We start from the raw sequence: 58,090 nt of genomic DNA, 5'->3' as shown, positions 1-58,090 counted from the left end.
CGCCTCCTTTAATTCTCAAGTTTCCACTCCATGAGGTATTGAGGTTGTGGTAGTCCTTGAAACCATGTTGTCTTGGTTGGTATGAACTTGCTTTTTCTACCTCTTTGATGTATCTTGATATTATAACAACCCTGCTCCTTGAAAATTGTCACGTCCACGTTGCATTTTATTTCACCCGCATTTGGCTTCCTTTACCGGATCATACTGCTACAACCGCAATCTTCAAATGTGTTTATGTTCCCATCGAAAGCTATTGCACCATGCGTTTTGCTATTTTGGATACGCTGACATTGTAACAAAGTGTCATGTGTAACCTGCACTGCCAGACGATGACATATTTCAGCGTCATTCAATAGTTTTTTCGTTTATTTGCTTCCAAATGCACCAAAGAGTCATAACAAACATGTGTAGATTTTGTTTATTTACAACTTTCGATTTATAGCAAATGAACTCCCACAAACAATCTTCAGTGCACAACTCTTCAACCTTATTGCAACCAAAGAAAACATGTCAATCATTCTTAAATGAACCCTCACAATGAAAACACATATCCGAGCATTGCACACCTTGGTTTGTTGCCTTTCTGTTGTGGGGGAGACAACATCGAGCCGCTCACCTAAGGAGACAACCTTGGTTTGTTGCCTTTTTGTAACATATCAGTCATTTAAGTTTAAAAATATGTTCACAGTAACTCTTCTGTTAAACAGACGTTAACAAATTGATGAGTTGGCAGTAAGTTTTAAAAATTGATGAGTTCCCCACATGTTTGTCTTATTTTGTTATCATATTGAATGTTGCTTTAAAGGTAACATGGTAAACTACTCAACGTGCTCAAAAATCTGCTAAGGATGCAAAGTTCAAAACTACAAACACCAAGAATGTAGGAACATCATCATTTAAGCCAAACACAGTTGCAACAAGAACATCAGTCCTCCTCAATGAAGTATTAGCTCCCACAACATTTACCCGGTAAAAGATGCAGCCAAAGAAGACTATACATCTTAGCTTAGCTTAGGCATGATTTTATGTTTTTTTTTCTCGTGTGTTTATGTGATCAGTATGTATGATCCACTTATTTTAGTTATTTTGAATGAAACATGGAAACTAGAACCTTGATCGTATTTGGGTTATTTTGGTGCTATTGTTAAAACATATAATCAACAACAATCATATGTAAGACATGGTATTTTATGGTTATGTTGTGATGAAAGAATTATGTTGATAATGTGTTAATGATTGTTATTATTTTGATCGCATTTTATTATTCTATAATATCAATATAATAATATCTTCTCATTAAACATGAACATATTACTTTAATTATAACCAAAACGCAATACATTACATTGAAGAAAACACATTACATTCAAATATGCAGGTTACAACCAACACACTAAAGTAAACAAATACAAACATTACAATGCTTGATTACTTAACATGATTAAATATCAAGTTCATTGTTGTGATAACACAAATTACAGCCAACAACATGCAGGTTACAACAACAATCTTCAACAAAAACTTTGTGGTTTCTTCTTCACTTTTGAACTTAAACAATTTCCTTTTAATGTTCATAATTTCCAAATATTTTCTTCCACAATCAACATAATTTTTTATTTGAAGGAATTCATTATGTATTGGTGTTGCAATTTGTGTTTGAATTTCCCTGTCTAAACGGTTCATCACCACTCTTTTCAGAACTATATATTATCACTTCATTTTCAGATCTGCATTTGCTAGAATAAAAAAGCTAACAACTTTAGATCTAGTTTCTTTGTGCATGGATAAAATTGGATATGGTTTTAGTGATTTGTGAAAAAGAGTTAAAAAATGTGAAAAGTAAGAAAACTATGTATTGTTATTTCCGTTGAAGGAAAAAAAAGATAAAAAAGCGTATATGCAAAAACGCCAGTCACTCTTACAGTGTTTGAGAGAGTTTGTTAGAAACAAACTTTCAACATCAATAGCAATAATTTCATATCACATCCTTTCTTTCCACTCTCTCACACATTTTATTTTTTTAGCTTTTGATTTTCTTGTGTTTTTTCTTCTTTCTCCTTTTAGCTCATTTGCATTTCCACTCTCTCACTAACTCATATCACGTCCTTTCTTTCCTCTCTCTCACTCACCTCTCCTTTTCTCTTTAACAGGTTCATCAGGTAAGGTTACTTCAAACTTCATACACCATCCATTACTAACTATTTCAAATTAGTTAACTTGTTCACTATTCGTATTGGCTCTTTATTAACTATCTTATCAACTATCTATTACTTTAAAAAAAAAAAAATCTTATTAGTTGAATTAAGTTTTAAATAAAAGATCTTTCCAACAAGTGCTCGATGACATTTATTACCTCCGTCCTTAATTATAAGGCTTTTTGGAAAAATAACGTAAATTAAGAAAATTGAAAGTGGTAATAAATTTGTTTGTAATTGCTATTGTTTTTATAATTTTATCCGTTAAGAAAGAGGGTTAATGTATGTTTTCAATATAATATTTAATGTTGATTGAAGAAAAAGATATAAAATAAATAGGGGTGTATTGATCAAGAATTAATTAATGTACTTGAAAATACCAAATAAATCTTATAAAAAGAGATAAAAGAATTTCTCAAAAGGATCTTATATTTAGGGACGGAAGTAGTAGCAAGCAACAACGGAGGCAATATTAAGAAAACAAAAAGTGGAAACTTTACTTTGAAAACAACAATTTTTAAACATTAAAAAATTGAATGTTACGCTTTCTCTTTATTTCTCAAGATAACATGTTTATTTTAATTTTCTTAATAATTGTCCGGAATACACTCTTCAGCATTTTCAATAAATAAATTAAGTTGGCGTGTTTTTCTAAGTTAAGAAATTATTTATTAAAAAAAAACTTCAATTTCCAATATATTGGATGCAAAAAAAAAAATTATACTCCCTTCGTCCCATAATACATGACACAGTTAACTCTATTACGCATACCAATGCATAATTTGAGCTTAAATATCTTGAATAATATATTACTACTTCCGTCCCTAATTATAAGACCCTTTTGAGAATTATTTAGTCCCTTTTTATAAGATTCCTTTTATATTTCCAACTACATTAATTATTTCTTTACATACATGCCCCTATTTATTATACACCTTTTTCTTCAATTAGCAATAAATAGAATGTTGAAAACATAAGCCAACCCTCTTTCTTAAAGGATAAAATTGTAAAAACAATAGTAATTACAAACATATTTAATACAAATATCCACTATCTTAATTCCCGTTATTTTTTCAAAAGGGCCTTATAATTAGGGACGGAAGTAGTAGAAAAAATTATGAAAATTTGATATTTTAAAAATATTCAACGAGACGTATCTAACAACATCTTATATGATATTATTTATCTTTGTATATTAGTAGAAAAATATGGTCAAAGTAAGTTAGATCAAAATTGCACATTTTCAAATGGGTCATCATTGCAGAACGGAGGGAGTAAAAACTTGTTGTTTAAAGTGTTTAAAAAATTCCTATATGACACTCATTAACATTTCCGTGTGCATAGGAAAATGTTAACTTGTGTCTCTAGAGTACATGTTAAGAAAACTAAAGTAAAAAATTTATTTAAAAAATTATATCAATTTTTAGCACATCTATAAGGTCTGCTATTTAAGTCCAGGGATCAAACAAAAATGTTTTTATAACAACCAAATCATAGTTAATAAATTCAAGAGTAAAACTATTTGAATGTAATTTATGTATATTGAAAAAGGCTACACCAACAAAATCATGTATCACCTTTTTTTTTATAAAAATAAAAGATATTCATTCATTCAAATTGGTAGAGTACATCGATACAATGAAAATTCGCTAAAAACAAAAAGGATGAATCTGTGAACAAACTCACAACATCCATGTTAATAGCATAAAACGGCAAAGTACTAAAGCCTACACATATGAATATATTTAAGCCTCCAGAATACCTATGTCTCCGGATCTGCAATGTTGACGACTCCAAAGTCATTGATTTGATCTGCACTGGATCGAAGCTGATCTAACAATCTGAACCGAACAAATACCTGAACGAAACAAGAAAGGCAAACAACGTCGCACAAAGACGACGAACAAAACAAGGTCGCATTAAGACGACGAAATCACAAAAAAAGGAACGAAATAGATGTGTAAATCACTTATTTCAATAAAAGGGAAATAGAAAAAACAAGTTAGAGGGGTGATTTTGGATCAAAAATTGACCCTAAATCACCCCTCTTTAGTGGATGAAGGTGAAAAAATTAGGGTTTTGGTGGCGGCTCCCAAGAGAGAGTCTTGACTCATTTTGTGATGTTTTTCTTCTTTCTTTTTTTTACTAAGTTATCTTTTGTATATTAATGGACTCTATGTATCACCTTTATTAATAGTATAAATTATTATCTTTGATATCTCATATAACCTTGTTCTTTTTTCTAATCAAAGATAACCCTTTTCTTTGCAACACTGAATTGTATCGTCCAACATTTCCTCAAGGCTGTGTTTGAACTCGAATCCAGCATCCATGAGTTTTTTTGAGGTTAAATGTGGAAGCTTGTCACCTTTAATTTCCTTCAGCTCCCTATGAAAAAAATAAATAAATACTAGTTATAGTAAAGGCAAATATCACATTAATCTAATAAAGAATTTTTATGGAGTATGACATTAGAACTCACTCTAGTGTTGGTATACGAAATTCAGGGTATTTGGCAGAAATAAGTTGAGCTATTTCTTCAATATTTGCAATGAATGGTGAACAATTATATCTCCCTTTTGTATTAGGATGCTCAAGCAGAAATATATGTGCTCTTGCAATATCATCAACATGCACCATATGGAGACGAGAGAAGCCAAATGGATTATTGTCCCCTACAACATTGATTTTCTATTCTTAATTAGCATTTTTACAATGGAACTATAGGTATGCCTAAAAATGAATTTATTGGTATCCATTGTGAATTCTACATATTAGATTGGGAAAATCAAGGCAATGACAATACCTTTTTTATTTTATTTTTTATTTTAACGGTAAATATTAATATTTTTGTTTATTTTAAAACCAAATCACGTACAACTGAATAAATTAATTCCCTCAAAACAACTAAAATTCATTTAAGGTCCCAACCTCTTCCAACAAATATTTTTTCATATGTATCACACCACCTTATAAATAGCTTACTCTATTGTACTCATTATTCATCTTTTATCAATCTATTCATTTCTACAATGAGTTTCTATGAGTATCTCCCACATGAGCACTCTTATGCTTGCTATCTTGCTTACATCTATGATCTTTCTCCCTATGATTTCATGATTCATAACAACAACAAGTCGAATTAAAAGAGTAAAGAAGTGATGAACACAAATAAAGAACACATACAAGATGTTTGATAATGAAATCCGGTTAATCGTGTGTACTTCTTTGAGTGCAAAGCAGCTATAATTTGTTTGTATTATTTGTATAAGGATTAGAGTTTACAATATCCAACTTGTATTTAAATACCTCAGTCCAGACTGTAGAATCATTGAACTGTACCGCGGGGGCGTCGTCCCCACAACAAATGTTTCGGTCAAGTCCGGGCAGGTCTCACTCGCTCCGCTCATTCAACCCTTCCCACTTCTCATTACTAATGAGTCATACTCAACAATCACTTAATCACCTAATTGACAAACATATCCCTAATCCACACAATTAGATACACTAACATCGAAGACCAATTTTATCTTCTCTCTCTTTGATTTCCAAAGCTAATTTGATGGTTTTTCATAGTGTGAAACTCAACTTGTTAACAAATATGCATTAGATGTCAACTTAGTGGTAAAAACTTTACTTTATAACCTCAAATACGGAGTTCAAACCCCATTTGAGTCCGTTGGAAAATGATCATTAGTTCCACAACAAATGATAAGAAAAAAAAAGGACTAGAAAAAATTGTAACACTTACCAAATAACAAAGACAGAGAGGTATAAATTGAGCCAGGGCGCTTGGGACAAATGAATGGTCCAAGAACAAAAGTTGGTATTATAGTCACAACATCTAAACCATGTTGTTCTCCAAATTCAAGAACAGCTTTCTCTGCCATAGTTTTAGAAATTGAATATGACCAAGCAAATGGTTTCAAATCTCTAAGAAGATTTTCATCACTCCAATAACTCTCATCCATTACATCATCATCTTTATCTTGCCAATACACAGCAGAAGCACTTGAAGTGTAAATAACTCTCTTCACGGTCTTTGAATTTTTGCATGCTTTTAGAATTCCTAATGTTCCATCAATTGTTCTTTTTGTCACTGTTTCTTCTGATTCATTCATTTCCAAATCAATTGGAGTAGCAGTGTGGAATATTCCAATGCATCCTTCAATTGCTGCATTGAAACTTTCTGGGATACTTAGATCAGCACTGAAGAATTTTAGCTTTTGGGATGCACCTGGAAGATTTGTGAGGAAGCTAACATCTTTCTTGCGCTCTGTTATATGAAACACGATTATATTGCTTGTTGATCAAGTATATATTGGAGAAAGGAAAATTATCAATAATTAATGTAACACTGATGGTTAAACTCTTACCGTTGAACTAACGCACTTCATAAAGGTTTAACTTATCAGGTCTTGTTAATCGATGCCTCTAAGACATTGATTAATGAATCTAAAAATAAAATTTTGTCTTGAAAATATAAGCTGTTATTTTTGATCATTTTAATAAAAACTTAATTCCTTTGATTGTTTAACCAGTATCCCTGAAGCACTATTTAACATTCTCTTTAACCTTTCATAAAAAAAAATCTCCTTAACTTCTTTAAAATAAAATAAAATAATTCTCCTTAACCTATTAATTTCTCCATCTTTTTAAATAGTTATCTTGAGGTTTTTCCATATCTTCTCTCTATATGTTTAAATCATCTTTTCTCGTGAGCTTAACTCAGTTGGTAAGGACAATGCATAATATATGGGAGGTTCGGGTTTCAAAACCTCGGCCACCAAAAAAAAAAAAAAAATCACAGAAACACATTTTTTTTGTTCAATTTTTTACTATATATGTCACCTCAACCATTCCCTCAAAAAAATGTCACCCCAACTCTCTACGTGATGTTATTATTATTATTTTTTTGAAGGAATGTGATGTTATTATTTTTGATATGTCTAGTTTTACCACACGTGCAATGAACTATAACACAGAACGGTATTTGTTGGATTTATAATTTATAGAAAGGACATGATACATTTTTGGTCAACAATATGCCTGATTTTTTGGCCTTAGGATTGGATATGTTTTCACTTTAGGAACTCAAAATCAGTCCAATCCATTTTAAAAAATGTTAATTTTTTTTTTTTCGATTTTTGACTTGTTTTCTTTTTTGAATTTTTGAATCCATTGTTGCATTTTGTATTAAATTGAATATGAAAACGCCTACACTACTTTGAAGGCTGAGGCAATGAGTTAAAGAGGAGAAAGGAAGAATTTTAATTTTTCTTTTTATTGCAGGAAGAATTTTAATTTTGCAACACGAAAAACAACTTTTTTATAAGTACATGAGAGAAAATGAAAATTCAAAGGACTCGTTATTATTTAATTTATTCATAAGGAAATGAATTATAGAGATCTAGTAGAGACATTATAAAATATATACAAGAGTTGGATTCGAATCACAGACAGTTCACTTCTCTGCATTTAAGATGAACGAGTTTTTGCCACTAGACTACTTGACAAAAAAAACAAACTTATTACTGACCTGGATCATCTCTAACAGTGGCATTAACGGTGTAACCATCTTCAAGGAGTCTCTTAATAATCCATGAACCAAGAAACCCTGTACCTCCAGTCACACAAACTCTTCCTTTCCCTTCTTCCATTACTACACTCTCTTGCAAAATATTTTTAGTGTACACTACTCACATATCCCTCTTTTATATACAGTCGGTTAACTTTTTCGTGCAAGACTACATTATTAATTATTTATTCTAAAATGGTACTATTATGACTACACACAAACATTCAATATTGGCACGTTCATGAGTACTCTCATGAATTTATTTTCAAATGTACTCTCAAAATTTCCACAGACAAAAATTCAGAGGACTTTTCTATTGGCACGTTCTTTTAAACTTCAAGAATTTATTTTTCCGACCGAACGTCACAATCTTAAATAGCTATGACCAAAAGAAAAATTGATAAAAAGATAGATCTTAGATAGCAGCCGAAGCTCAGTCAAGTGAAATAAGTTAGACTTAAAGTTGTGAACTAAGATACGATTTATAGCCAAAAGTTATATTTATATTTAGTGTTGTGTTGACACACTTCCCATAAGATTATACAAATAGAGAGAATCTATGAGAAATAAAAAAAGATATATATTCTAGATGTTGAGAGCAAGAAATTAAGCCCTAGGTACTTTGTTAAAATATTTTGTATTTATATTTTTAAAAATTTATATTAATTTTACTTCTTAACATAAAGATCTTTTAAATGAACAATTATATAAATATTAAAAAAATGAAAAATACGAAAAGAATAAATTTTGTTATTTCCTAAGATGCATCACCTCTAGCTAATAATGGTTCACTTCAAACGACTCACATATTCTAATTAACAAATTAAAATAACACATCTTCTTATTAACCTTAGTCTTTGAAAAAGACTCAATTTAGTCTTCTAGAAAAAAAATACTTTTAGTCTATGAGAAAAATAAACTTGGACAACTTAGTTCATATCTTTTTTACGGTTTGTTTGGTTTGGTGAAGAAATATATAGGAATGATAAAATTGAAAATAAATAGATAATAAGATGAATAGTAGTTTGGTACGAGAGAAAATAAAAAATATGAGGATAAAAATAAATATTTGTATTGTAAAATAACATAAGTGTACTTAAAAAGAAAAATCAAGAGAGTAAAAATATATTATAAAGAGATAAAAATTAAGTCGTATTGGTTTTTTTTTTTAACACTATTTCTTTTCATTTTTTTAGCTAAGTTGGGTTTACATGGACTAAAATAGGGTTTCACTCTAAAAGTTAATCTTACCGAATTGGAAAGAAAACAAATAAATAGATGATAAACAATAAAAAAGACAATAATATCACCAACAATGGATTGGTCATGTAGTAAGAGATTTGGGCCTCATATAAGTATGTGATTAGGTGTTCGATTTATGCATACGTGAATTATTTTCCTAAAAATGTTTATATTTTTTAAGAGATGACTAATAATGCTACTTATAGATGACGAAAATATTTTCTTAAAAACGATTTATAAGAAGTGAATTTAACCATGCATTTATTTGGATTCATTAAAATGTAAATAACGTGAGTCACATCCTTTTTGTTTTGTTTTGTTTTGAATCAACCTGTCTTTTATTCTACTTTCCCTTCCTTTTGGTCATAAGAGGAGGCGAAGCAATCCAACTATGATAATTGATGTTGAATACTGTTTGTCATCATTTGCTAATGCATGCATGCCCTTTGAACAGAAAGATCAGTGTCGTCATGTAACATGGGCTTAACTCACTCATGCATCACGGGCTTTCAAATTTATACTATATGATGTATTATAATTTAAGGTTTTATACTATATGATGTTCTTTTTTATACACAAAATGCATGGATAATTCTAGCTTACTCTCAGTTAATATTTTCAGTTAAATAATATTAATATTAGTTTAAATCAACTCTAGAATTAAAAAAAATTCGGAGGGGATAAGAAAACCACAAATATGGCAAAAAAATTATGAAACCGAAGGCGGAAAACAACAAACAGTCCCACCCCGATTTTCTCTTAATAACCCTAGCGTGACTTAACTCACGCTCGGTACTCAATGTTAGTTAACTTGCGTTGTTATCCAGCGTGAGTTAATATGCGCTAATTTCTAGCGTGAGTTAACATGCGCCGGTTTTAGACAGGCTAACATAACAAAATTTAAGCCTTTAAACGTGCATTTTTTACAACATCCATCATCGGTTATCACTACATTCATTTACCATATTCATTCATTCACAATACATTATCTTAGTTTTTTAATTCCCAATCATTCACTACATTTTTTAAAAACATTCATTTGCTCAATGGTAAGCATATCCTAGAATCATCAATTCATTCATTTCCAAAATAAATCATAACTAAAAATACATAAGTACGCAGAATCAATTCCAAACTAATAGAATACTACAAATTTATTTAGTTCTAATCCATCTCTTCAAATCGGGCAATAAACAAAGCGCTGCATTACATTGCATTCTCCTTAATGATGTTGTATCATCATGATGTTGGATTTAAATTAAATTCATGGAAGTTTTCCGAAAATATTGGCATTGATTAAATTAAATTCATGGAAGTTAAATGTCTTTTTTCTAGCAGTGAGAGAAACATGATCAAGCTCAAAACAACATCTTGGAAATGCATCCACTCTCGACACCATATTCTTATTTGAAGGAATTCGATGTGAGAACCTATATAGTTTTTTTTCGAGAGAATACAACACGTGTTCTCTCCATTCTTTCGAGTTTTCAAAGAGACTTGCAAACCTTTAACACATCAATGCAAACTTCTTTGGCAAACTAACAAGAATTAAGCTAAAATCCAATAAAATAATGACACAACATTTTAATACAACCTAAACATCTTCATCTGGCCAAAGCAAACTCTTGAGAGTATCTTCAGAAGATCTCAGCAACAAAACATCAAACTCGATCGTCGAGAACATGATGTGCTGACCAAATATCGAGAACATGATCCTCACGTCGTCATCGTTTGTGAGCATCATCAGGATGAACTGCAATCTGTCAGGATGGACTTCGATACCCAATGTCGTCCACCCTCTTTGTGTCTATGTGGTTGAGTTGTCGGTTGATTTGATCTAGTTGGTCATTCAGATCTAGTAACGTGACATTGACCTGAACCCTAAACAGATTTGGGATTTCCACCGTTGAAGCAGATTGCAGCTAACATCATGTTCAGATCTACTGGATAAATGTCCATTGCTTCAGATCTACACCATAAAAAATTAAAAATAATCAATGAAAATTTTATTCAAACATTTCATCAAACACTTGGAGTGCAAAAACTAAAACTTAAACATGCAAACATCTAAACTTTTAATGAACTTAAATCTAGTCTAACAAGAATTCATAGCATTTACATGTACACATTTAATCATTTCATACCAAAAAAATCAAAATTTACATAAACCCTAAAACTAAAACATTTCTAATTAAAGAGCAAAAATGTAACGTATAAACATAAAATGTCAATGGATTATGAAAACTTACCTTTTTATTGTAGTGGTGGCTGATTTGAATTCGACAAAATTTGGTGTTGGATGATTTGAGAGAATTTTAGAGATTGAATGTTGTGAAATGGAAGAAACAAGATATTGTCTGCTATATAATAACCGTGAGTTAACTCACGCTGGTATCAATGCAAGTTAACTCACGCTAGGTACCGAGCGTGAGTTAACTCACACTAGGGTTATTTAGAGAAAATCGGAGTGGGAATGAGCAAAAACCAAAGGAAGAAGAGCACTTTTCAAATTTAAGACCCATTTTGGGTTATGCCCTCCTATTATGCGTCCTTAGATCAACAATAATTGTCAAGTCATTTTTAAAGTTAATTTTTGGCCTAGGACGGTCGCCTTCCTCTCCCTGCTTCACACACATATGGAGAATGCTAACGAGTGTCTTTAGTGCATTGCTTTAAAGTATCAAAAGTAGTAAATTTATATTAAAAAGCTGGTGGATTCTAGGGTGATGGAGCTATTAAGTCCCTCACCGGTGGACCAACGTCAGATTAATCAAATTACACACATCTTATTGTATATTATCTACACTGGATCACAAATATCTTCTTCTCTCACCGGTAAAATCTTGGCTCTAGAGTGAGGTTATTTCCACAACTGTTGCCTGGGTTAAAAACACAATCCTTGCTTTTGCAGACAATCAGAGGTTAAAAGAAAATTCAGTCACCGTATCAATTTAAAAACTTTTAATTTTTTGCCTGAAAAAAAGTTTAGAGCTTTAGATTTTAATTTATTTTACATGTGAAATTAAGAAGAATAAAAAGGTATAAGTTTTCCGTGAAATAAAAAAAAAAGGGTATGACTTATGAATCAAATATTTATAGAATGATTAAGTTATAGAACAACATGTTGAGGGAGAACGATACATTTAATTTTTGAAAGATAATTCATAAATTCAAAAGAACTGTATTATTATGGAAAAGTTGTGCATGATGGAATGAACGACAATGAGATTTGAGAAGGTGATAGATGAAAACAAGGAAGGCAACACTAAACAAATCAAAGAGGAAAGGAGAAGAAATAAAAGAGATCAAGTGCATGAAGGTGTATGATAAAAACTGTGGACTCATTTAATCTAATGGTTGTTAGACATGGTCCACCGGTGAGGGACTTAATTGCTCCCTCACCCTAGAATCCACCTAAAAAGTTGTGTAATTTTTTTTAATGGTAAAATTTATTAATAATTAAGTCTATGCACAAGACGAACATGAATCGATAAAACATAAACTATAAAGTAAAGAGCGCAATATAAGGGGAACATCCAAAAGGAAATGCATACACCGTACATCATAAACACCAATAAAAAACAAACCTCCAAAACAAAATCAACACGAAAACCAAGTTAAACTCCTATGCAACCAACATAAACCAAAATGTGAGCCAAAACCTTACACTCCCTCATGAATGGCCACATAAACAAAATTCAAACACCTATCACCCGCTACTCACACCAAAGCCACTCAAGAAAATCATCACACCCGCTCAAACCCCTAACAACAATACCTCACCTTCTCAACACCACAAACAACACTTCAACTTCTCATCACCACAATTGAGCCAAATTCCCACACTCATTCGGATTCCACCACCAATCAATCCTAGGTTTGACGGAGAAGACACCAAAACAAGCTAAAAAAACTTTGATAACTCATATAACCCTTTTATTTTTTCTAATCAAAGATAAGCCTTGTCCTTGCAACACTGAATTGTATCGTCCAACATTTCCTCAAGGCTGTGTTTGAACTCGAATCCAGCATCCATGAGTTTTTTTGAGGTTAAATGTGGGAGCTTGTCACCTTTAATATCCTTAAGCTCCCTGTGAAAAAATAAATAAATACTAGTTACAGTAAAAGGAAATAGCACTCTTGGCAAAAAAAGGAAATAACACATTAATCTAATAAAGAATTTTTTATGGAGGATGACATATTGACATTAGAACTCACTCCAGTGTTGGTATATGAATTTCAGGGTATTTGGAAGAAATATGTTGAGCTATTTCTTCAATATTTGCCATGAATGGTGAGCAATTATATCTCCCTTTTGGATTAGGATGCTCAAGCAGAAATATATGTGCTCTTGCAATATCATCAACATGCACCATAGGGAGATGAGAGAAGCCAAATGGATTCTTGTCCCCTACAACATCCATTTTCTATTCTTAATTAGCATCTTTACAATGAAACTAGAGGTATGCCTAAAATTGAATTTATTGGTATTCATTGTGAATTTCCACATATTAGATTAGGAAAATCAAGGTAATGGCAATACTTTTTTTGTAAACAGTATTAATATTATTTTTTAAAAACCAAATGTATTCTTCACGCGCAACTGCATATATAGTCTTATTACCTCGTGGTAACTCATCTATGGTGCTAACATTTTCCATCAAATATTTTTTCATACACATCACATATGAATCGAACTCAGGACCAAATAGTTGAGAGACCCAAACATACCATTTGTGCCACACTAATATTTCGTTAGCACTTAGCAGCACAAGCTTGATTTTATAACCTCAAAGATTTCAAATTCCACCTTATTAATAGTCAGAAAGAAAGAAAAAAAAAAGGACTAGAAAAAATTGCAACACTTACCAAATAACAAAGATAGAGAAGTATAGATTGATCCAGGAAGCTTAGGACAAATGAAGGATCCAACAACTAAAGTTGGTATTATAGTCACAACATCTAAACCAAGTTGTTCTCCAAACTCTAGAACAACCTTCTCTGCCATTGTTTTAGAAATTGAATACGACCAACCAAATGGTTTCAAATCTCTAAGAATATTTTCATCACTCCAATAACTCTCATCCATTACATTGTCATCTTTATCTTGCCAATACACTGCTGAAGCACTTGAAGTGTAAATAACTCTCTTCACGGTCTTTGAATTTTTGCATGCTTTTAGAATTCCTAATGCTCCATCAATTGTTCTTTTTGTCACTGTTTCTTCTGATTCGTTCATTTCCATATCCATTGGACTTGCAGTGTGGAATATGCCTGAACACCCTTCAATTGCTGCATTGAAACTTTCTGGGATACTTAGATCAGCACCGAAGAATATTAGCTTTTGAGATGCACCTGGAAGATTTGTGAGGAAGCTAACATCTTTCTTGCGGTCTGTCATATGAAACACAATTTTATTGCTTGTTGGTCAAATATATATTGGAGAAAGGAAAATTATCAATAATTAATGTAGCACTGATAGTAAAACTTTTACCGCTAAACTAACACTTCATACATATTAAGACATGATATTCCTTCTATATATGAACCTTGATTTGTCATGTTGTAAGAATCTAACCTTTTCTGCTAGACTAAACATCTGTCGATGGAGATTTCATTCATATAATAACTTGTTATTAGACTGAAATAGCCTTTTTTTAGAAATTTGAAGCAATTTTTAGAATTTTTTTATAAACTCATTTTATGTAATTTCTTTAAAAAAATAGTTTTTTTTTTTATTGACAAACAAATACACAAAAAAATTATTTTCAAAAAATTTCTAAAATATTATTACTATTTTTTTTTGGTTAAATACTAAGGCTCCATTTGGTTTGAGCTTATAAAAATAGCTTATGCAAATAAATAAGCTTTTATTTTAATTTATAAGCTCTTGCTGACGAAATTTGTATCTTCATAAATGGTTTTTTCATAAACTACTTAAAAAAATTATAAATAATACATAAAAACTTATTTATTTGCATAAGCTGTTTTATATAAGCTCTAAAATAAGCTAATCCAAATGGACCCTGAATATCAATTTTTTAATAAAAAATCTTATATATGTTGTTTGGCCGGCACCCATTATGGGCATGTATGAGTGATATATAGATGCGTTATAGGAGGGTATATATTTTTTTAGGGCGAACATAGGAGATTATAGTTTGTTGGATTTATCCAACAACAAACCCTACTAGATGGATAAAATTATATATTATAATGTTTTATCATAAACGATGTTTACGTTTAATTTTAAGGGTTTTGTTAACCGATGTATCTAGGGTATTGGTTAAAAAATCTAAAAATAAAATTTTTGTCTTGAAAATATAAGCTTTTGGTTTTGATCAAATAATAATTAAATTATTTTTAATAAAAATTTATTTATTTTGGTTGTTCAACCGATGACCTATTTTTTAATTTTTTACCAATGCCACCCCAACTTTCTTTAATGTTATTATTTTTTTATATGTATAGTCTTGCCACATATTCAACGATTTTCAATTTTTACTATATACCACCCCCACTTTCTTTAATGTTATTATTTTTTATATGTATAGGTCTTACCACATATTCAATAAATTACGACATGAAACAGTGTTTGTTGGTTTTATACCTTTTTGGTCAACAATATGCCTAACTTTTGTTTAGATATGTTTTCACGTTAGGAACTCAAACCTAAGACTTCTGGAGGAGCAAACTCCAAGATCCCAAGCCAACCACTAGATCAACCCCAAATGACTTGTTTATTTTAGGTTTTTGAATCCATTGCTACACTTTATATTCAATTGAATATGAAAAATGATATGAACACCCCTATGTTATTTTGAGGGCTGAGGCAACGAGTTGAAGAGGGGTAATGAAGAATTTTAAATTTTCTTTTTATTGTAGGAAGATTTTTTTTTTTTTTTTGTCATATAGTTTAGCGGTTAGAAATTCACTTTTTATAAAGAATAAATGAGGTGTCATAGGTTCAAACCCTAACCCTTGTATATATCATGCAATGTCACTAACAATTAAACTAAGTTCACCAGAAATGAAAACTTTTTTTTTTATTTTAATTTTGCAACACCAAAATCAACTTCTTTAAAATTCAAAGGACTGATTATTATTTAATGTAGGCTAAATTACACCAGCGAACCTTTAAATTATTTAATTGTAACAAGTTGATCGTTAAGTTTTTTCGTACCAATTAGGTCCTTTAAGTTAATTAAATGTAACAAGTTGATCCTTTAAGTTTTTTTCTATATCAACTACTCCCTCCGTTTCAAAATATAAGCAAATTTTACTTTTTAGGTTCATTCAATTAATGATGTATGTGATTTATAATATGGACCACATACATCAATAATTGAATGAACCTAAAAAGTAAAATTTGCTTATATTTTAAAACGGAGGGAGTAGGTCCTAAACATGTTATATCTTTTTTTTTAGGCAAAAGGAAAATAAAATAAATAAAAAGAGAGAGAGATGCAAAGATCGGGGACATTAAACATGTCCCAGGTACAACCCAAATGGGGATACAACGTTATAAACAGACCTAATGAATCTACCCTAATCTATCATAACAAAAATCCACTAATCACGGACGCAACCTAGCGAACCCGCGTACGGGCGCAAAACTATGTTACAAAAAATATGAGAAGTAAACCTTTGTCAATAATAGTTAGGGTTTGAAAACGGCGAATGGATTGACCGCCAACACGGTATCAAAATCTAAGTGCCAAGCTCCCTGAACAAAGCAGCAAGCATAAAAGCTCTTTCGAGCATAAAAAACCAAAGTGTATGCAGACACGACAACTTGAAACCTGCAGATCTCAACATACTTGAAAACATCAGAGAGTCGAAGTAGTCAGGCCACCAAACACAACGAGATTCAAACAGACATCGTAAGAACTCAGATCGAGGGATGAGTTCAATACGTTAATAACCAGACCCTTTCAGATTAGCAGAGTCATACCCTTTCAGGTTTTTGAAACCAATCCACATCAAAAGAGGCCAAAGTCACACATTAATAACCGACTGTTGGAAAGGATGGCAAAATGGTGATGTGGAGGACGAAAGTCACTCGTCGCACCACTAAACAGGAGAGCTACATTGCAACTCAATTATTTGAATTGGTTGGGGAGGTAGAAGAAGGAAGTCGGTTTGAAAAAGTTAGAGAGAGGGCAGAGCGGAAAACTTAGAGAGAGGGACAGGGAATAAGGGGGATTTCATATCTTAAAAATGTAAGTTATTTGTTGTTTTAAAGTTACAATTAAACAACTTAAAGGACCTAAGTGGTATGAAAAGTACTTAAATGACCTAAGTGGTATGAAAAATACTTAAAGGACTAACTTGTTATTATAATTAAATAACTTAAAAGACTTTTTGGTGTAATTTAGCCTTTAATTTGTTTATAAGGAAATGAAGTCCTAAGATTTTCAAAATAGAAAGGCTTATTCCTGACCTGGATCATCTCTAACAGTGGCATTAACAGTGTAACCATCTTCAAGAAGTCTCTTAATAATCCATGAACCAAGAAACCCTGTACCTCCAGTCACACAAACTCTTCCTTTCCCTTCTTCCATTAACACACTCCTGCAAAATATTTTTTCACACTTCACTTTTATTTTTGTTCGTTCTGTATGAATGTTGATTGTCACATATACATCTATATATATACACGCATCTTGTTACTTTTCTTAGGCATATTAATTCTTCCAAATACTATAATATTTCAATATTTCTCCTTGCTGACACGTTCCTAGCTTAACATTTTAATTGGATAGAAAAACTGTTCTAGATGTTGAATTTATGGCGCTGTCAAATAAATGTGGTGATATGGTATTTCTGTGTACTTCCTATTATTGATTTCATTTTTTTAATTCGATAACTTTGAAAATTTTATATATGGGTTTAATAATTTTTTCGATGCAAACCGCGAGTAGTACTCAAATAGACCGTAAATTATCACCAAAAGTTTTAACACTATTGCATACCTAATGTTAAATTCAAACCCAAGACCTTAATGTGAGTTTAATATGAACATATATAATTTTTAAAACACTAATTAATCACAAATAATTTTACATGTGATTTTTTTCAGGGGATGTGACTTTTTAAACAATAAGGTTAAATTTAACAATTGATTGACGAATAAATTTTATCCTTCAAAAAAAATTGATTGACGAATAAATTTTATTTTTTTTAAGGCTTAATCACGTTTTTTTCCCTTAGATAAAAAAAAATTGATTGATAAAATACAAAAATTTATGTTAACGGTGCATATCACTAAGAAAGCCTAGCAATTTTTTTTTCACTCTATTCGAACTCGGTGTATATGGAAAGCCATGTTTGATGCCTCTTATCACATTTTGTTCGGATCTCATTCTTGCAGCCACTTCCATCTATGGGGAAGCCCACTGGAATTGCATATGGGGAGCATGCAAATTCCGCCCCGAGTTCGTGCCATTATTTGGCGTCTCGCTCATCAATGCTTGCCTAAACATGTCAACCTCCTCAATCATGGCATTCCTTGTGATGACTCTTGTGTTTCTTGTGATCTCCTCACTAACATACAAATATATACCTTTTTTGTTTGCTCAAAGGCTACTAGTTCTTGGGAATTGTTTGGCCTTCATGACACTATTATGACGATCTTCCTTAATGCTAACAATTTTATTTCAACGTTTTTTGGAAGAGCCACAACACTAAACTATGGGACGACACTATATGAAGTTTATGGAAGAGTGACAACACACTAAACTATGGATGACATTATACGGAGTTTATGGAAGAGTCACATCACTAAACCATGGGATGACACTGACAACTCTCCCATCACAATAGTTACCCGAGCAAAGGATACTCTTAATGAATGAAATTGTATGCAACGAGCAAAAGTATATTTCAAATGTAATTCTTAGACCAAGCCATCGACAGGCACAATCAAATGTATTGTGGACACATCTTCTTTCAACCATATTCTATCATGGGGTAAGATTTGTGTTTTTGAGACTCTACAAACTTATTTTTGTTAGGTAAATTAGATTATTCTTTCTCTACTACAACCGTTCTAGAAGCCGAAACTTTAGGCTTACTGAAAACTTTTAAAGTGGTCATATCAAATGGAATGCATGTTGTTTTGTTTGAAACTGATTCCAAAACTTTATTTGATGCTCTCGCCACCAACAATGCTCCACTTAACAATGCTCCAAATGGAATGAAGTTTTATTGATCTTGTATCTCAATGTAAAAGTTTCTTACTTAATAGAAACGACTTTGTGCGTAGTGTCGTATGTTCGGAAGCAACCAAACAATTGTTTGAGCATCCTTATCTCACCATAAATTTGTGTCGTTTAATTTGTATCTATTAAATTAAAAAAAAAATGAATTAACTATACTTTGCTATAAAAAAAAGGGTTAATGGTGCTTTACCCCCTGTAATATAGGTCATTTTTTGTTTTCCCCCTGTAAAATATTTTTTTTTAAAAAAATAAAGTCATTTTTTTTATGCCCTTTTAGGGGGGTATTCCAAAAAAAATATATTTTACAGGGGGTAAATAAAAAATGACCTAATTACAGGGGAGTAAAGCACCATTAACCCTAAAAAAAACTTGCAAATTCAGTATGACTTTTCTGTTTCTATATTACTTAGAAGACCTTTTTCTTTTTCCAAGATTAATTCGGGGACCTTGACCATACATATATATTTGCATGAGTCAGAGCCAATTTTTTTGTTTCTTTTGCTAATAATAGTCAGAACCAAATCTTTGAATAAAGAGATACTAAAACCATTGAAATGAAAATTCAAAGCAAGAGAGAACTTGATTTTCAATCAAATAGGGTATTAAATATTAAATCTCCCCAAGAAAAGTTTGTATCAACGACTTGTTCTCTCTCTGAATCCGTTGTTCTTCTAATTGTTCAGCAAAGGCATGGAAGTATATGTGCGACTTATTGCACCAAGTTTTCCATGCCGTTATTAAACTGTCCACGTTATTTGCTGATACAACGGCTCTTCCCATAACCATTAGAGCACGGGATGAACCGTTGTGTGAACCGAGTATCTTCTACACGCAGTTGAAGAGACTAATCTCTCGTGTCGAATATGAGTTCTCCCTTCCCATAATTAAACCATTCAATATTAGAATTAGCTCTTAGATAAATATTTTTCTCTTTCTCCGAGATTTGAACCGGATCTCAAACTCCTTTAACACTTAAAACTAATTGAGCTACCAAAGCCTCCTAATTTCTATTTATAATTTGTTTTAACTTTTAAAAATAAGAAAAACCTTGATTAATTAATAAAAATATAGGATAATAAAAACTAGGACTAAAATTAAAAGAGAACTGAGCCATTTAATTTTCTTTCATATTGTTAAATGATTATTATGTACATGAGCCGTAAATCAAGATTTGAGCCCCTTACCCCTCAGACCATGCAAGTTTAATCTAAAACCTTTTTCTTTTTTTTCTTTCCAGGGAGCGGAGCGGCGAAACTCAGACATGAAAAACATTTATTTGAATATGTGTTCCAACATATTAAATATCTTATCAGTTTTTGTTTCATAAGTTTTAGCTCAACTCGCAAATACGCCGAAATTGTTAGACTGGACGTCATGATCGGGATTCGAACTCTGGTACCTCCATTTTTGTGTGTTTGAGTTTATGATGACTTTGCCATCTCTTCTAGGTACCAAAAAAAAAAAAACAAAATCTTGTGAATTTTTTTATCATGTAAGTTATCTAACAAAGAGTTTATATATGAAACTACCAACCGAGTTAAACTTACGTGGCATTTTTCTATTGCTTCTTTATTATATCTATTTATTTCCAAATAATAATTGCATTATTTTTTTGGCGCGCAATCCCATTATAGTTTAGTTTTTTTGTCAAGTATTAAATTTTGTTTTTTTCATTTGGTATCTTTGGTGCGCACAACCGCAGAGATTAATCCATTGAACTTTGTGTAACTCAAATGGACGGCAAACTCTTCCAAGGCACATTTGCGAAACTTGAGAGGTCAAAATTACATTTAAGTCTATATTTATTCATCGTGGCAATTCAATTGCAAAATTAACTTCTATATTTATTCTTCTGATTCATTCATTTCCAAATCAATTGGAGTAGCAGTGTGGAATATTCCAATGCATCCTTCAATTGCTGCATTGAAACTTTCTGGGATACTTAGATCAGCACTGAAGAATTTTAGCTTTTGGGATGCACCTGGAAGATTTGTGAGGAAGCTAACATCTTTCTTGCGCTCTGTTATATGAAACACGATTATATTGCTTGTTGATCAAGTATATATTGGAGAAAGGAAAATTATCAATAATTAATGTAACACTGATGGTTAAACTCTTACCGTTGAACTAACGCACTTCATAAAGGTTTAACTTATCAGGTCTTGTTAATCGATGCCTCTAAGACATTGATTAATGAATCTAAAAATAAAATTTTGTCTTGAAAATATAAGCTGTTATTTTTGATCATTTTAATAAAAACTTAATTCCTTTGATTGTTTAACCAGTATCCCTGAAGCACTATTTAACATTCTCTTTAACCTTTCATAAAAAAAAATCTCCTTAACTTCTTTAAAATAAAATAAAATAATTCTCCTTAACCTATTAATTTCTCCATCTTTTTAAATAGTTATCTTGAGGTTTTTCCATATCTTCTCTCTATATGTTTAAATCATCTTTTCTCGTGAGCTTAACTCAGTTGGTAAGGACAATGCATAATATATGGGAGGTTCGGGTTTCAAAACCTCGGCCACCAAAAAAAAAAAAAAAATCACAGAAACACATTTTTTTTGTTCAATTTTTTACTATATATGTCACCTCAACCATTCCCTCAAAAAAATGTCACCCCAACTCTCTACGTGATGTTATTATTATTATTTTTTTGAAGGAATGTGATGTTATTATTTTTGATATGTCTAGTTTTACCACACGTGCAATGAACTATAACACAGAACGGTATTTGTTGGATTTATAATTTATAGAAAGGACATGATACATTTTTGGTCAACAATATGCCTGATTTTTTGGCCTTAGGATTGGATATGTTTTCACTTTAGGAACTCAAAATCAGTCCAATCCATTTTAAAAAATGTTAATTTTTTTTTTTTCGATTTTTGACTTGTTTTCTTTTTTGAATTTTTGAATCCATTGTTGCATTTTGTATTAAATTGAATATGAAAACGCCTACACTACTTTGAAGGCTGAGGCAATGAGTTAAAGAGGAGAAAGGAAGAATTTTAATTTTTCTTTTTATTGCAGGAAGAATTTTAATTTTGCAACACGAAAAACAACTTTTTTATAAGTACATGAGAGAAAATGAAAATTCAAAGGACTCGTTATTATTTAATTTATTCATAAGGAAATGAATTATAGAGATCTAGTAGAGACATTATAAAATATATACAAGAGTTGGATTCGAATCACAGACAGTTCACTTCTCTGCATTTAAGATGAACGAGTTTTTGCCACTAGACTACTTGACAAAAAAAACAAACTTATTACTGACCTGGATCATCTCTAACAGTGGCATTAACGGTGTAACCATCTTCAAGGAGTCTCTTAATAATCCATGAACCAAGAAACCCTGTACCTCCAGTCACACAAACTCTTCCTTTCCCTTCTTCCATTACTACACTCTCTTGCAAAATATTTTTAGTGTACACTACTCACATATCCCTCTTTTATATACAGTCGGTTAACTTTTTCGTGCAAGACTACATTATTAATTATTTATTCTAAAATGGTACTATTATGACTACACACAAACATTCAATATTGGCACGTTCATGAGTACTCTCATGAATTTATTTTCAAATGTACTCTCAAAATTTCCACAGACAAAAATTCAGAGGACTTTTCTATTGGCACGTTCTTTTAAACTTCAAGAATTTATTTTTCCGACCGAACGTCACAATCTTAAATAGCTATGACCAAAAGAAAAATTGATAAAAAGATAGATCTTAGATAGCAGCCGAAGCTCAGTCAAGTGAAATAAGTTAGACTTAAAGTTGTGAACTAAGATACGATTTATAGCCAAAAGTTATATTTATATTTAGTGTTGTGTTGACACACTTCCCATAAGATTATACAAATAGAGAGAATCTATGAGAAATAAAAAAAGATATATATTCTAGATGTTGAGAGCAAGAAATTAAGCCCTAGGTACTTTGTTAAAATATTTTGTATTTATATTTTTAAAAATTTATATTAATTTTACTTCTTAACATAAAGATCTTTTAAATGAACAATTATATAAATATTAAAAAAATGAAAAATACGAAAAGAATAAATTTTGTTATTTCCTAAGATGCATCACCTCTAGCTAATAATGGTTCACTTCAAACGACTCACATATTCTAATTAACAAATTAAAATAACACATCTTCTTATTAACCTTAGTCTTTGAAAAAGACTCAATTTAGTCTTCTAGAAAAAAAATACTTTTAGTCTATGAGAAAAATAAACTTGGACAACTTAGTTCATATCTTTTTTACGGTTTGTTTGGTTTGGTGAAGAAATATATAGGAATGATAAAATTGAAAATAAATAGATAATAAGATGAATAGTAGTTTGGTACGAGAGAAAATAAAAAATATGAGGATAAAAATAAATATTTGTATTGTAAAATAACATAAGTGTACTTAAAAAGAAAAATCAAGAGAGTAAAAATATATTATAAAGAGATAAAAATTAAGTCGTATTGGTTTTTTTTTTTAACACTATTTCTTTTCATTTTTTTAGCTAAGTTGGGTTTACATGGACTAAAATAGGGTTTCACTCTAAAAGTTAATCTTACCGAATTGGAAAGAAAACAAATAAATAGATGATAAACAATAAAAAAGACAATAATATCACCAACAATGGATTGGTCATGTAGTAAGAGATTTGGGCCTCATATAAGTATGTGATTAGGTGTTCGATTTATGCATACGTGAATTATTTTCCTAAAAATGTTTATATTTTTTAAGAGATGACTAATAATGCTACTTATAGATGACGAAAATATTTTCTTAAAAACGATTTATAAGAAGTGAATTTAACCATGCATTTATTTGGATTCATTAAAATGTAAATAACGTGAGTCACATCCTTTTTGTTTTGTTTTGTTTTGAATCAACCTGTCTTTTATTCTACTTTCCCTTCCTTTTGGTCATAAGAGGAGGCGAAGCAATCCAACTATGATAATTGATGTTGAATACTGTTTGTCATCATTTGCTAATGCATGCATGCCCTTTGAACAGAAAGATCAGTGTCGTCATGTAACATGGGCTTAACTCACTCATGCATCACGGGCTTTCAAATTTATACTATATGATGTATTATAATTTAAGGTTTTATACTATATGATGTTCTTTTTTATACACAAAATGCATGGATAATTCTAGCTTACTCTCAGTTAATATTTTCAGTTAAATAATATTAATATTAGTTTAAATCAACTCTAGAATTAAAAAAAATTCGGAGGGGATAAGAAAACCACAAATATGGCAAAAAAATTATGAAACCGAAGGCGGAAAACAACAAACAGTCCCACCCCGATTTTCTCTTAATAACCCTAGCGTGACTTAACTCACGCTCGGTACTCAATGTTAGTTAACTTGCGTTGTTATCCAGCGTGAGTTAATATGCGCTAATTTCTAGCGTGAGTTAACATGCGCCGGTTTTAGACAGGCTAACATAACAAAATTTAAGCCTTTAAACGTGCATTTTTTACAACATCCATCATCGGTTATCACTACATTCATTTACCATATTCATTCATTCACAATACATTATCTTAGTTTTTTAATTCCCAATCATTCACTACATTTTTTAAAAACATTCATTTGCTCAATGGTAAGCATATCCTAGAATCATCAATTCATTCATTTCCAAAATAAATCATAACTAAAAATACATAAGTACGCAGAATCAATTCCAAACTAATAGAATACTACAAATTTATTTAGTTCTAATCCATCTCTTCAAATCGGGCAATAAACAAAGCGCTGCATTACATTGCATTCTCCTTAATGATGTTGTATCATCATGATGTTGGATTTAAATTAAATTCATGGAAGTTTTCCGAAAATATTGGCATTGATTAAATTAAATTCATGGAAGTTAAATGTCTTTTTTCTAGCAGTGAGAGAAACATGATCAAGCTCAAAACAACATCTTGGAAATGCATCCACTCTCGACACCATATTCTTATTTGAAGGAATTCGATGTGAGAACCTATATAGTTTTTTTTCGAGAGAATACAACACGTGTTCTCTCCATTCTTTCGAGTTTTCAAAGAGACTTGCAAACCTTTAACACATCAATGCAAACTTCTTTGGCAAACTAACAAGAATTAAGCTAAAATCCAATAAAATAATGACACAACATTTTAATACAACCTAAACATCTTCATCTGGCCAAAGCAAACTCTTGAGAGTATCTTCAGAAGATCTCAGCAACAAAACATCAAACTCGATCGTCGAGAACATGATGTGCTGACCAAATATCGAGAACATGATCCTCACGTCGTCATCGTTTGTGAGCATCATCAGGATGAACTGCAATCTGTCAGGATGGACTTCGATACCCAATGTCGTCCACCCTCTTTGTGTCTATGTGGTTGAGTTGTCGGTTGATTTGATCTAGTTGGTCATTCAGATCTAGTAACGTGACATTGACCTGAACCCTAAACAGATTTGGGATTTCCACCGTTGAAGCAGATTGCAGCTAACATCATGTTCAGATCTACTGGATAAATGTCCATTGCTTCAGATCTACACCATAAAAAATTAAAAATAATCAATGAAAATTTTATTCAAACATTTCATCAAACACTTGGAGTGCAAAAACTAAAACTTAAACATGCAAACATCTAAACTTTTAATGAACTTAAATCTAGTCTAACAAGAATTCATAGCATTTACATGTACACATTTAATCATTTCATACCAAAAAAATCAAAATTTACATAAACCCTAAAACTAAAACATTTCTAATTAAAGAGCAAAAATGTAACGTATAAACATAAAATGTCAATGGATTATGAAAACTTACCTTTTTATTGTAGTGGTGGCTGATTTGAATTCGACAAAATTTGGTGTTGGATGATTTGAGAGAATTTTAGAGATTGAATGTTGTGAAATGGAAGAAACAAGATATTGTCTGCTATATAATAACCGTGAGTTAACTCACGCTGGTATCAATGCAAGTTAACTCACGCTAGGTACCGAGCGTGAGTTAACTCACACTAGGGTTATTTAGAGAAAATCGGAGTGGGAATGAGCAAAAACCAAAGGAAGAAGAGCACTTTTCAAATTTAAGACCCATTTTGGGTTATGCCCTCCTATTATGCGTCCTTAGATCAACAATAATTGTCAAGTCATTTTTAAAGTTAATTTTTGGCCTAGGACGGTCGCCTTCCTCTCCCTGCTTCACACACATATGGAGAATGCTAACGAGTGTCTTTAGTGCATTGCTTTAAAGTATCAAAAGTAGTAAATTTATATTAAAAAGCTGGTGGATTCTAGGGTGATGGAGCTATTAAGTCCCTCACCGGTGGACCAACGTCAGATTAATCAAATTACACACATCTTATTGTATATTATCTACACTGGATCACAAATATCTTCTTCTCTCACCGGTAAAATCTTGGCTCTAGAGTGAGGTTATTTCCACAACTGTTGCCTGGGTTAAAAACACAATCCTTGCTTTTGCAGACAATCAGAGGTTAAAAGAAAATTCAGTCACCGTATCAATTTAAAAACTTTTAATTTTTTGCCTGAAAAAAAGTTTAGAGCTTTAGATTTTAATTTATTTTACATGTGAAATTAAGAAGAATAAAAAGGTATAAGTTTTCCGTGAAATAAAAAAAAAAGGGTATGACTTATGAATCAAATATTTATAGAATGATTAAGTTATAGAACAACATGTTGAGGGAGAACGATACATTTAATTTTTGAAAGATAATTCATAAATTCAAAAGAACTGTATTATTATGGAAAAGTTGTGCATGATGGAATGAACGACAATGAGATTTGAGAAGGTGATAGATGAAAACAAGGAAGGCAACACTAAACAAATCAAAGAGGAAAGGAGAAGAAATAAAAGAGATCAAGTGCATGAAGGTGTATGATAAAAACTGTGGACTCATTTAATCTAATGGTTGTTAGACATGGTCCACCGGTGAGGGACTTAATTGCTCCCTCACCCTAGAATCCACCTAAAAAGTTGTGTAATTTTTTTTAATGGTAAAATTTATTAATAATTAAGTCTATGCACAAGACGAACATGAATCGATAAAACATAAACTATAAAGTAAAGAGCGCAATATAAGGGGAACATCCAAAAGGAAATGCATACACCGTACATCATAAACACCAATAAAAAACAAACCTCCAAAACAAAATCAACACGAAAACCAAGTTAAACTCCTATGCAACCAACATAAACCAAAATGTGAGCCAAAACCTTACACTCCCTCATGAATGGCCACATAAACAAAATTCAAACACCTATCACCCGCTACTCACACCAAAGCCACTCAAGAAAATCATCACACCCGCTCAAACCCCTAACAACAATACCTCACCTTCTCAACACCACAAACAACACTTCAACTTCTCATCACCACAATTGAGCCAAATTCCCACACTCATTCGGATTCCACCACCAATCAATCCTAGGTTTGACGGAGAAGACACCAAAACAAGCTAAAAAAACTTTGATAACTCATATAACCCTTTTATTTTTTCTAATCAAAGATAAGCCTTGTCCTTGCAACACTGAATTGTATCGTCCAACATTTCCTCAAGGCTGTGTTTGAACTCGAATCCAGCATCCATGAGTTTTTTTGAGGTTAAATGTGGGAGCTTGTCACCTTTAATATCCTTAAGCTCCCTGTGAAAAAATAAATAAATACTAGTTACAGTAAAAGGAAATAGCACTCTTGGCAAAAAAAGGAAATAACACATTAATCTAATAAAGAATTTTTTATGGAGGATGACATATTGACATTAGAACTCACTCCAGTGTTGGTATATGAATTTCAGGGTATTTGGAAGAAATATGTTGAGCTATTTCTTCAATATTTGCCATGAATGGTGAGCAATTATATCTCCCTTTTGGATTAGGATGCTCAAGCAGAAATATATGTGCTCTTGCAATATCATCAACATGCACCATAGGGAGATGAGAGAAGCCAAATGGATTCTTGTCCCCTACAACATCCATTTTCTATTCTTAATTAGCATCTTTACAATGAAACTAGAGGTATGCCTAAAATTGAATTTATTGGTATTCATTGTGAATTTCCACATATTAGATTAGGAAAATCAAGGTAATGGCAATACTTTTTTTGTAAACAGTATTAATATTATTTTTTAAAAACCAAATGTATTCTTCACGCGCAACTGCATATATAGTCTTATTACCTCGTGGTAACTCATCTATGGTGCTAACATTTTCCATCAAATATTTTTTCATACACATCACATATGAATCGAACTCAGGACCAAATAGTTGAGAGACCCAAACATACCATTTGTGCCACACTAATATTTCGTTAGCACTTAGCAGCACAAGCTTGATTTTATAACCTCAAAGATTTCAAATTCCACCTTATTAATAGTCAGAAAGAAAGAAAAAAAAAAGGACTAGAAAAAATTGCAACACTTACCAAATAACAAAGATAGAGAAGTATAGATTGATCCAGGAAGCTTAGGACAAATGAAGGATCCAACAACTAAAGTTGGTATTATAGTCACAACATCTAAACCAAGTTGTTCTCCAAACTCTAGAACAACCTTCTCTGCCATTGTTTTAGAAATTGAATACGACCAACCAAATGGTTTCAAATCTCTAAGAATATTTTCATCACTCCAATAACTCTCATCCATTACATTGTCATCTTTATCTTGCCAATACACTGCTGAAGCACTTGAAGTGTAAATAACTCTCTTCACGGTCTTTGAATTTTTGCATGCTTTTAGAATTCCTAATGCTCCATCAATTGTTCTTTTTGTCACTGTTTCTTCTGATTCGTTCATTTCCATATCCATTGGACTTGCAGTGTGGAATATGCCTGAACACCCTTCAATTGCTGCATTGAAACTTTCTGGGATACTTAGATCAGCACCGAAGAATATTAGCTTTTGAGATGCACCTGGAAGATTTGTGAGGAAGCTAACATCTTTCTTGCGGTCTGTCATATGAAACACAATTTTATTGCTTGTTGGTCAAATATATATTGGAGAAAGGAAAATTATCAATAATTAATGTAGCACTGATAGTAAAACTTTTACCGCTAAACTAACACTTCATACATATTAAGACATGATATTCCTTCTATATATGAACCTTGATTTGTCATGTTGTAAGAATCTAACCTTTTCTGCTAGACTAAACATCTGTCGATGGAGATTTCATTCATATAATAACTTGTTATTAGACTGAAATAGCCTTTTTTTAGAAATTTGAAGCAATTTTTAGAATTTTTTTATAAACTCATTTTATGTAATTTCTTTAAAAAAATAGTTTTTTTTTTTATTGACAAACAAATACACAAAAAAATTATTTTCAAAAAATTTCTAAAATATTATTACTATTTTTTTTTGGTTAAATACTAAGGCTCCATTTGGTTTGAGCTTATAAAAATAGCTTATGCAAATAAATAAGCTTTTATTTTAATTTATAAGCTCTTGCTGACGAAATTTGTATCTTCATAAATGGTTTTTTCATAAACTACTTAAAAAAATTATAAATAATACATAAAAACTTATTTATTTGCATAAGCTGTTTTATATAAGCTCTAAAATAAGCTAATCCAAATGGACCCTGAATATCAATTTTTTAATAAAAAATCTTATATATGTTGTTTGGCCGGCACCCATTATGGGCATGTATGAGTGATATATAGATGCGTTATAGGAGGGTATATATTTTTTTAGGGCGAACATAGGAGATTATAGTTTGTTGGATTTATCCAACAACAAACCCTACTAGATGGATAAAATTATATATTATAATGTTTTATCATAAACGATGTTTACGTTTAATTTTAAGGGTTTTGTTAACCGATGTATCTAGGGTATTGGTTAAAAAATCTAAAAATAAAATTTTTGTCTTGAAAATATAAGCTTTTGGTTTTGATCAAATAATAATTAAATTATTTTTAATAAAAATTTATTTATTTTGGTTGTTCAACCGATGACCTATTTTTTAATTTTTTACCAATGCCACCCCAACTTTCTTTAATGTTATTATTTTTTTATATGTATAGTCTTGCCACATATTCAACGATTTTCAATTTTTACTATATACCACCCCCACTTTCTTTAATGTTATTATTTTTTATATGTATAGGTCTTACCACATATTCAATAAATTACGACATGAAACAGTGTTTGTTGGTTTTATACCTTTTTGGTCAACAATATGCCTAACTTTTGTTTAGATATGTTTTCACGTTAGGAACTCAAACCTAAGACTTCTGGAGGAGCAAACTCCAAGATCCCAAGCCAACCACTAGATCAACCCCAAATGACTTGTTTATTTTAGGTTTTTGAATCCATTGCTACACTTTATATTCAATTGAATATGAAAAATGATATGAACACCCCTATGTTATTTTGAGGGCTGAGGCAACGAGTTGAAGAGGGGTAATGAAGAATTTTAAATTTTCTTTTTATTGTAGGAAGATTTTTTTTTTTTTTTTTGTCATATAGTTTAGCGGTTAGAAATTCACTTTTTATAAAGAATAAATGAGGTGTCATAGGTTCAAACCCTAACCCTTGTATATATCATGCAATGTCACTAACAATTAAACTAAGTTCACCAGAAATGAAAACTTTTTTTTTTATTTTAATTTTGCAACACCAAAATCAACTTCTTTAAAATTCAAAGGACTGATTATTATTTAATGTAGGCTAAATTACACCAGCGAACCTTTAAATTATTTAATTGTAACAAGTTGATCGTTAAGTTTTTTCGTACCAATTAGGTCCTTTAAGTTAATTAAATGTAACAAGTTGATCCTTTAAGTTTTTTTCTATATCAACTACTCCCTCCGTTTCAAAATATAAGCAAATTTTACTTTTTAGGTTCATTCAATTAATGATGTATGTGATTTATAATATGGACCACATACATCAATAATTGAATGAACCTAAAAAGTAAAATTTGCTTATATTTTAAAACGGAGGGAGTAGGTCCTAAACATGTTATATCTTTTTTTTTAGGCAAAAGGAAAATAAAATAAATAAAAAGAGAGAGAGATGCAAAGATCGGGGACATTAAACATGTCCCAGGTACAACCCAAATGGGGATACAACGTTATAAACAGACCTAATGAATCTACCCTAATCTATCATAACAAAAATCCACTAATCACGGACGCAACCTAGCGAACCCGCGTACGGGCGCAAAACTATGTTACAAAAAATATGAGAAGTAAACCTTTGTCAATAATAGTTAGGGTTTGAAAACGGCGAATGGATTGACCGCCAACACGGTATCAAAATCTAAGTGCCAAGCTCCCTGAACAAAGCAGCAAGCATAAAAGCTCTTTCGAGCATAAAAAACCAAAGTGTATGCAGACACGACAACTTGAAACCTGCAGATCTCAACATACTTGAAAACATCAGAGAGTCGAAGTAGTCAGGCCACCAAACACAACGAGATTCAAACAGACATCGTAAGAACTCAGATCGAGGGATGAGTTCAATACGTTAATAACCAGACCCTTTCAGATTAGCAGAGTCATACCCTTTCAGGTTTTTGAAACCAATCCACATCAAAAGAGGCCAAAGTCACACATTAATAACCGACTGTTGGAAAGGATGGCAAAATGGTGATGTGGAGGACGAAAGTCACTCGTCGCACCACTAAACAGGAGAGCTACATTGCAACTCAATTATTTGAATTGGTTGGGGAGGTAGAAGAAGGAAGTCGGTTTGAAAAAGTTAGAGAGAGGGCAGAGCGGAAAACTTAGAGAGAGGGACAGGGAATAAGGGGGATTTCATATCTTAAAAATGTAAGTTATTTGTTGTTTTAAAGTTACAATTAAACAACTTAAAGGACCTAAGTGGTATGAAAAGTACTTAAATGACCTAAGTGGTATGAAAAATACTTAAAGGACTAACTTGTTATTATAATTAAATAACTTAAAAGACTTTTTGGTGTAATTTAGCCTTTAATTTGTTTATAAGGAAATGAAGTCCTAAGATTTTCAAAATAGAAAGGCTTATTCCTGACCTGGATCATCTCTAACAGTGGCATTAACAGTGTAACCATCTTCAAGAAGTCTCTTAATAATCCATGAACCAAGAAACCCTGTACCTCCAGTCACACAAACTCTTCCTTTCCCTTCTTCCATTAACACACTCCTGCAAAATATTTTTTCACACTTCACTTTTATTTTTGTTCGTTCTGTATGAATGTTGATTGTCACATATACATCTATATATATACACGCATCTTGTTACTTTTCTTAGGCATATTAATTCTTCCAAATACTATAATATTTCAATATTTCTCCTTGCTGACACGTTCCTAGCTTAACATTTTAATTGGATAGAAAAACTGTTCTAGATGTTGAATTTATGGCGCTGTCAAATAAATGTGGTGATATGGTATTTCTGTGTACTTCCTATTATTGATTTCATTTTTTTAATTCGATAACTTTGAAAATTTTATATATGGGTTTAATAATTTTTTCGATGCAAACCGCGAGTAGTACTCAAATAGACCGTAAATTATCACCAAAAGTTTTAACACTATTGCATACCTAATGTTAAATTCAAACCCAAGACCTTAATGTGAGTTTAATATGAACATATATAATTTTTAAAACACTAATTAATCACAAATAATTTTACATGTGATTTTTTTCAGGGGATGTGACTTTTTAAACAATAAGGTTAAATTTAACAATTGATTGACGAATAAATTTTATCCTTCAAAAAAAATTGATTGACGAATAAATTTTATTTTTTTTAAGGCTTAATCACGTTTTTTTCCCTTAGATAAAAAAAAATTGATTGATAAAATACAAAAATTTATGTTAACGGTGCATATCACTAAGAAAGCCTAGCAATTTTTTTTTCACTCTATTCGAACTCGGTGTATATGGAAAGCCATGTTTGATGCCTCTTATCACATTTTGTTCGGATCTCATTCTTGCAGCCACTTCCATCTATGGGGAAGCCCACTGGAATTGCATATGGGGAGCATGCAAATTCCGCCCCGAGTTCGTGCCATTATTTGGCGTCTCGCTCATCAATGCTTGCCTAAACATGTCAACCTCCTCAATCATGGCATTCCTTGTGATGACTCTTGTGTTTCTTGTGATCTCCTCACTAACATACAAATATATACCTTTTTTGTTTGCTCAAAGGCTACTAGTTCTTGGGAATTGTTTGGCCTTCATGACACTATTATGACGATCTTCCTTAATGCTAACAATTTTATTTCAACGTTTTTTGGAAGAGCCACAACACTAAACTATGGGACGACACTATATGAAGTTTATGGAAGAGTGACAACACACTAAACTATGGATGACATTATACGGAGTTTATGGAAGAGTCACATCACTAAACCATGGGATGACACTGACAACTCTCCCATCACAATAGTTACCCGAGCAAAGGATACTCTTAATGAATGAAATTGTATGCAACGAGCAAAAGTATATTTCAAATGTAATTCTTAGACCAAGCCATCGACAGGCACAATCAAATGTATTGTGGACACATCTTCTTTCAACCATATTCTATCATGGGGTAAGATTTGTGTTTTTGAGACTCTACAAACTTATTTTTGTTAGGTAAATTAGATTATTCTTTCTCTACTACAACCGTTCTAGAAGCCGAAACTTTAGGCTTACTGAAAACTTTTAAAGTGGTCATATCAAATGGAATGCATGTTGTTTTGTTTGAAACTGATTCCAAAACTTTATTTGATGCTCTCGCCACCAACAATGCTCCACTTAACAATGCTCCAAATGGAATGAAGTTTTATTGATCTTGTATCTCAATGTAAAAGTTTCTTACTTAATAGAAACGACTTTGTGCGTAGTGTCGTATGTTCGGAAGCAACCAAACAATTGTTTGAGCATCCTTATCTCACCATAAATTTGTGTCGTTTAATTTGTATCTATTAAATTAAAAAAAAAATGAATTAACTATACTTTGCTATAAAAAAAAGGGTTAATGGTGCTTTACCCCCTGTAATATAGGTCATTTTTTGTTTTCCCCCTGTAAAATATTTTTTTTTTAAAAAAATAAAGTCATTTTTTTTATGCCCTTTTAGGGGGGTATTCCAAAAAAAATATATTTTACAGGGGGTAAATAAAAAATGACCTAATTACAGGGGAGTAAAGCACCATTAACCCTAAAAAAAACTTGCAAATTCAGTATGACTTTTCTGTTTCTATATTACTTAGAAGACCTTTTTCTTTTTCCAAGATTAATTCGGGGACCTTGACCATACATATATATTTGCATGAGTCAGAGCCAATTTTTTTGTTTCTTTTGCTAATAATAGTCAGAACCAAATCTTTGAATAAAGAGATACTAAAACCATTGAAATGAAAATTCAAAGCAAGAGAGAACTTGATTTTCAATCAAATAGGGTATTAAATATTAAATCTCCCCAAGAAAAGTTTGTATCAACGACTTGTTCTCTCTCTGAATCCGTTGTTCTTCTAATTGTTCAGCAAAGGCATGGAAGTATATGTGCGACTTATTGCACCAAGTTTTCCATGCCGTTATTAAACTGTCCACGTTATTTGCTGATACAACGGCTCTTCCCATAACCATTAGAGCACGGGATGAACCGTTGTGTGAACCGAGTATCTTCTACACGCAGTTGAAGAGACTAATCTCTCGTGTCGAATATGAGTTCTCCCTTCCCATAATTAAACCATTCAATATTAGAATTAGCTCTTAGATAAATATTTTTCTCTTTCTCCGAGATTTGAACCGGATCTCAAACTCCTTTAACACTTAAAACTAATTGAGCTACCAAAGCCTCCTAATTTCTATTTATAATTTGTTTTAACTTTTAAAAATAAGAAAAACCTTGATTAATTAATAAAAATATAGGATAATAAAAACTAGGACTAAAATTAAAAGAGAACTGAGCCATTTAATTTTCTTTCATATTGTTAAATGATTATTATGTACATGAGCCGTAAATCAAGATTTGAGCCCCTTACCCCTCAGACCATGCAAGTTTAATCTAAAACCTTTTTCTTTTTTTTCTTTCCAGGGAGCGGAGCGGCGAAACTCAGACATGAAAAACATTTATTTGAATATGTGTTCCAACATATTAAATATCTTATCAGTTTTTGTTTCATAAGTTTTAGCTCAACTCGCAAATACGCCGAAATTGTTAGACTGGACGTCATGATCGGGATTCGAACTCTGGTACCTCCATTTTTGTGTGTTTGAGTTTATGATGACTTTGCCATCTCTTCTAGGTACCAAAAAAAAAAAAACAAAATCTTGTGAATTTTTTTATCATGTAAGTTATCTAACAAAGAGTTTATATATGAAACTACCAACCGAGTTAAACTTACGTGGCATTTTTCTATTGCTTCTTTATTATATCTATTTATTTCCAAATAATAATTGCATTATTTTTTTGGCGCGCAATCCCATTATAGTTTAGTTTTTTTGTCAAGTATTAAATTTTGTTTTTTTCATTTGGTATCTTTGGTGCGCACAACCGCAGAGATTAATCCATTGAACTTTGTGTAACTCAAATGGACGGCAAACTCTTCCAAGGCACATTTGCGAAACTTGAGAGGTCAAAATTACATTTAAGTCTATATTTATTCATCGTGGCAATTCAATTGCAAAATTAACTTCAATTTGATTTTTACAAGTAATAACTCTTTTTTTTTTTGAGCAAGTAATAACTTGAACTTTTGTATATTAAAGGGGTTATTATTCAGAAAAATAAACTGATTATTTCATTAGTTGATTCATCACAAATAACTTAATGCATAAACTTGTACATCTCATTAGCCATCATTGATCTTAGGCACATTATTGTTAAACAAACTCTTCCTTTCCCTTCTTCCATTATCACACTCTTCCTTCGTGGTTTGCTTAATTTTTTTTTTCTTTTCCTTCTACTTCTAATTTTACCGGTTCTTCCTGATTATTAGTGTACACTACACACACATATATCCTTCTTTTATATACCTTTTTCGTGCAAGACTATATCATTCATTATTTATTCTAAAATTGTACTATTTTGACTCCACACACAAAAATTCAATATTAAATCTGTCATTAATTGACTTTCAAATGTACTCTCATAATTTCAATAGACAAAATTACATAGGACTTTTCTATGGGTATGTTCTTTTAAACTTTAAGTATTTATTTTTCCGACCGAACGTCACATGTACAATCTTAAATAGCTATAACCCAGTGAAAAATTGATAAAAAGTGTCTCCACGAGTCTAATTCGATTGACAGGAACGATGTATTATAATATGTAGAGGTTGGAGTTCGAACTCCAGATCACACTTATTCATCTGGAGCTTTCTAACTATTAAGCTATTTGACAAAAAAAAATGAGGAAGAGGATTTTAGATAGCAGCCGAATTGATCTGTGACCGGTATTATTATTTTATCATATTATATCAGCCGAGGTAGAGGTTTCTGAATTAAGATACGAATTCTCGCCCAAAGAAAGTAATATTTATATATTTTTTTGAACAGAAGTAATATTTATATTTACTGTTTGTTTGAACACATCCAATAAGATTATATCAAATAGAGGGAAACTGTGAGAAATAAAAAGAAATATAGATTCTAGATGTTGAGTTGAGAAAGAATTCCGAACATTTTGTAGAAAAGCCCTAGTACTTTGTTCAAATATTTTGTATTTTATTTTTAAAAATATGTATTAGTTTTACTTAACATAAAGATTTTTTAAAATGAACAATTGTATATATGTAAAAAAAACAATAAAATTAAATAGGAAAATAATAAATTTTGTTATTTCCTATATAAATTATCTCTAGCTAATAATGGTTAACTTCAAACAGACTCATATTTTGTAATTAACACATTAAGATGGACACATCTTCTTATTAACCAATAGAAGGACGAAATGTCTACAAATAATAGGATAAAATTTAAGTGATTGGAATACTTATCTGCAACGTTCACGCCCAAATCATTGACTTAATTTATAATTGAAAGTTGATCTTTCAATATGAATCAAACGAACACTGCAACAAGATGCAAAATAAAACAATGTTGCACAAGATGACGAACAACACAATGCCGCACTCAGACGACGAAATAACAAAAAAAAAATAAAAGAAGTTTTGATATATGTGAAAATCTATTATTTAGATTGAAAGAAAGGAAAAAAAAGATGTAGATAAGTGATTCTAGGTCAAAAATAACATAAAACTATCCCTTCTTAATGAGTGAAAAAAGAAAAGAACTTAAAGAAAATGTGAAGTTTCCCCCACTAAAAAAAATATCCCTGGTGCAAAGATAAACTTTGAGAAAATATTCATTTATTTATTGTCAAATCATTAATATTATGAATAGGGTCTTGTTAACTAGTGTCTCTGGGGCACTGGTTAAGGAAGCCAAAAGAGAAAATTTTAACTAAAAAAATGTTATTTTTTAAGCTTTTAATGCATTAACTATACAACTTTCAATGCAAATACGACCATATTTGATTCCTTAACTAGTACCTTAAGAGGAGCGGTTAACATTTTCCTACATATAATAACCAATTGTACGTCGTTGTGAATATAATCCATATATTTTGATTTCCTGGTGATGAAGAGCATATTATTGAGATTTTCAAATTGACCAAGTACAAGACACCATGCATCCCTTTGATATTTAAAGATAATCACAGGCGTTTTTTTTTTTTTTTTTAGGGTTTTATTTATTTGCTTGTTTAGTTGGATTTTTTTTCCAAGTAGTTTAGAGGCTAAATTCACCTTAAAGTGGAGAATCATGAGTTTGAACCCCTTCTACATACATAATACAATGTCATGCATGCCAACACAGGGCTATGCTTACGGAACCGTGTGAATCAACTTCACAAATCTATATGTTCAAATGGTGATTAACTCGGACAATGTGTTTAATGCAAATAAGTCCATCTATAGAGATTGAAGTACATGTCAAACGACATATGATTTATTAATTACTATCAATCATCCTGTTAACTTCATATGATTCAAAGATAACCCTTTTCCTTGCAACATTCAACTGCATCCTCAAACATTTTCTCAAGACTATATTTAAACTTGAATCCAGCGTCCATGAGTTTCTTTGAGGTTAATTGCGGAAGCTTAGAACCTTTAACTCCGATAAGCTCTCTAGAAGATGAACACAAATTGAATAGTATAAGTAACATACTAACATTAAAAGAAATATCACATAATATTTTAGTAAGTTATTAACATGGAGAAGGACAACTCACTTGGATGTTGGCATTTGAAGTTCAGGGTACTTGGAAGAAACAAGGTCAGCTATTTCATCAATAGTTGCAATGAATGGTGAACAATTATATCTCCCTTTTGGGTTAGGATGTTCAAGTAAGAATATATGTGCCCTAGCCACATCATCAACATGCACCATACCGGTACGAGATACAAGCAATAAGGAATGCTTGTCAATATCACCTGAATGCAACTTCCTTTTGTTAAGTTTCGTCTATTTAAGAAATGGTTAAATATCATTTTTGGTCTTTTTAGTATGACATATTTTTTAAGTTAGTCCTTTAAGTTTCAAAAGTTTTAAATAGATCCTTTTAGTTGATAAACTATTTCACCGTTACTCCTGTTGTCAATATAATTCGTTTAACTGATGCTAATTTAGTCGTTAAGTTGTTGACTTGGATCAAAATGTTGCCTTTTAAAAGGTTCAGGTGTCAAAACGCTACGTTTAATGGTCACATATGATCATTTATAGTGCTAGAAATGCAGCTATTTACAACAACGAAAGCCTTTCTAGCACTATTAAACGACATTTATAGTGCTAAAATGATATTTGTGACCATTAAACGTAACATTTTGACACCCTGAAGCTTTTAATAGGAAGCATTTTGATCAAAGTCAACAACTTAACGGCAACATCAACATCAATTAATTATTAACTGACAGCAGGGGTAACAGTGAAATAGTTTATCAACTAAAATTACTTATTTGATACTTTTGAAACTTAAAGGATTAACTTGAGAATTCTGTCAAATTAAAATGATCTATTTCAAATTTTTGAAACTTAAAACACTAACTTGAGAATTCTGTCAAACTAAAAGGACCAAACGTGATATTTGGCCTTAAAAAATAAAACAATCAAGAAAATACTTTCACAATAATCCAAGAACCAATGGGAAACTTAGTAAGAAGAAACTTCACTTACCAAATAAGAAAGCTAGTAAACTATGAACCGAGCCAGGTAGCTTAGGACAAATGAAAGGTCCTACAACAAAAGGTGGTACAAGAGTCACAATATCCAACCCATGTTGTTCTCCAAATTCAAGAACAGCTTTCTCAGCTAGTGTCTTAGAAACACCATATGACCAAGCAAATGGCTTCAAAGTTCTAAGAATATTCACATCACTCCAATAACTTTCATCCATTGTATCTTCTTCTTTATCTTGCGTATACACAGCAGAAGCACTAGAGGTGTAAATAACTCTTTTCAATGTCTTTGAATTTTTGCATGCTTTTAGAATTCCTAATGCTCCATCAATGGTTCTTTTTGTCACTATTTCCTCAGGTTCTTCCAGTTCAAAATCAATTGGAGTAGCTGTGTGGAATACTCCAATGCACCCTTCAATTGCTGCATTAAAACTCTTTGGGTTGCTAAGATCAGCATTGAAAATATTTAACTTTTGGGTTGCATTTGGAAGATTGGTGAGGAAGCTAACATCTTTGTTTTGCCCTGCTATATACATAATTTCGCTTACATAGATATCGTTAGATTCATTACATGGATAACATAAATATTATTAATAACAACAAATAACCAAAATTCACACTTGATTAAACAACCTAAGAATATATGGTCTATGGAGCACGAACACCTTTAGGATTAGACATGTCGCGGTGCCCAACAGCATATGACACTCGTACGACATGTGTCAAACAAGTGTCATAAATAAGTTGTTTTCTTCTTTACTTCAACACTTTTTGGACCGGTGTCTGATACCTATATAACACTTATATGAGGTCTGTTGGACAACTTAGATAAATATCTGGGTTTTTTTTTCCTCTGCTTCCACACAGTAGATTCAAGAGTTAAAGATGTGTGAGAAATATTTATCAAGGAGGGTTTATAGACATTAAAGTTTATTACAAATGCATTTTTAAATTTTTCGATGGTAGATGGATAAATAAAGATCAATTGCTATTGTATCTTGTTATAGAACTTTATTTAATGAAATAAATTGCTCAAGTTAAATGCATATGTATGTATTTTGATTCTTAGTTTATATCTTTTATAAATAAATTAATAATATAAATTAATAATATATAGGTACAGTGGTCCAGAGGGTGGTGCTGAATCGGTGTTCGTGGCGGTGCTTGTGATGTTTGATTTTGTGGCTTGTTTTGGTTTGAATCTGTTTCGAGCTAGATCGATTTGTGCTACTATTCCACTGTTTCTGTCTTGTGAATTTGGCATCTGGATTATGGTGGGCCGAGTTTTTGGATAGGTTATGGTGTTTGCTCTGGTGGTTCGTGAGTTGAGGGGTGTCTTTATGATTTGTGTCGGGAGTCTGGTGGACCGATCACTTTTGATTCGAGATCGGGAGCTAGTTTTCTGACGCAGGTTCTTTTAGGCTTTGTTGGTGGGCTCCTCCGTCTTACCGGAAGTTGAGTGGTGGTTGTGTCTGATCGATTGTAGCATCAAATCATTGTCAGCTGCTTTTTTTATCTTTGGGGTTTGGGGTTTGTTGTGTTGTTGATTTCTCGCCGGGTGTTTTGGGGGCTTTTATTTTTCTTATTGGTGTAATACTTTGGATTTAATCCCCGATATATATAAATAATATATTTTGCCATTCAAAAAAAAAAAATCCTATGCTATTTACATTAGTGGTGTCAATGTGTCTATGTCAGATGTCTATGTCGGAGTTTGTGCTTCATAAATAGTATAGGGATGAGAATATTTCTTAAAAAATATATTGAATGAGAATATGTTTGTCCAAATGATAGGGTCTATTATCTTTGTCTAAATCAGACTAGAGTTAGATTAGTCTTTCATTCAAATTCAAAATCTAAGTATTGTCCTCGTGAGCTTAACTCAGTTGGTATGAACAATGCATAAAATATGCAAGGTCTAGGGTTCAAACCTCGACAAAAAAAAAAAAAAAACCTAAGTATTTTTCAGAAATATGGCTTAAAAGACGCAGAATTCTTAGAAACATTGAAATTTGGTTGGGTATCCGTCCCTACCCCAAATGCACAACTCATTTAAAAATAAATTAATACAAAAAATGACATGACATTGTATAATTAGATTATGAGTACGTTATCCAACCAAACTTTAAGGGTATCACTGTGTTCATCTAAAAAGACTGGATTACATACAATTTTTTATTTAAACTTGTCATATCAGTTTATTTAAATATATAAAAAAATACTTTTTATTATTAGAGTTAAATAAATTCCTATAAATATGTTTCATTTTTAATCCCTCATTTTTTTCTCAAACAATAGCCATTCAAATGTTTTCTAACAATTCCTTCAGAAAAAAAGTTTTCTAATAACATTTTTTTTTATCTATTTTTGAGTTAACCCGTGTCTACCGTTCATGTTTAAAAATTTATATTTAATTTATCTTTTGTTTAAAAATTCTAAATTTTTGCAAGAGAAATTTTTATAATTTACTAAACTTGACTGCAAAAAATAATTCAGAATTTTGAAGGATACTTATGAGTTTATTAAAAGAAAGATAAAAAATATTGACCGAAAACATTTAAAAGATGAAGAAAAATTTAGTCTTATTGTATTATACATTTTTACTAGACCAAAAAAAATATGATATATAAATTTTTTAAAAAAATCTATATCTATAAAGACCAAAAACTTATTTAAGTCTTATTATATTATACATTTTGACTCTATTTTTTTATCTTGGTTAATTCAAAAAAGTAATTCAAATGTCTTTTAGTGGCATATTTTTTTTATCTCTATTTTTTTCGGGTAATTTAACTTTTTTTAATTGAAGAAGATATTTTTTTTTTTGTTTAAATATGTATTTGATCCTTGCAATTAGGGGTCGTTTAAAAATTGGTCCCTGTATTCGCTAATCCTTGCAAACTAGCCTTGCAATCATTAATCATTTAAAATTTAGTCCTTTGACCAACTTAATCACTGCCACGTCACTAATTTGATGACGTGGCAATCACTGCCAAACATGAAATTCCAATTTTGCCCTTAAGAAGAGGACAAAATATTGAAGAAAGAATTGAAAACTCAGGGGTAAAATTGGAATTTCATGTGGCGTGGCAGTGATTAAGTGGGGAGAGGGACGAAATTTTAAATGATTAAACAATGCAGGGGTAAATTGCCAGGATTAGCGATTACAGGGATCAATTTCTAAACGACCCCTAATTGCAAGGATCAAATACATATTTAAGCCTTTTTTTTTTAATAAAAATTGAAGAAAAATGAATTTAATAATACGATGTACAACTTAATTCTAATTCAAATGAGATACTAAACAATATAAAAATTAAATAATATCATTAAAATCCAATAACAATATGTAGTTCATTAGTTTATAGTTTTTTCTACTTTAAAAAAGGGTTACCTGGATCAGCTCTAACAGTGGTATTAACAGTGTAACCATCTTCAAGGAGTCTCTTAATAATCCATGAACCAATAAACCCTGTACCTCCAGTCACACAAACTCTTCCTTTTCCCTCTTCCATTACTAGCTTACCTCACTCTTCTTGCAAATATTTCCACACTTCACTTTTACTTTTGTTAGTTTTGTATGAAGGTTGATGGTCACATTGAAATGTATATATAAACATATCTAATGTTTTTTATTGTTGGAAATTAAATCAAGCTATCAGTGGAAGAATTGACAAGCACAAGTTACTTATGGACCACATCAAGTTTGTTGTTTTGTCTAATTAATTAGTCTAGACATGAAGAAATTAAAGGAAATGAGTGGACTGTATGAATGCTTTCATGATGAGTTTCTTCTTAGTGATGAAGTATTTTATAATTATTTGGCCTATAAAAGCCTCTTGATGTACGTGATTGTAAAATTTATCTTCCTCTCTATCTGTTTGTGTTCAGTGAATCAGCTTTGTAATATTTCTAATGCCCCACCCACTGATATCATTGATTGACAATTTTCTATGGACATATTTAATTTCTCCTTGCTGATTGCAGATTCCTAAATTAAAAATTTAATTGGAGATGGAAGGATAAAATAACTGTTCTAGAAGTTGAACTAATGCTACTGTCAGATATTTTTTTTTTAAAGATGTTACTGTCAAGTATCAAATAAAAGTGGGGGATGCATGGTATTTCTATGTACCACTGTTGAAATGTTGGTATTGAATAACTTACATCTAAAAAAAGGAAAGAAAGTTGTATCTCCTAAGTAACTCATAAACATAAGGCAAGATAAAACTTCTAACCGCATGTTTAGCTTAGATTGAGTCGCTTACCACTCAAACAGCACTAGTTTGATCTAAAAACTTAGGTTTAATTATACATGCAATGCTTTGATTTTTTTTTAATAAAGGAAGCGAATTATATTAAATAAACAAACAAACAGCCCCTCAAACACAATGCGTGTTAGAGTAACTGTTAAAAGTGTATGTACAATACAGTCAGGTTACCAACAGCCAAAGAAACAAAAAACGAAATCACATAGCAGTTTGAAAACAACGTAAATGATTTTGCTTCCAAAAGGGATAGTCAAAGTCGAACGTAACGTAGTTCGTTTTCAACCACCAATATGTTTGGAGTTTAACCTTTTCCAGAAGTCCTGTAAGCTGATCAAAATGATTATTAAAAATTCTATTGTTACGATTTTTCTAGATAACAAATAAGACCGAAATCCAAATAATAGAGAAGGTTGTCCTTGAATTTTTTGAGAACCCTCCAAGAGCACAAAACTGATTTGAATGAGTATATAAATCGCCATGAAGAACTTGAAGTAGATAAAATAGTCACAAGGAAGGGGGGGTTTGAATTGTGACCCTTTAAAAATTAACCTGAAACTTAAAAGTGATTCTCAAGTAGTTTACTTGGAATAGTTAAGTTAATATTCTGACTTCAGAACGTTCTGAAGTTCATACACACAAATAGTTTAATAAAGTAAATGTGTAAGTGTGTGTTGTGTATACTGTAATTAAAGAGTATAGGGAAGAGAGAAAGAACACACAGAAATTTATAGTGGTTCACCCAATGTGCGTTAGTCCACTCCTCACAATCTCGTGAGAGTTTCCACTATGATGCTTGAGATAACCTCTCAAATCCTGCACCTTACAATCCTTGTTCACCTGAACAATTACAACAACTGTATTCTCTAAGCCTCAGCAGGCTTGCACCTTGTTGCTAAGTTAACCACTTAGACTTTTACAAACTCAGCTCAAACTAACACTTTAGTACCCCTAAAGCTATATGAGATTTGTTTTTCTTCTTGCTAAGTTACCCACTTAGACTTTTACAACCTTTGCTCAAACTAACACTTTAGTACCTCTAAAGCTAGATGAGACTTTGTTACAATTTGTATGGAGGTTGAATGTTTGTGAATCAAACAAAAGAGGAAGAAGAAGAAGTTATCAGAGAGTATTGATTTGCACTAAGTAAACGAAAGCCTTAGAGATTGATCAATTTCAGATTGCAAGAGCTTCAAACAAAATCAAGTTGTTTTCTTGTACGCTTTGCAATTTGTGTGGAGTTTGAATGTTTGATAAACAAACAGAGGATGAAGAAGAAGTTATCTTTAAAAGAGATAACAAAGAGTATTGATGTGCACTAAGGAAACAAAAGCCTTAGAGATTGATCAATTTCAATTTGCAAGAGCTTCAAACAATCTTTGTTGTTTTCTTGTATGCTTTGCAATGGTGCAAGTTTTGCTACGACCTTGATATCTATTTATAGAGTCTTTGGGCTCATATAGCCGTTGTAGGGTGTCCAATGGTGTTATGCCATGTGTCCTGGGTCCCACAAGCTTTAACTTGAAATTCTGGGCAAACATTCTGATATCTGATGAACATCAGAATGTTGTTGTGTTCATGATGATCTTCATCTGGGTTCATCATGTATGAATGAACACATGAATTTCTAGGCGTGTCATATGCTGTTCATATGAATTTCTGGGCAACAATCAAGGTATGGGCTTTTTCACATACATCAGAATGTTCCTTCCCCAGATGCCTTGGGACCGGTGCAGGAAAGATCTAGTGGGATTCTGCATCTTCATGCCCATGCTTTGAGGGAATGTGTGGTCCTTGTACTGTACCAACTCCCATACGTGTCTATCTCTTGTTGAACAAGACAGATTTGCTTTGCTTTTGTTTTTTGCTTTTCACCTACTGTACTGTTCATAAAGTAAGCATGTGCTGAGCTGAACATTTTGACCATCAGAATGTTTGATATTCATGATGTTCTTCATCTGGGTTCATCAAGGATGAATGTCTGATGAGTTTCTGGATCCATCCAATACGTGACATGAGATTTGTTCAAGTTTTATCCTTCAAAAGTTACTTCTCCATATGCATCAAAAGTTGCTTGAAAAAGTAGGATAAAGTTGATTCAAATCTGTCTTGGATTTGGTGCAGGAGTGAGAGGATAGTGGATCTGCAATCTTCAGGCCCATGCTTCAAGGAGATTTGCTTGATTCATATCAGAGTACACGTTATCTCTGATGCAAGATCTCCTTTTGCTAGCTTTTCCATCTTTCCACCAACTACACTGTTCATGGCTGGAAGCATGTGCAGAAGTGAACATTCTGATCTTAGAATGTTCCATTTGTTCTTACTTTAGGTTGATTTGTAAGACTTAACTTTTAATGTAATCAAACCTAATAGTAAGACACAACTGAAGTGCAGTGAATGCATCATCTAGGATAATATTCTCATTGGAATATTCCTAGTACTTTAATGTTCATAGGCTTGGATGAACATTAAAGATCCTTTTGACATAGTTCCTTATCCATGCCTTTATTTGTTGATAGATCCATGCAGATGTACTTTCCTGGACCTTTTATTCATGTCAAGTGTACTTGCATGTTCTTCACGTTCTTGATGAATCTGGGTTGCTTATGAACAACCTTCTGGACTATCATCAAAATGTTCTGATCAACTCTCTGATCAACATTCTGAACTAACTTTCTGAACTTCAGAATTAGTTCATGGATTCAATGTCCTTTGATTTTATGCATCTTGGTATGATTCAAACCTTGTTCCTATCTTAGTAAAAACACTCAAGAGCACAAGTTAAATACCAAGGAATTAATCAAAGTCCATTTAATCCTTAATCATTTAAAGTTTATTATCTTTAAAATTAATTAGGGATTTTTCCTCAACAGAACTGTATCGATATCAAGCCAATGGGATATCAGAAGCCACAAACGACTAGTGATCACACTTAAAAAACAAATGGTCTTTGTTCTCTACAGCCCCACATGAAGCCGCACAAGATACCAGTGAAACATCCAGAATATTTTCTTCCGTAGATTATCCTTTGTAGCAAGTCTATTCAGAAAGAGACGCCATACAAAAATATTAACCTTTAACGGAACCGCTTTATGCCACAAAAAATGATGAAAATCCTCAGTAATATTAGTATCAACCGCTGTTAAGTAAGAATACGTAGATTGCAAGATGTATTTGTTGGAATGGTGAAGTTTCCACACCCACCTATCAGCCATGCCAACCTGCAAAACAAGAACATACAGTCTCTCCACACACTCCCCCACCAAAACCTCATCCCACGCAAATAACCTCATCCTCCACTCCCCCCGCCCCCCCCCCCCCCCCCCCCCCCCCCAAAAAAAAAATAGTAAATAAAGAATCAAATGTAGAAATAATACTTGAGGGAGCTTTGAAAAAAGAAAGAAAATAAACCGGAATAAAAGACAAAACGGACTTAAGCAGGATCAACCTACCTCCCAAAGATAAATTTTTACACTTCCATTCAGATAGTTTTGATTTCCTGCTGACGAAGAGCATATGATTATGAGATTTTCAAATTGACCAAGTACAAGATATCAAGCATCCCTTTGATATTTAAAGATAATCACATGTGGTTTTATTAAATTTTTTTATAGAGTTTTATTAATTAGCTTGTTTAGTTTGATTTTTTTTTCAAATAGCTTAGAAGCTAGAATTCACCTTCAATGAGAGAATCATGAGTTTGAACCCCCACTTCTACATACATAATACAATGTCATGCATGTCCATTGAACTATGCTCACGGAACCGTGTGAATCAACTTCACAGATCTACTTGTTGAAATGGTGATTAGCTCGGACAATGTATATGTGATTATGCGTTTAATGCAAAAAAATGTCCATCTATTGAGGTTGAAGTTCATGTCAAACGACATATAATTTATTAATGGGTCATGTTAACGAGTGTCCTGAGACACTCTTTAAACATTCCAAAAGAAGATATTTTTACATAAAAGTTAAATATTTCAATCCGATGCATTGATTACATATATTTTTTTAAAAAAAAATTACTATTTAAAGGTCTTAAAAAGTACTTATCAATCATCATGTTAACTTCATATATGGTTCAAAGATAACCCTTTTCCTTGCAACATTCAATTGCGTCCTCAAACATTTCCTCAAGGCTATATTTGAACTTGAATCCATCATCCATGAGTTTCTTTGAGGTTAAATGTGGAAACTTAGGACCTTTAACTCCCATAAGCTCTCTAGAAGATGAAAACAACTGAATAATATTAGTAACAACGAAATAAAGATCACATAAATTTAGTCAAGTTATTATGGAGAAGAACAACGAATTACTTTCTCCGTTCCACTTTATATTTCATTCTTGCAAATACGCATGATGAAGAATTAATGTAAGGTAATGTCTTATAGAAAAGAGTAATTGTGAGTTATTTTAAAAAAAATCTTTTATTAATGGAATGAAAAACATAAATTAAAAGAATTGAAAAAAAAAAGTAATAAATAGTAAGTGGCATAATAGAGAAATAAATATTAATGATTCATTGATATTGCAAAGTGACATATAATTTACAAGAAACAAATGAAACGCATGGACTAACATGTAAAACTCACTTGGATGTTGGCATTTGAAGTTCAGGGTACTTGGAAGAAACAAGGTCAACTATTTCTTCAATATTTGCAATGAATGGTGAACAATTATATCTCCCTTTTGGATTAGGATGTTCAAGTAAAAATATATGTGCTCTAGCCACATCATCAACATGCACCATACCAGTACGAGATACAAGCATCAATGGATTCTTGTTAATACCACCTGCATGAAAATTCCTTTGTTAATTTTTATAAATTTAAGAAATAAAACAATCAAGAAAATACTTTCACAATAATCCAAGAACCAATGGGAAACTTGGTAAGAAGAAACTTCACTTACCAAATAAGAAAGCTAGTGAACTATGGACAGAACTAGGTAGCTTAGGACAAATGAAAGGTCCAACAACAAAAGTGGGTAGAAGAGTCACAATATCCAAACCATGTTGTTCTCCAAATTCAAGAACAGCTTTCTCAGCTAGGGTTTTAGAAACAGCATATGACCAAGCAAAAGGTTTCAAAGTTCTAAGATTATTCACATCACTCCAATAACTTTCATCCATTACCTCTACTTCTTTGTTTTGCATGCACACAGCAGAAGCACTTGAGGTGTAAACAACTCTTTTCACTGTCTTTGAATTTTTGCATGCTTTTAGAATTCCTAATGCCCCATCAATGGTTCTTTTTATCACAATTTCCTCTGGTTCTTTCAGTTCAAAATCAACTGGAGTAGCTGTGTGGAATACTCCAATGCACCCTTCAATTGCTGCATTGAAACTTTCAGGGTTGCTAAGATCAGCATTGAAAATTTGTAGCTTTTGAGATGCATTTGGAAGATCTGTGAGGAAGCTAACATCTTTCTTTTGCCCTGCAATTTGCATAATTTCGCTTACATATCTATCGTTTCATGGAAAACAATAATATTAATAACAACAACTATACAAAATTCGCACGTGATTTGAATTTTAGTTGAGAGGTTGACAAAACAACCTAAGAATATAGGGATGAGATTATGTGTTTGACCAGGAACGGATCCAAAAAATTTGAATGGTGGGGGCGAGATTATATATGTTGAAATTTGGCTCAAAACTGGATGTTGAAGTTCTAGAAAAATTGTGGCACCGTAAGCATGAGATTGTGGCAAGATTTTGGTTCTTTTCCTCGGAGTTTGCTATTGGAAATATTGTGTCACCTATGCATGAAATTGTGGCACGATTAACGGAATAAAGTTAGTACTGTATTGGTGTACCAACAACAAATCGTGGCATGATGGGTGCCAATCGTTGAACGATTCTCAGGATATTTTAGGTCCTATATAAGGCTTCAATTCTTCATTTTTTTAGGGAGCTTCAAGAGAGAGACTCGGAAAATCAAAGGAGAGAACTTTAGGACTGGGTGTCTTTGGTGAGAGTTTTTTCTTGGGATGAGAAATATTTGTAAAAACCTTCATTTAGTATTTTCTCTAAGGATTCATTGTGAGTGTGGGTGACTTGTAAGCTTGTAAGTTAATTTCTTATAACCTATTTGTGTCACTCTATCATATTGGATCAGAGAGTTGCTTTCTCCCCAGAGTATGTCTTATTGGACTGAACTGGATAAACAATATCGATGTGTAGTTTTCTTTCTCTTCTTTCTTATCTTTGTTTCTTTTTTTTTGGTACATCTTATCTTTGTTTCTTTAAATATGTTTGTGTTATTGCTTCACACTTAGATATAAGTTTGTTTGTTGTTATCGTTGCTTAAGACTACTTTATTCATTGATTATACTAATTCCTTTGCTCCAAACATATAAGTTTTATTGATGTGATTTATTTGTTTGAATTCACAACAATATATTATAAAAGTTTGTATAAAAAATACAATATACATTCACTAATCATCATCGTGTCGAAATTAGACAATTTAGATGATGAGTTGAGCGACAACGATAAAAGTTATGATTAGAATAGATGTTCAAGATTCAAACCATTATATTAGATGTTTACACAATTAATTTTTATCTAAAACAAAATTTTAGAATGACTAAAAACAAAATTAATTATTATTTTATTCTATTTTTTACTATATTTTTGTTTTCTTTGTTAATTCATAAAAGTAGTTCAAATGTTTTTATAGATTTTTTTCTTTCAAAAAGGGGTTACCTGGATTTGATCTAACGGTGGTGTTAACAGTGTAACCATCTTCAAGAAGTCTCTTGATAATCCATGAACCAATAAACCCAGTACCTCCAGTTACACAAACTCTTCCTTTCCCTTTTTCCATCACCACACTCTCTTGCAAAATATATTTTCACACTTCACTTTTATTTTTGTTGCTTCTGTATGAATGTTGAAGGTCACATTTAATGTTGTTGATTGCTGGAAATTAAAGCAAGCTATCAGTGGAAGAATTGACAAGCACAAGACCTGTACATACACTAAGCAAGTTGCTTATGGACCACATCAATTTGTTGTTTTGTCTAATTAGTCTAGAGATCAAGAAAGAAAATGAGTGGACCGTATGAATGCTTTCATGTTAAGTTTCTTAGTGATCAAGTATTTTATAATTATTTGGCCTATAATTGTAACATCAATTTGTGTACATGTTGTGTTGAATCAAATAGAGTAAATTTATATTTTATTTTATTTTTGGTTAAGTAAATTTATCTTCTTCTCCATCAGTTTGTATTTCTGTGGCCATATTTCTCCTTGCCGATTGCACGTTCCTAAATTAAAAATTTAATTGGAGGTGGAGGGATAAAATAACTGTTCTAGAAGTTGAACTAATTCTAGTCAATTTTGTTTTTTTTAAAAGATGTTACTGTGGCAAGTATTAAATAAAAGTGGGGGATGGTATTTCTATAAACATAAGTCAAAGATAAAACTTCTAACTATGTTTAGCTTAGTTTGAGTCGCTTACTACTCAAACCACACTAGATTGATCTAAAAACTTAGGTTTAATTATACATGCAATGCTTTGATGTTTTAACATTTGTGTTTTTTTCTTCATCATAGGAAACAGTAAATATGTGCACATCTTTCAACCAAAGTTCGGTGTATTTTTTTAGGAAACAGTATTTGAGGAAAATGTATACTTTTGATATCCATCACATTAATGCCTTTTATTAGGAAACAAGAAAGAATGAATAAATGTGAATTCTCATTGATGATAGAATGATTACAATGTGTATATATACAAGAATCTCAGGGCATGGTAACCTAAAATATACATTCAGTAAAATATAAAACCCTAGTATCTGTTACTTGTACAACAAGGAAATGAGTAAACTAACTATTAGGATTTGTATTTTCATCATTATGCAATACCTTCTACGAAAAAATATGTATGAATCTGTCTAAGATATATGCTACATCTGATGCAGGTGAAGGAACACTCAAAGACTATCTCACAGATGAGATACTTCCCAACAACGAAATACACTTAATTAATGGTGTGATGTGGTGATTCATTACTTGCTCCTCTAGGTGGAAAATGGTATTTGATTTGTTTTCAGTTATTTTATATCATCAGCCATAAAGTCACATCATCTAATTCTAAATGACATTGATTTTGTTTTTCTATCGAGAGAGTATACAAGTCTTGATTTGGAGTTTTAGGTATAAATTACCAATGAAATACTCTTAATGGTATACGGTGATTCATGAGAATCACATCTTTATATACGTAGTTTGCATTTTAAAGGATTATATGCCTAGAAGAAATATGTAAAGAATTATTTAAACTGTTTATGTAAATTTCCATACCTAGCTAAGCCTGAGGTGTTACATTTGTGTTAGAATAACGAAAGAAATCCAACGAAAATTTCACCATAGCTACTCCATTTATCATCCAAAAAAAAATATTTGCCCCATTATACCTCCCATATTTTCCGGCCAACAAGCAAGTTTATTGGCTAAGTGTTGTTTCACGATCCACTCGGTACACATTCTCTCGGGATATATAGCAATGCTCTGTTAGAATAGTTCGGCCAATTTGATTGTGAATAGTGTTGAAGTTTCCCGGGTTAGGTTTTCAGGTTCTTGATTGTATAAATATGTTTGAGTACCTTTATCTTTTAGACAAATTTTGGGATGAGATTCAAGCCTATTTAACAAATAGGAAGGAAAGACATGGATAAGAAAATGGCCTGTAGAAATCAAAGTGAGCTTCTATTGTTGGTATGGCTTTTAACTGCCTTGATACAATTGAGCTGTGCATATGTGCCTAAATTACTAATTAAAGATGCGAGTACATATGTCCGTTGAAAATATTTCCATACATCACAGCCTCACCCTAATTTTATTGTTCTTCTCAAGTTTGAAAATGTTAATCTAGCTACACTTCCAACTTGCAAGGGACTGTTAGATGCAGTTAGAGATTTGTTATTACTGATTAAAATATTTACTAGTTAGTTAATTATACTTAGTTGCTTGTTGGTTATATTAGTTACCATAGAATGACTATATAAAGTGCATTCTACACGTTATAATCAATCAATTTCATTGAATCAATTTCAAATTTCCTATTTCCCTCATTTTATTATTCTTTTCTTTTTTTTGGACTCTACCATGTTTCTCTTGGTGGGTAAAAAAAAATAATGGGATAATAATTATTAACTTAATTATGTGAATTTAAATGACATAGCACTTCAGTGCCATAGTAATATGGTGACATTGTGACATAGAACCAATCAAATTTTGACACGTGTCAAGGCTTTTTAAAATAATAAAAAAACAGAAAAACTGAGACAAAAATAAATCGTTTTATTTGCACAAACACTGAACAATTCCTTTCATTTCCTTCCCCCTTCGCACTCATCACCACCCACCATATTCCGACCGCCATATCTAATCAGGAAAATAAATAAGACTATATTCTTCATCCTCTTGCATAGAGCTTTTCATTGGTCCATTTAGTTCCGTGAAAGGAGCAATTTCTTCGTCGATCACTTTCATCCTCTGTCGCTCAATCATTGCCAACCACCGTGCCGGATCTATAGCTCTATATTCGTATAATCTTTTCTTCAGGGGAAGTCATCTTCTTCAACGGTTTTACATGTTCATTCTTAAAATTGGAAAATCCCCTTCCTCGACACACATATTCTCCTTCTTCCTATTCTTTCCATGTTTTCCAATTGCTCTTACCACACCTAAATTGGAAAATTGCTTTTCAGTTTGTTGTTTGAGTCATGTTTAGATTGATTAGCTTCTAGATATTGTTATGCAATAAATTATGTGCTAAGAAGTATTAGGTGTGGTGTGTCTCTGTGATGGATGTCGGTGTCGGACACACGATCCCGACAAATAATTACATTGAATTATGTCATTTTTTAAAATTATTTTCGGTATCGACATGGTTATGTCGTTTCCGATGTTTGTTTCGTGCTTCATATGTTCCTATAAAATACATTTGATCAAATCTCTTCCTGTTCTTTTTTGCACTAATTTGTTTTTGTTTACAGGATATTGATTATGATCCGCATCTAGTACCAAAAGCCTTACATAGTTGAACGAATGACTTTGGAACTTCCTCAATTGATAAATATTGCTTGCTTGGTTCAAATGGCTTTGGAACTTTCTAATATGACATGACATGGGGGTGATGCTTATGCTGAATCAAATTTGGAACTTGGTGTCAAGTTGAATCTCACACTTGAGATATACACACTCATTTACCATGATGCCTATTTGGGTTGTTCACTAGAGGGTCTTGGAAACATAATGATGCACGCTATGGTGGAAATTCCGGTGTCACCGCCGCTTGAACAGATGCTACAAGATTATGATGAATGGGTTCAAAATCAATTGTATTGTCTAAATCAATCTTCTAGTTAGGGAAAATTTGTGTAAGCTTATTTTTATGGTAGAGACAACTGACAAAGGGAGAACCTTTTGATCTTTAGGAAAAAGAGAAAAATTAATAGTGAGCATTTGGCTTTTAGGAAGTCTGTGTTAAGACTGTCCATGTTATGTAATATATTACTTTTGTCTATGTTATACATATCAATGAATGAAAAGTGTTGGAACATCAATTTGTGTACTTCAAGTTTTAATATTCTTAAGTATTATTTCTTTCAGCATCAATATAAAGCCGTGTATTTTTTATGAATGGTTGTAGAATCCGAGGGATTGTTTAGTGCGCTAATTCCATCGTTAGTAGTGTGGGGTGTAGCAGGTTTTTCTGCTGTTCTGTTCGGTTCAGCTGTGTGTTTTAGCAGGTTTTCCTGCTGTTCTGTTCTGGTTCAGCAGAGTTTTGTGGTGCTGACAGGTTCGGTAGTGCCACGAGTCTGCAGATTTTGGGCTTTTGCTGTCAATTATGTTGTCTGGGTTCTGCTGTTTGGAGGGTGTTGCACTGTTGTATTTGTTGGTGCAGCAGCTGCCTTCCGGTTTTTGGGTGGTTTTTAAATTCTTTTCTGGCATTTTTGGGTTGTGATGCAGGGGTATTGCACAATTAATTGATGTATATAAAGGATTTGAATTGTTAGTGCAAAATTACTAACTAGTTTACACTACTTTGTTACATCAATCCACTTTTATAACTGCATTTTACAATTAATGCTATGACCAAAGCATACACACAATTCACTAAATTGAAACTAAGAGTACATAATATATTGACAGTGTGATTCATTGCGTAATCACATTTGACAGCGTCTGTTTAAATTGACAGTGTATTCTAACCAGAATACAACACTGTAGATCTAAACAAACATTACATAAAAATATTTTGACAGTATATTCCAACCAAAATACAACCCTGTAGATGCAAACTAACTGCACATAATAATTTTCAAAAAATAACCAGCTCCGTTTCTTTCGATTGAGATCGAAGGTCAAAGTAATGCTCCAATATTTGTATCATCAAAAGGTGCCTACATTAATAACAAAAAATAATTAGAATCATGATTGTGTGATGAAAAATAATTAGTATAAGAATAGTTCCTTATGAAAAAAAATATGAAATTACCATCAACATAGTTGTGTAACTAACAAACATATTCTCACGTGCTAGCGGGGGCTCATAAGTTGGAGGCGCGGAACAAGATACTCCATTGACCATATTAGTTGTTAATTCTCTAACCTAAAATGATCGTGCAACATTAAAATAGTGAAAGTACATGTAAAACTAAAACAAGTAATCTATGTATCGACTTATATACCTGTGAACTTCTTTGAGGTGGGACACGGCTAGATTGAGCGTGTTTACTTGGAGGAGCACTTCTTTGTCTTTTTGTAGTGATATAGTTTCTTACATCCACCTCTGTAAATCCAACATTAGCGCTATGCCCTGCATGTGTGCTCATAAGTTGATACACTTTCTTCTGCCTTAATCCAGAGTCATCGGCCATATCAATCCCATATGCTTGTACTTCAGTTATCTTTCTATGTGATCGAAGCATGTGGTTGTCTCTCGATTTAGTAGATCATGGTTATGGTTTTCTACAAACTCATTGATAACCAACTTTCCATTTTTACTTGAAAGTGTAATTCTTGCTAAGCATTTCGTTCTAGTCTCTCCTCTCCGAATTTTTCCTTCATATGCACATTTATCCTCTTTCTTCCGTATTCCTTCCTTACAACAAACAAACCTACATGACGATACACTACCGTCTTTCTTCCTGTTTGTAAAGCGTACTCTAACTCTGAAGCCCTCACGTAAACCATAAGCAAGATAAAACTGTTCAGCCTCTTCTCTAGTGTCAAATTCTATTCCAAGTCTTGGCTTCCAATCATCATTTGAAGAAGCCATGTCAAATACCCAAATGAAGGTACCTGACAAGTAAATAAAAGAGGTAAGAACAAGGAGTGTCACTAAACAGGTTAACAATACATCCAAATGAATGTACCTAATTCAACTAATGTTTGGCTATTAAACAGAGCATATGTATTGCTCCTAAAAAACAGAGCATATTTACCCCTTGCAATGGGTTTACTTCAATCCTAAAATAAAACCCTAAATTTCTTAAAATCTAATCCTACAGAATTGAAATTGGTTCAAAAGGTTTGTTTTCTTCCCCTAATCAAGTGTAGCTATTCCTTATTTTAATTTTGATTTTGGTTTTTGTTTGTTCTCATTACCATAATGTCATACCCCAAATTTGGACCATTTGAAATCTTTTTTGTCCACATTTTTTAATAGTTCAGATTCTCTTTTATTCGTTTTTTTACCTTTTAAAACTCGTGTTTTCGTCATTAATCATTTAAAAAAAAACTTTCATCTTGCATTTAAGTCCTCGCTTGCATTTTCTACAACATTTAAAATCACTCCATTTGCATTTTTATAAACGCATTTTATAATCCTTTTAGTCATAACAGGCAAGTCATTTTAAAATGGCTAATCGCATTTTAAAAGGCGTGTCTTTTTAATCATTTTAACCAAAATTTCGGCAGGGAGGATACTTTGAAGTACCTCATGTCAGATTCCGAAGGGACTTTTTATTTTCTTTTTTAGGCTAAGTTGTTTATTATTATTATTCTTTTTTATTTTTATTTTTTTAGAAAAAAAAAACAAACAGAAGTCACTCACGTGACCTCTTTCTTTCTCTTTTCTTTTTATTCTTTTTTTTTTTATTTGTTTTATTCATTTTGTTTTTTTTATTTATTTATTTATCTTTTTGGTCAAATCTTTTTCTCCAAGTCTCAGCTGCAGGGGCATTTTGGTCATTGGTTTGTACCAGAGCCAACCCTAGTTTGTCACTATAAAAACACTGTCAATCATTGGGAAATGGGCCAGAAGTCACTGTTCACGTCAAAAAATCAGCAGCAATTCACAAACACTCATTTTCTACTTTTCCAACCCTTTTTCAGATCAAACACTAAAAATTACAAAGAAAATAACATGAACTCATGAAGAATATTCATAGATTCATCAAAATCCAGCAACACAAAACTTAAACAAAATCTCAAATCAAACCCATACAACCACAAATCACCATCAACACAGCCAAAACCGGAGCAACACAACACGAAACGGACCGGAGCAACACAACACAAGCCAAAACCGGAGCAACACAACACGAAACGGACCGGAAGCAACACAACACAAGCCAAAAGAAGCAAAACAAACCGGAACAAGGGAGAGAGCAACCAAACGAACCAAGAAAGAGAGTAGAGGTAACTTTTTGCTCTTTTTTTCTTTGAATCTTGCACTCTAGATCTAGGTTTGTGTGTGGTTTGTTTTGAAAATCTTAGTCCGGATTTGAATAGAGGAAGAAAAAGGAATTCCAAATATGTAAAAAAATTTTGAAAAGGGTGAGTTTTGAAACTCCGGCGCGGTGGTGCCACCACCGGCCACCGCGCCGGAAAATTGTTGTCCGCCGGAGAAGAGAGAGGAGGGAGGCGCTGCATTTTTTTTTCTAGAGAGAAGGGAGAGCAAATGTTTTTAGAGAGAGGGAGGAAGGAGAAAAATGAGGAAAAAACCGGTCCCTATGCTTTTATAAACATGTGCAGACCGGTCTGGTTCATCTGAACCGGACCGGTCCATTTGATTCCTTTCTCCTTTCTTTCTAAACCTTTAGATCCTGTCTTTTTTTTTAATCTAACGGTCATGAATGTGCAATTTATGGTGTTCTTTAGTACACCTTCAGATCTAGACTGTTTGATTTTTAATCTAACGGTCAGGGATGATTCTGTTAAATCACACGCATGTCCTTTGCTTGCAGTGTTCCATGTTCTTTTTTATCCAACTGTTGGATCTTAGATCCTATGGCTGTGATGAGATCTTGGGATTCAGATCTGGACCTCTGGACTAATCCAATGGTCCAGAATTAATCCTGCTGAGCCATTTGTTTATTATTTTTATTTGTTATTATTTTTACTTTTTAAATGTTGTTTTTTATTCTTTTTGACATTTTTATGTTCA

General features: G+C 32.0%; 7 protein-coding genes across 11 annotated transcripts; all 7 read right to left on the bottom strand.

The window, feature by feature from the left end:
* Nucleotides 1-4,376: 4,376 nt before the first annotated feature.
* LOC11442109 (vestitone reductase) lies at nt 4,377-17,651 on the bottom strand. Its single transcript, XM_003623671.4, has 5 exons — nt 17,591-17,651; nt 7,735-7,866; nt 5,947-6,471; nt 4,678-4,870; nt 4,377-4,583 (listed from the first exon to the last, which is right to left on the bottom strand). The coding sequence occupies exons 2-5, from the start codon at nt 7,853-7,855 to the stop codon at nt 4,442-4,444; spliced, it is 981 nt and encodes a 326-aa protein (XP_003623719.1). The 5' UTR covers nt 7,856-7,866; nt 17,591-17,651; the 3' UTR covers nt 4,377-4,441.
* On the bottom strand, nt 12,547-17,646 carry LOC120577193 (vestitone reductase). Its single transcript, XM_039828335.1, has 4 exons — nt 17,459-17,646; nt 13,885-14,409; nt 13,234-13,426; nt 12,547-13,106 (listed from the first exon to the last, which is right to left on the bottom strand). Exons 1-4 carry the CDS (start codon nt 17,577-17,579, stop codon nt 12,965-12,967), a joined length of 981 nt encoding a protein of 326 aa, XP_039684269.1. The 5' UTR covers nt 17,580-17,646; the 3' UTR covers nt 12,547-12,964.
* Nucleotides 17,652-21,067: 3,416 nt separating the features above from the next.
* LOC120577194 (vestitone reductase-like) lies at nt 21,068-32,439 on the bottom strand. The gene is made up of 3 exons (XM_039828336.1): nt 32,379-32,439; nt 22,522-22,653; nt 21,068-21,258 (listed from the first exon to the last, which is right to left on the bottom strand). The coding sequence occupies exons 2-3, from the start codon at nt 22,640-22,642 to the stop codon at nt 21,083-21,085; spliced, it is 297 nt and encodes a 98-aa protein (XP_039684270.1). The 5' UTR covers nt 22,643-22,653; nt 32,379-32,439; the 3' UTR covers nt 21,068-21,082.
* On the bottom strand, nt 27,334-32,434 carry LOC11442108 (vestitone reductase). The gene is made up of 4 exons (XM_003623670.4): nt 32,247-32,434; nt 28,672-29,196; nt 28,021-28,213; nt 27,334-27,893 (listed from the first exon to the last, which is right to left on the bottom strand). Exons 1-4 carry the CDS (start codon nt 32,365-32,367, stop codon nt 27,752-27,754), a joined length of 981 nt encoding a protein of 326 aa, XP_003623718.3. The 5' UTR covers nt 32,368-32,434; the 3' UTR covers nt 27,334-27,751.
* A 5,542-nt stretch (nt 32,440-37,981) lies between the features above and the next one.
* LOC11425962 (vestitone reductase) lies at nt 37,982-43,212 on the bottom strand. Of its 2 annotated transcripts, none has more exons than XM_003623668.3 (4): nt 42,806-43,212; nt 39,410-39,934; nt 38,469-38,670; nt 37,982-38,364 (listed from the first exon to the last, which is right to left on the bottom strand). In XM_003623668.3, exons 1-4 carry the CDS (start codon nt 42,924-42,926, stop codon nt 38,223-38,225), a joined length of 990 nt encoding a protein of 329 aa, XP_003623716.1. In that variant the 5' UTR covers nt 42,927-43,212; the 3' UTR covers nt 37,982-38,222. The 2 variants fall into 2 exon arrangements, with proteins under 2 accessions (XP_003623716.1, XP_024625873.1); XM_024770105.2 differs by having other exon boundaries at nt 37,988-38,364; nt 39,410-39,937; nt 42,806-43,209.
* A 4,305-nt stretch (nt 43,213-47,517) lies between these two features.
* On the bottom strand, nt 47,518-50,710 carry LOC11427276 (vestitone reductase). 4 transcript variants are annotated; one of them, XM_039827737.1, is made up of 4 exons: nt 50,392-50,706; nt 48,594-49,147; nt 48,275-48,476; nt 47,518-47,904 (listed from the first exon to the last, which is right to left on the bottom strand). In XM_039827737.1, the coding sequence occupies exons 2-4, from the start codon at nt 49,129-49,131 to the stop codon at nt 47,763-47,765; spliced, it is 882 nt and encodes a 293-aa protein (XP_039683671.1). In that variant the 5' UTR covers nt 49,132-49,147; nt 50,392-50,706; the 3' UTR covers nt 47,518-47,762. The 4 variants fall into 4 exon arrangements, with proteins under 4 accessions (XP_039683671.1, XP_039683670.1, XP_003623714.1 ...); XM_039827736.1 differs by having other exon boundaries at nt 48,594-49,016; XM_003623666.4 differs by having other exon boundaries at nt 48,594-49,118; nt 50,392-50,705.
* A 4,893-nt stretch (nt 50,711-55,603) lies between these two features.
* LOC120577065 (protein FAR1-RELATED SEQUENCE 5-like) lies at nt 55,604-55,978 on the bottom strand. The gene has a single exon (XM_039827973.1). It carries the CDS (start codon nt 55,976-55,978, stop codon nt 55,604-55,606), a length of 375 nt encoding a protein of 124 aa, XP_039683907.1.
* Between the last annotated feature and the right edge of the window lie 2,112 nt (nt 55,979-58,090).

This window comes from Medicago truncatula, chromosome 7 (genome assembly GCF_003473485.1).
Source record: "Medicago truncatula cultivar Jemalong A17 chromosome 7, MtrunA17r5.0-ANR, whole genome shotgun sequence".
Classification (NCBI taxonomy): Eukaryota; Viridiplantae; Streptophyta; class Magnoliopsida; order Fabales; family Fabaceae; genus Medicago; species Medicago truncatula.
This window is presented reverse-complemented; position numbering and strand designations above follow the sequence as displayed.

What these genes read in the sequence shown, in the direction of transcription:
- LOC120577193 (XM_039828335.1), bottom strand. Translation starts at nt 17,579, where the DNA reads ATGGAAGAAGGGAAAGGAAGAGTTTGTGTGACTGGAGGTACAGGGTTT. An exon ending in TTCTCTATCTTTGTTATTTG is followed by an intron (nt 13,427 to 13,884) that starts GTAAGTGTTGCA and finishes TGGATGTTGTAG; the next exon opens with GGGACAAGAATCCATTTGGC. An exon ending in ATTCATATACCAACACTGGA is followed by an intron (nt 13,107 to 13,233) that starts GTGAGTTCTAAT and finishes ATTTTTTCACAG; the next exon opens with GGAGCTTAAGGATATTAAAG.
- LOC120577065 (XM_039827973.1), bottom strand. Translation starts at nt 55,978, where the DNA reads ATGGCTTCTTCAAATGATGATTGGAAGCCAAGACTTGGAATAGAATTT.
- LOC11442108 (XM_003623670.4), bottom strand. Translation starts at nt 32,367, where the DNA reads ATGGAAGAAGGGAAAGGAAGAGTTTGTGTGACTGGAGGTACAGGGTTT. An exon ending in CACTGTTAGAGATGATCCAG is followed by an intron (nt 29,197 to 32,246) that starts GTCAGGAATAAG and finishes TTCATATGACAG; the next exon opens with ACCGCAAGAAAGATGTTAGC. An exon ending in TTCTCTATCTTTGTTATTTG is followed by an intron (nt 28,214 to 28,671) that starts GTAAGTGTTGCA and finishes TGGATGTTGTAG; the next exon opens with GGGACAAGAATCCATTTGGC.
- LOC120577194 (XM_039828336.1), bottom strand. Translation starts at nt 22,642, where the DNA reads ATGGAAGAAGGGAAAGGAAGAGTTTGTGTGACTGGAGGTACAGGGTTT. An exon ending in CACTGTTAGAGATGATCCAG is followed by an intron (nt 21,259 to 22,521) that starts GTCAGTAATAAG and finishes TTCATATAACAG; the next exon opens with AGCGCAAGAAAGATGTTAGC.
- LOC11425962 (XM_024770105.2), bottom strand. Translation starts at nt 42,926, where the DNA reads ATGGAAGAGGGAAAAGGAAGAGTTTGTGTGACTGGAGGTACAGGGTTT. An exon ending in CACTGTTAGAGCTGATCCAG is followed by an intron (nt 39,938 to 42,805) that starts GTAACCCTTTTT and finishes TTATGTATATAG; the next exon opens with CAGGGCAAAACAAAGATGTT. An exon ending in TTTACTAGCTTTCTTATTTG is followed by an intron (nt 38,671 to 39,409) that starts GTAAGTGAAGTT and finishes AGTTGCATTCAG; the next exon opens with GTGATATTGACAAGCATTCC.
- LOC11427276 (XM_003623666.4), bottom strand. Translation starts at nt 50,512, where the DNA reads ATGGAAAAAGGGAAAGGAAGAGTTTGTGTAACTGGAGGTACTGGGTTT. An exon ending in CACCGTTAGATCAAATCCAG is followed by an intron (nt 49,119 to 50,391) that starts GTAACCCCTTTT and finishes TGCAAATTGCAG; the next exon opens with GGCAAAAGAAAGATGTTAGC. An exon ending in CTTCAAATGCCAACATCCAA is followed by an intron (nt 47,905 to 48,274) that starts GTGAGTTTTACA and finishes TTCATCTTCTAG; the next exon opens with AGAGCTTATGGGAGTTAAAG.
- LOC11442109 (XM_003623671.4), bottom strand. Translation starts at nt 7,855, where the DNA reads ATGGAAGAAGGGAAAGGAAGAGTTTGTGTGACTGGAGGTACAGGGTTT. An exon ending in CACTGTTAGAGATGATCCAG is followed by an intron (nt 6,472 to 7,734) that starts GTCAGTAATAAG and finishes TTCATATAACAG; the next exon opens with AGCGCAAGAAAGATGTTAGC. An exon ending in CTCTCTGTCTTTGTTATTTG is followed by an intron (nt 4,871 to 5,946) that starts GTAAGTGTTACA and finishes TCAATGTTGTAG; the next exon opens with GGGACAATAATCCATTTGGC.